Here is a 72089-nt window from a genome sequence, read left to right on the forward strand (position 1 = left end):
AGTACTCAAGGGTTCTTTATCCAACACATCTAGACACTTATCGACCATGCACCTAGTAGGTCTAAATGAATAGAAAGTCACTAGGGTAATGGGTGAACCCACAACCCTAGTTGGTATGGTGGACAGTGTCCCACCATCCAATCCAATCATCATTCAAGTAATTTCAAAAATAAATGAACATAAACAGCACATTACCTCCCGTTTGCATAAAGTGCCATGTAATTCATAATAAATATCGAATATCGATATAAATGATAATTTAGAAACAAATCAAATACACAAGATATGGTGATGTATTTCCTCACCTGTTAAAAACAAGATTGATTGAGAATGGAAAAGGGGCCAAAATACACACACCCAGACTAGGGGGTGGTTGATTGAGCCTCCCACGGCCAGTCAACAGCCCATCCTAGGGCTGCGACCAAAACTCCCCGATTTAAGCTTCATTTCAAAACCAACTCCAAAGGGGGGGGGTTTTGGAGTCTTCAATAAAATAGTAATAGGGTCCCCAAAACCCATTTTCAATCACCCCAATTAATTCTCAAATGAAAAGCCCCAATTTGGCTCTCAAAGAGTCGCTCGCGGGCATCTCAAAGAGGTAAAATCAGTGCCAAAAGAAAAGGGTTGCATGAACCAATATTAAATGGGGTTGGGAAACATAAATGGAGACAAGATTGAGAATTCATTACTACCCAACATCAGCAAACACCACCACACAGCATTCAATAGCCATAAATACCTTCAAAGTAACGATTTCATGAATGTCTTACCTTTACACATGTTTATCATTGAGCTTCGGCACTTCACCATGTCCAAAAAACTTGCCAAAATCCAAAGTTTTTCCCACTCCCAAGCTCTTAGCCTCTCTCTAGCATAAACAAATGCATTTATGAGGAGAAATAATCATAAAATAGGGGTTTAAACCCAAAATCCCAAATCTGCCCTGCACTTGGGTACGGGGCGGTCAATCTAGCAGTGACACCGGCCCTCTAACTCCTTCATTCAAAAGCCGAATTTGACGGGCTTCGGAGGGTAGAAAGCTCATTTCAAGGCCTAGTCAATGGTATAGTTTACCTTGACATTTGAGTCATCTAGCATTAATTTATGAGCATGCCAAAATTGTCTATTTATGCCTTGCGGACTGACTTTCTCTCTCCTATTAAACTCCATGAGGTTGGTCGGGTTTTCATCGTTGTCATCCACTTCCATAGGTTCAATTTCTGAACCTTCAGGCTCAACTCGGATGGTCTAGAGTTGTTGTCTACTCGAGCTACGAGTTTGCGATCCTGAAACCAATGGGTTAATGGGTTAGGATTCTAGGGGATTTCACAAGAAGGATCATATGTAACCAAGTTGCCAATATTTTTGTTGCACTTTAACAACCACACCACATAGACTAATTGGTCAAAAGTCCTCTACCATCTCCAAGCTATCTTTCTCTGGGATCAGACATATGAGGGTGTCATTACTTCCCTCCGATGTCCAAGGACAGAAATGTCAGTAGGACATTCCTCAATCCCAAATCATACTTATCCAATCACATTCTCAGTTCATCATATCACACATACATAATACATCACCATATTGAAAGACATATCATAACATCGCATGATCAAGTGTATAAGTAAATAACAAGAATTAAATAGGCATGATATACAAGAATAAATAAAAATGTTGCTATTGTTACAAGGTAACTACAATAGTCATACGATGTCTAAATACAATTAATAAGCTGAGCCTACTAAGTTGTCAACATCAGTGTATTAATCACATAGTCTATGTCATATGGGTATAACCGTCCTTACCTTAATGGAAATGAAAATAATAGCAAGTACCACTTAGAATAGTCCCCAACTTAGTGCTTGCAACATATATGCAACATTAGAAAAAGAAACAATTAAATCGGAGATCAGACGGAGCAAAACGAGCAAGTATAGAGTCGACATCTAGTCGACTGGCTGGTTGACTAACTCAGTTGACCTGGTTGACTAACTCAGTTGACCAAGCAGTCGACCAAGATGAACAGTAATGGGCTGAATAGTGAATTTGGCCCGAAACCGATCTTCCGGGGCTCGGATCGATCCGAAACTTGGAGGGAATGATTGTAACAGTATAAGGACACCAGACAACAAGTATTAACATGATCTAATGGTCCAATAAGGAATACCCAAATTGAAACCCTGTGCTCTATATGCTAAACATCAAGAATTGAATTGGAAATTATTGCAATGGCAAGGAATGATGGGGAATTAGCTAAGGAAGTGATAAGAACTAGATTAGAATCATAAACCAATAGTAAATCAGACCTAGCATACATCTACACATCAGTTTAGATTAAAGAATAAGTTGAAATGAAAGGAATCAAGGAAATGCAATGCTAGTCATTGAAATGGAAGCATAGCATAACAAGAATGGAAGGAAAACAATGGAAATGAAAGGGAAAACACATGACCAAGTGTTTGCAAGGTTGCACCACTTTAGCCATGGTCTCAATAGCAAGAAAGAGTAGCGGAATGAGTAGAATAGAGGATGAGAGAGAGAAATCATACCTTGAGGAAGCAAAGGAGATGGAATGCAATGATTGAGACCAAGGATCTTCACCAACTTCAAGGAATGGCTTTGGGAAGGTCACTCCTCGTTCTCTGGAGCCCCAATGATTAGAATAGGGTTCTATTCACGAGGTCTCAATAAGTAAGCTTAAAATAATCAAGAATTTTGTGATTTTTGCATTTATTAATTTGTTGGTCGACTAGGCTAGTCGACCAAGCCTGAACAACAACTTCAGATAGGGAAATGGAAGGTTAGACTGATCCAAATTGAGTTGGGTTTTCTCCTACAAGTCAATCAACAAGTCTAGATTAGAGAAATACCTTCGGAATGAGATTGGAAGTGCATCACGTACTTTAACTAAGCTTCCCCCTTTCTAGGTGCAGTTTCTCACTGAACACTGACAATGTATCCAAGTAAGGGGCATCACTGTCAAAATCCATAGGCTCTGAGTCATACACCGAATCTTCAACTATGAGGGCCCACAAGTCTCTTCTTCCACTACTCCCGGTCTTCGGACCTACAAACAACAAGGGATCCAAGTCGGGTCAGGGTTAGGATAGGGCTGGATTTCACAATGGTAGTCTCCACATATACAGCTGCTTCTGAGAATTAAAGAAGCCAGTTCAAATTTGCCATTGCCTTGTTTAGTTTGACTCTAATATTTCCTCTTTCCAGTCTTTTGTTACTCCAGGTATAAGCTGCTCCATGAGATCTCAGGTTAGTAAACCACAATTCCCCATCATTTCTTGGTATCGTTGAACATCCTTGGTACCTTTGCATGAGCCCCCACTCTTTTCATGCCACTGGAGAAATGAATTAGAATTTCCTATACATAATGATCTTCCTTCTCTATTCAAACTGAGATTAACTAAAGAGTCCCTCTGTTGTCACAAGCTTCTTTTAGGATCCCCGTAGACTAGAGTCAAGAAGAAATCATCTTCATCTTCTTTACCCTTCTTGACTGAGCAATCAATGTATCTAGAGTATGAATTCATAATGTGAAGCTGCACATTGTCCTTCCAAAACACTGCTAATCCTCTAGATAATCCTATTGGTTCCACTGTAAAATAGAAATCCATCCCCCAACCTGTTCTTTATAAATTCAACCTTCTTCCACTTATCCATTGTTTCCATTACAAATATCAGACCAGGATTCCTTTTTTTAGTGAGATTCTTCAATGATAGAATTGTAGGGGAACTCACGAAACCCCTGAAATTCCAACATAGTAGAACTCACTTCTATCGCTTCTCAGCCACCCTTGCGCTCCTTGATTTTTTAGAGGGAATGGGACGGTCATTCTGTGATTGGGAATTTGGCTTACAATGATTTAATATTGGACTCAAAGGGCTAGGTGGATTAAGTGCATGAGGGGTAATGGTGGGTTGAAATGTAGTTGTGTTTGGATGAAGATGGTCAAGTCCATAACAGGAGGGTGTTGTGGGCTTTCCTAGTCAATTGTTGGTAGGTCTTCCATGGTTAAGGGGTAAGGGCTTGAAGTTGCTTGAGTTAGTGGGCCGCAGGTAATTGATGGGCTTGAAGCTTGGGTCAATTGTGATAGGATATTAGGGTGATGGGTGTTTTGGTTAGAAGATTGGATAAGCGTAGGGCTACAATAGGGCCGGGTTGGGCCAGGCTTTTGCAATCCCAAGCCCAGCTCTATATCTTCTAATCTGAGCTCATTCCTGCCCTGACTCTAGTTCAAAGCCAAGGATTATTGTCCCTAGCCCTAATCCCTATAGGGCCAAGCCAAGCCCATTCTAGCCCTGATTAGCCCTAATTAGGCCGAGTCAGGATGGGTTGACCCTAATTGGCCCTAATTGGCCCTGATTGGCCCTGTCTCTAGCCCTAATTAACTCTATCTTGGCCCTGGCCCTGATTGACCTTGTCCCTAGCCTTAATTGGTCCTATCCTTGGACCTAAAATATCAAATGTAAATTCATAAAAAAAAAACATAAAAGTAACACAAGTTAACTAAAAATAAAATTCATAGAAATATTAGATGATTCAAGCTCCTACAAAATGATAAAATAGTCAATAAGTTGATAGTGTTGCTTCAAATTAAAATAAATTCACACTCCATAATTCTATATTAAGCTCTGAAAGTCTCCCAATGCTTTGGTGATTGAAATTGAAAACCTCTCCCATTACTTTGGTGATGGAAATTGAAAACCTCTCCCATTGATATCCTTATTCAACAAAAAAAATTCCAGATTAAAAACCTTGTTAACAAGTAAATCAACGACAATTTAGTATTGGTATTTTTTTTTGTAGTTAAAGAAAATGATATTTTAGTTACAAACACAGCTATCTTGTCCTTAATAAAGTTTTTTTGAAATATCACATTGGAGGCAAAAGAAAGATGTCAATATTCATGATGAGAAGTTGAGGTGTAGATTTGTTAGATATTAATTCTCTATATACTAGTTTTTATTATTTATAATATATTATCTCGCCTTAGTCCAAAAAAAGAAATCAATGTTTTTTGGGAACTAAAAATGAAAATTACCTTAAAAATAATATAAAAATTGAACTCATGGTCTAATATGATCAAAATGATTGAAGGTCAAAATCGAGACTTATAGTTATATCAATGTTAATATGAAGATTAAGGTAAAAATCTAGTACATGATCAGGGTCAAATTAACATTAAGACTAAAGCCAAAATTAGGTCAGGATCAGGGCCAAAATCAAATGGATGCTTACTACATTGGTAATGAGGACATAATTTATTTTTATTAATTTTCTAAGAAACATGATCATGTTTTTAAAATTTGACATGTGTCTAGTATTCACCCAATTAAGTGGATTAGAATTAACTCCTCTCCATATGGGTGTAGGGTCCAGACTCAAATCAAGGCCAAGATCAGGGCCAAAATCAGGGACGGGCTGAGCCAAGCTGGGCCGACCAGAGAGTAATCGTAGGCCAGCCCTTTGCCCTAGTTCAAGGCTAGAATATTTTGGCCCTAATCGCCCTTAGGGCCAAATCTTTATCCCAAGCCCTATTCGGGATTAGGGCAGGCTTAGGGCGGGTTAGGCCCAAACTTGCACCCCTAGATAAGCGTGAGATTTGGTAGTAACAACAAAAGTAGCATTTGCAACTCAGTCGTAAGAGGGAGAGACGGTTGTGGGGAAGCTATCTGTGAGAGTAGGGTAGAAAGCTGGTTCTAAGCAAGGTAAGGAGCAGGTGTGGTGTTTTTCTACGGGAGATCATGTTACAAAGGTTGCGTTGGCATAGTGGTAGTTGGGTGTGGGGTAGAAAAATTAGGGTTTGCAATGGGAATATTCTGATTTGGGTGATTTTATGGTCTTGGGTTCAGAGAATTGTGCAAATTGTTGAAAATGTGGTTGACAGAGATTAAAAAGTTCTAAAGGACGTGTACCTCCTCCGGCCGGTGAAATTTCTCCTGCTTCCTCTTCCATAGTCAATGGTGCTATAGTGAATCTTTGTTGATAATGTTCGGAATGCACATAATGGAGTTATTCCGCCGCTTCAATCAACCTTCCATCCAATGCAACCCCACGAAGAGATGGCCCTAGTCATTGCCGTCTCCTTACATGCCTTCTTTATTCAAAAGAATCTGGGCATCTGAGTTCATCATGTCCCAATACTCCACATTCGTAGCAGAACATAGGTAGCTTCTCCATCTTGACCCTAATCTCCTAGTGTTCTCCAGTTCTGCGTCTAGCCACACTCACCTCTCTCAGAAGTTTCCTTTTGTCTGTCGTGATATGACACCCAAAGTAATAGACTGGTTTGAAACCCCTATATAATCATTCCCTTTCCCGGTTCTCCTAGCATCAATGCAAGTTGAAACCCAAATTCCAGAGACAGATTTATTGTGGCATATTGTGAAACTAGCACTAGAAATCCAAATGTGTAAATGCCCAATTTTGTTTTGGACGCCATGGCTCGAGCATGAGAAAATTACCTAAGGGTTTGTTTGGTTGCATGAATTAGGGATTTAAAATTAAATTGGATTTCAAATCTATAGATTTCAAATCTACGGATTCATGGTTCAAAAACTTAACTGTTTGTTAAGCCTCAAATCTATCGAAGTTCATAGAGTTTCGTTGGGTTATTCCGCATGAATCCACAAATTTTATCAATTTTATACTTATGATGGAATCCATGGATTTCACCCAATACCCAACAATGGCATAATTCATGTTTTTAGGCAAAAAAGTGAAATCCCTGGATTTCATGAATCCAGGTATAAATCTCTGATTCATGAATCTACGATTTGAAATCTTTGGATTCAGATAACCAAATAGGCCCTAAGACTGACCAAGGTGATTCTTCGAGTGAATAACACTTCTTATGTTTCTGCAATTTCTACAAGTTTGACATAGTTCCAAGCTCTTGGGAGTGCTTCAAAGACAGCCTGCTTCCAATATGGCTACACAGTAAAGATGAACCCCATTAATATATTGCTTCTGGTAGTAATCACTCTATCTTCAATTTCAGGTATGTCTAATCCTTCTTCATCTAAGACTACCATTTCTGAGTATCTTTGGTGGCGGCTGCCTTCCCATTGATTCTGATTTTCTTGCCTGGTGGGACTTGGGAAGGGGTTGCCCTTTTCCCCTGCTTCTTCCTCTGGCTTGATTGCTATTTGTAACTCTTCCTCTTCCACTTGGTGAATACATTGTGCTACTGAGTTAAGGAATTTCTAGTTTCAAAATCACCGGTTGGAGACACTCACATCGCAGGAGAAAAACACTCACTATGGAGGAAAGAAGTCATAAACCAGTTTCAGTGGAAAGTGCAACCTTTGCCAGCTTTCTTTTTTTCTAATATAGGGAGCTCTCCTACAATTCTACTCGTGAACTTAGGAGTGTTGGGTGTTGGGGACTTATAATTACAAAATGAGGCATTAAAAGGTGTAGACTTAATGTCTACCAAAAACGGGATTAGGTGAATAGGCCAGTGTTTCTTGGGTGGGGTATGAAAGATAGGAGCTGCATATATGGGGATGACCTCATGGTGACTAACATGTCTCTTAGTCATTCTTGTTTGCATTGTTATGTCATTCTCTATCCATTCGGTATTTTAACGAGGTGAACTTCCCAATTAACACTCCGGTGGATCCTAAAGGCATAGCTAGCCCAGGTTATATTTTTGAACTACTACAAATAGGTCTCTGTCTAAACACTCTTCTATGCAGCATCATCTCTCTTTAGAGGCCTTTACCTAATGTTCTCGCGAGTATGACTCCAATATTATGCAAGCTAGATTTTGTTTAATGGAAATTATAGTCAAGGAAATGATGAAGAACATGGGTGAGAAGAGCCTCTTAACAGTAAAACGATATCTTTTCAAGAAATGTTCACATAATCTCATGTAAATACTGATTTTTATGAGTATGTCATATGCCATTACTATTGGTGTTTTTTTTTCTTGGGGTAGAACCGTAGAAGCCATTCTTATTGGTCATACATTGCCCATTTTCAAATATTTTCACCCCTTTGGTCTCGTGGTTTTCCCATTTCAAACCGATTTGCTTAGTCACTTAAAGGGGATGTATGGTAAGATTCTATAGCAAGATTGATATATTACTCCTGTTACTAAAAACTACTCACCTAAATTACCTTATGTTGACCATCCAAAGTCCCCAAGATTTTAAAGATGATATGATTCAAAAGGTTGGTTGTTTTTTCACAGGTGGTATTTCCACATTTAGATCAACACCATAGACTGGGTAAGAATGAATCAGATGTTACAGGCTTACAGCTATCAGAGAGAATCAAAAAAACCGGATGATCAAAGATGCTTCAAGATAAAAGCCAGATGCTGGAGCAGATACTGATGACATCTGATTTACAGTAACTACTTATGCTGAAAAATTGCAAGACAGATCTTGATTAGTGCAATATACACCTCCATGTATTAGTGAAATTTAAGGACGATTAGAACGTAAAAAACACTACATAACAAGTGATGGAAGATAGAAACCACACATTTTTAATATACAATAAAGATCATTGAAATAGAGCAAGTAATTAATCGTCATATGAGACATGAAAGTCCGTAGTGCACCCTAATGCATCAGGGTTCTCTACACCACAGCAATCATAAAACCTTGCAGCATAGGGAGGATCATCGGGTCCAAGTTCATAATACCTGCGGAGAATGCAGAAGAAATAGTAAACAGCACTCAGCAGAAGAAAACCCCAAAAATTCTAGAACAGGTATGGTAGTATACTGTTTAGTAGTACAAAATTGCAGTGATAATCCATGTTTAATATTGCATATGCAAGGGATTAGAACAACAGTAAGAAAGAATATATTCCCCAGTGTGAGAACAACAATAGGAGTTCTTCTAAAAGCTTTAAGCAATGAAAATAATAACAAAAGAAAAAAGGTCATCATACATCTCAGCAATAGACTTCCCTTATCACCTATACTACCAAGGGACCAAGCCCAAGTTTTTCTCAATCACCCATGCATTCTCTTATGCTTTTCAAAATTTTGAAGAGAAAAACTCTGTTTGCACCACCACTAGAAATTGGAAATTCAGAATTCTTCATCTAGTTTAATCTAAAGAATCATAGGTCTATTTTCATACATTTCTTTCATTTTCTGCAAAGAACATTAATTGCAAAGGAAATGTTCTTCTCATCTTCTCCATCCCTTGATTGTCTGAAGGACCACATTTAGAGTTCATCCCCTTCTTGCAAGCAGTGGTACTCCACCAACTTCCACCAATGGGTGCGAAGTAGAAAGATGCCATATCCAGCCATTTCCCACCAACCAAAGTTCAGTGTCCACCCCTTAGGCTTATCTCCATTATCACACACCAATACATCCACTTCTTGTTAAACCATCTTCAAACAACTTCACCTGTTTTCTTGGAATGGACACACGATCATGGCTCTTACTCAGATCAGTTTTCGATAGCCGTTTCCCTATTACCCATCCCACATCTTCACCACCAAGCTTTCTAATCTCATTCATAAGCTCTGTAGGCATTGCAGGTGGAGTTAGAGATAGAAATGCAGGTGCATCTGAACCTGCAACTGGATCAATATTTTCCTCTTCGCCTGCAAAAGTTGAAAATGCTTTTCTCTTTTTTCTATTTCTTCCTTGGTGGCTGCTTTTGGGATAGTCATTGTTGGTAGCATCAAGCAGGTTTCGATCAGACAGTGTTTGTACACATTGACAAGATTTTTCCTTCTCATTTGAGATTTCAAGCAAACGAGAACGTTTCTTCCTGATAAACTCTTGCATTGGTAGACTGTGGATGTCAAGAATAGCACGGTTCAGACCCATGGCTTCCCACTCTGCAACTACAAACTTTTGTAGACATTCCTTGCCATTCATAAGCTTCATGTTCTGTGATATGGGCAGTGCTGAAACCCCCATTTGTCTCGTCTGTTCTCTGACTTTCTCCTTGCCCTTTTACTCCTTCTCTCCTCTGTCATCGTCAACAATTTCTCCTCTGCAGCTACAAAATCCCGATGAGAATTGAAGCTTCTCCTCTTCTCTCACGCTGTGTCGATCAAGTTCAGGAAACGGAAGCTAACTTCAAGTTTGATTCCTTAGGAGGGAAGTCGTGAGATACTTACTGCTCAACCGTAGACAAAATACATTTTCTCTTCCGGAAAATAACAGAGTCTGGAATCAAGCAGCACTAAATAGAACCCTAGAAACGAGAGTGATGAGAATGCGGAGGAGGGAATGGTCGTTACCTATGTATACCTGAGACTTCTCTTACCAGTTCACTCTCAAGTTCGAATGACACTAAGAAATAGAAACTAACGAAGCTTCTCTTCAGTTCAGGAAGAGTAGTGATCAAGAACCAAATTGAAGCGTCGAAGGAAAAGTGAATCCGTTTAGATTTCGAAATTGGAAACTTACCAAATTTGAAGTTCCTCTCAAGTCTCAACCTGTGCGAAATCCCAAACGTCGACGCGAATCCGTTTCGATTTCGAAATTGGAAACTTACCAAATTTGAAGTTCCTCTCAACCTGCAAAACACGCGAAATCCAAACGGTAACATTTCAAACAAAAGCCAATTCCTCCCGCCTCCTCTCACACTTTCCATAAGATTCTGTTTCAAGGGATTGTGTGGGTGTTAATTACGTTTGACACTTTCTATTTCGACCGTTGATTTTAGAATAGAATATCTTTCAGTCAATCATGTGGGTCCCACACTAAATCCGAATTTGCTCACGTTTTACTTCCGGTACTTAAAAATTGGGAAACACAATTTTAGTTTCCTAATTAATGGAATCCTCTTACCAAAACAAAACTAAGAGAGAGAATTTTACCAGTAAAATATCCTTAGGCCAGATACGTAATTAAGCCGTATTATTAAATTTCTATTCTTAATTTATCATATATATATTCTCAAATTAGCTGCATTTCTCATTGAATGCTCTTACTCTCATGTGCCCGGTGAGGCAAACTTTGCCACAGCTTGCTAAATCAGCAGCACTATCTCATGATTGATTTGTGTATCAACATTCTTCACCCCTTCTTACCTTAGAGCATGCTCTTTGATTCCCTAAGTGCAAATTGAACTGGCATTCCAAAAATGGGAAGCTTTAAAGCACTAACACCCCACTTTAAATTTAAAAAGCACAGAGACCCCAAAATTGAATTTTCAGTAGATATATTTCTCCAACTTGTCGCTAAAAACCTTTTAGAGACTATTTATTATAGGGATATTTTGAAAAATAAACAATGATTTAAGTGTTTTCGGTGATAAATTTGACAAATATAACCAATGAAAATCCAATTTTGAGGTCTCTGTGCATTTTAAACATAAAGTGGGGTGTAAGTGTTTTAATGCCTATATTTTGGAGTGCCAGTGCAATTTGCTCTTTTTTATATATTAAATTATTTACTTCTCACCTCACAAATTTTCCTTTCTATCTCATCATATGCACATCATTAATTTCCGTGTTTGTGCATGTTGCTTTTTTGTGTTTGAGTTTTTCCATTCTCTTTTCTTTCTTTCTATTCTTCTTTTTTTTTCTTTTTTTCTTTTTGTTAAAAGTTATTTTTCCTTTCTTGAAAAATTATTGCGGTCCTTATTTAAGCTATATTTCTCTCTTATTATAGTAGTGTTTATTTTATCCTAAACTTTTGTAATTGTTTTGCATTTGTTTTTGAGTTCTTTACATAACAACACCCACTATTTTTTTAGTCTAAATCATCACCCCAACAAGGAGCACAAACGAACACTTCTCTGCTCGACACGTGTCCTTGAGAAAAAGTAAGTTAACATTTTCAATGTTACCGTTTTTTGCACGATTTTATCTCAAAATGGTTTTCTTATTTTGAACCATTTTTACCATTTTCTGATATGGTTTCCCGTTAAAACCCGGACGGTTGTTTTCGTTTCAGCTTCTTCTTCTTCGTCTCTCCATCTCTCTTCATGGCTGATGTTGTGGAGGGTAGTCAACTCGAGAGCCCCTCGTGAAGAACTACATACACCCCCTCGAGGAGTTGGAGAGCACTTCGGGAAGAATCCCTTACACTCCCTCGGGAAGTTGGAGAACCCTTTGGGAAGAATCCCTTACACCCTTGGGGGAGTTGGAGGACCCTTTGGGAAGAATCTCTTATACCCCTCGGGGAGTTGGAGAACCCTTTGGGAAGAATCCCTTACACCTACTCGGGGAGTTGGAGAACTCTTTCAGAAGAATACCTTATACCCCTTGGGGAGTTGTCCTTATACCCCTCAGGGAGTTGGAGAACCCTTTGGGAAGAATCCCTTAGACCCCCTCGAGGAGTTGGATGACCTTTTGAGAAGAATCCCTTACGCCCCCTCGGGGAGTTGGAGGACCCTTTGGGAAGAATCCCTTACACCCCCTCGGGAAGTTGGAGAACTCTTTGGGAAGAATCTCTTACACCCCCTCGGGGAGTTGGAGAACCCTTTGGTAAGAATCCCTTATACTCCCTCGGGGAGTTGGAGAACCTCTCCCTAAATGCCTTGAGAATCACTCTGGATAGGCTCGGGCAATGAGAGAACACCCAATACTAAGTCTGAAGAGGAATGTTAAAGACAACCAAGTCAAAAGTTTCAATTAGAGATAACCACCCATCATGCCTACTTCAAAACATGGGGAAGTGGATGATCGAGTAATGGCTCCATTAGTCCTACTTAAAAAATGAACGTGCTTCCTAAAGCAACTCACCCACTCTTCAATCAATGAGTGAAATCGAATGAGGGGCCTCCCCTAGGTAACCACTATATAACCTCCATCATAATGTGGGCAAGGTAAGAGACTCTACTCACTATCATTCTCTATGCTTTGAGAACTCTTTGAGAGCCTTTTATTGTTGCCTAGACTAACTTGGGTGTCGGAGGCAGTCCCCTGACCAACACAGGGTTGGGCCACTTTAATTTCCTTTGTGACTGCAAGCATCACACCTACTCATATCACGTTGGAAAAGCCCTCAAGAGGTCGTCCAACTACTCGGCTGACGTGAAGAAGGTCTAGACACAATAGCTGAAAACTAAACCAGCAGTGAAAAACTCATCTTTCTATCTCAATCTCCTTCTCTCTTCATGGATGAATACCAAACTAGCAGTGATAGAGTCGTATTTTCATCTCCATCTACTTCTCTCTGTCTTCTCTTTTCATGGTTGAGAATCGAAGCAGCAGCGAAGAACTAGCTAAGAAGGAAACGACCACTCATTCTTCAGTTGTGCCTTTTCCTTGGCCTGATATTCAGTCAACCCTTTTTTTCTTATTTTAAATCTATTTTAAGATTTTTTGATTTGCTTTCCCGCTATAACATGGATGATTCTTATCATTTCAGCTCTTTCTTCTCCATCTCTCTCCTTCTCTTTTCACAGTGGACCATTTATCCTCCGGCGGCAAACCCATCTTTCCATCCCCATCTCTTTCCTATTTTAAAACGTTGCTACTATTTTCTTATTTACTTTCTCTGAGATCCGTCTTTTGCTCTCAGAAAAATGGTGACATCCAAGAACCATGGAGGTCCATTCTTCCTATGGCAGGTTCATTCTTCTCCATAAAAACTGAGTTGTAGAAAACTCACAACATTAAAAAATAAAAAAAAAAATAAAAAAATAAAAAAGAAGAAGAAAAAGAAAAAGAAAGAAAGAAAGAAAAGAAAAGAAAAGAAGAAGAAAGAAAACAAAGAGTTTTTATCATGGTGAGACTTTGTACACACCAAGACAAAGTTGGATTGGTGGACAGACTCTGCTTGAACAAGGTAGAGGGAAGCCGCCAAGCCATGGTAGGCGGTGGAGTAGGTGTAAAGAAGGGACGGAGGATGGGATGAGAGGGATTGAAGGTGGGCTGTGTATCACTATTATGGTTTGGGGAAGAAGCACTAGGATATGAAAATTTAGGATCCCCTACGACTGGGTCATGCTGCCCTTTGTGAGTGTAACTTTAATGAGCTTATCGTAGTAAGAATCTTAGTCATGCTGACCCTTTGTGTGCATAACTTCAGCAAGGAATGTTGTGAGAAAATGACACATGTCAACCTCTTCTATTATAATTCATCTTACCCTCATCTTGAATTCTTACCTGAGTTGATCAAGGAAACTTGTGAGACGCAGCAAAAGGGAGTTGAGATTGCACCACCATGTATGTGAATGGAAAACTATGTGCCACCTGTTTCTCATTGATTGGTTTGTGAAGACAGTTTTTTATTTTCATGTGTTCTTAATTTGCTCCATATAATAGCACACTACAACAATTAAGGGCTTTTTCCATGGCGTAACGTATGCTAGTTAGTCGGGACATATGCCGACCACCCCAACCAAGGCGTAATGTATGATGGACTATTATAGCAACCGTTCTCAATGGGGAAGGTCAACTCAATCACTGATTGAGCAGGACCAACGACATGGAGGCATAATCTTAGGAGAAACAACAGCCTCCGTCGGGTAAACTTACCAAGTACGTAAAAGGTAATATTTACAGCATTATCTTGTGTTGCTTTTACATAAGAATTCTTCTTGCTCATCATCTGACTTAGCCATCGGAGGCGGTTGCCCGGCACATGAGCCGGCCCGCATCTAACCTTTTTTGCAGGACTCATCATCCCGAATACGAGAGGAGGCTCAGTCAATCCAAAAGTTTAACTGAGACGCATCAATTTGGTGCCGTCTGTGGGAACGACAAATATTCAAGTCATGCCAAGACAAGGAGGAAATAACGGACGTTCCTGATTAGAAAACGTTGGCGGGAATCAGATTCCCAAGGACCAGGCACATCAAGATGATGTTCACTCAATCCGAGTGAAACATGATCCTCTTGGGGGGAACCTAGTCGTGGAAATCCAAACGGGGAGGGAACTTCCCGAGGCCCTCAGGGGCATGCTACGGCAACAGATATGGACGAGCTCTGTAGGGGAATGATTGAGATGCAAAGGGTGTTGCGGGGATTGGTCCATCAAGTTGGAGTTGAGCAAGGAACAAGGCGTAACACTCAGACGGGAAGGCTACTCGAGAGCCTTCCAAAATACAAGAAGATCCCGACCAAAGGGGAGGATCCCGAGAGGAAGATAGTCTGAGGATCAGAGGTCAATTTATATTGAACCTGATCGTCGTCAAAGAACACCGAATGGGACGAGAATTAGCTCTTTAGAGCGAATCTCAATACCTTCCAAGACTGGATCCTTACCTCAACGAAATCGTCGGGAGGAAACGGAGCACCAAGGAGAGAGTCATCCGCAACTGACCCGATCGAGGGTCTCGGTTGCCCGAACTCAATCCAGAAGAGAAAACAGCGTTGAATCCGGCGGAGATAGAGCAAGGCAAAATCGCCTTAGAAGAAGGATGGCTGAGATCAAGCGCAAGTTGGAGGATCGAGACCATGATGAAGATCTGGACGTGATTAATCAGGAACCATTCTCGAATGAAATCATGAACATGCCTCTTCCCCAAAATTTCATCATGCCAACTTTCACTCCATTCGAAGGAAAGACAAACCCGAAGGAGCACATAAGCTTCTTCAAATTGGTGATCACTATCCTTGGATGGGAAGATGAATTACTCTGCAGAACGTTCCCGGCTTCGTAAAAGGCCCGACCATTAAGTGGTTTAGCAGCCTACAGTCGGGATCCATCCACAACTTCAGGGGATTTGCTCGAAAGTTTATTGCCCGATTCAGAAGTGCGATCGGGAGCAAGAAGATGTCTGATAACTTATTCACTATAAGGCAAGGGCGGAATGAATCCATTCGGGATTTCCTGAATGCGTTTCGATGAAATAGCCATCGAGATCGAGGATCTTGATGATCAGGTGGCGTACAACATACTTTGGAATGGCATTACACACCCGAGGCTTTTGGAAGTCTTACTAACAGATAAGCCTAAGACATACGGGACACTGTTACGTAAGTGCCAAAAACAAACCAGTGTTTTTAAGGCAATAATTTGAATCGGATAAATCCCGATCAACTTGCACCTTCCTTAAGGTCTTGTACTTTTTTAAAGCAATAATTTAAATCGGGTCAATCCCGGTCAACTTGCACCTTCCTTAAGGTCTTGCACTTTTTTAAGGCAATAATTTGATTCGGATCAATCCCGGTCAACTTGCACCTTCCTTAAGGTCTTGCACTTTTTTAAGGCAATAATTTGATTCGGATCAATCCCGGTCAACTTGGACCTTCCTTAAGGTCTTGCACTTTTTTAAGGCAATAATTTGATTCAGGTCAATCCTGGTCAACTTGCACCTTCCTTAAGGTCTTGCACTTTTTAAGGCAATAATTTGAATCGGGTCAATCCCGATCAACTTGCACCTTACTTAAGGATTTGAACTTTTTTAAGGCAATAATTTGAATCGGGTCAATTTCGGTCAACTTGCATCTTCCTTAAGGTCTTGCACTTTTTTAAGGCAATAATTTGATTCGGATCAATCCCGGTCAACTTGCACCTTTCTTAAGGTCTTGCACTTTTTTAAGGCAATAATTTGAATCGGGTCAATCCCGGACAACTTGCACCTTCCTTAAGGTCTTGCAATTTTTTAAAGCAATAATTTGAATTGGGTCAATCCCGGTCAACTTGCACCTTCCTTAAGGTCTTGCACTTTTTTAAGGCAATAATTTGAATCGGGTCAATCCCGGTCAACTTGCACCTTCCTTAAGGTCTTGCACTTTTTTAAGGCAATAATTTGATTTGGATCAATCCCGGTCAACTTGCACCTTCTTTAAGGTCTTGCACTTTTTTAAGGCAATAATTTGAATCGGGTCAATTCCGGTCAACTTGCATCTTCCTTAAGGTCTTGCACTTTTTTAAGACAATAATTTGATTCGGATCAATCCCGGTCAACTTGCACCTTTCTTAAGGTCTTGCACTTTTTTAAGGCAATAATTTGAATCGGGTCAATCCTGGACAACTTGCACCTTCCTTAAGCTCTTGCACTTTTTTAAAGCAATAATTTGATTCAGGTCAATCCCGGTCAACTTGCACATTTCTTAAGGTCTTGCACTTTTTTAAGGCAATAATTTGAATCGGGTCAATCCCGGTCAACATGCACCTTCCTTAAGGTCTTGCACTTTTTTAAGGCAATAATTTGATTCAGATCAATCCCAGTCAACTTGCACCTTCCTTAAGGTCTTGCACTTTTTTGAGGCAATAATTTGATTCGGGTCAATTCCGGTCAACTTGCACTTTCCTTAAGGTCTTGCACTTTTTTAAGACAATAATTTGAATCTGGTCAATTCCGGTCAACTTTCACCTTCCTTAAGGTCTTGTACTTTTTTAAGGCAATAATTTGATTCGGGTCAATCCCGATCAACTTGCACCTTTCTTAAGGTCTTGCACTTTTTTAAGGCAATAATTTGAATCGGGTCAATCCCGATCAACTTGCACTTTCCTTAAGGTCTTGCACTTTTTTAAGGCAATAATTTGATTCGGGTCAATCCCGGTCAACTTGCACCTTTCTTAAGGTCTTGCAATTTTTTAAGGCAATAATTTGATTCGGATCAATCCCGGTCAACTTGCACCTTCCTTAAGGTCTTGCACTTTTTTAAGGCAATAATTTGATTTGGGTCAATCCCGGTCAACTGCACCTTCCTTAAGGTCTTGCACTTTTTTAATCTTCCTTGCTATCCCGCATGATGTAACAACGTCTAGGATAGGGGGCTTATGATACGGAAGATTCCTACCCGACCGGGTCTGACGCGGATGGGGCTCCACATGCTAGTTAATCGGGACATATGACGACCACCCCAACCAAGGCATAACGTATGCTAAACTAATATAGCAACCGTTCTCAATGGGGAAGGTCAACTCAATCAATGATTGAGCAGGACCAACGATATGGAGGCATAATCTTAGGAGAAACAACAGCCTCCATCGGGTAAACTTACCAAGTACGTAAAAGGTAATACTTACAGTATAAAAAGAGGGACATACCCCTTCAATAAGGATCAAAGACACTATGAGCATTATCTTGTGTTGCTTTTACATAAGAATTCTTCTTTCTCATCATCTGACTTAGCCATCGGAGGCGGCTGCCCGGCACACGAACCGGCCCGCATCTAACCTTTTTTGTAGGACTCATCGTCCTGAATACAAGAGGAGGCTCAGTCAATCCAGAAGTTTAACTGAGACGCATCACACTTGAAAAATGTGTGAGAAGAGATCTCAATCGAAAGAGAAACACTAAGACCTTCTAATCGCTAGGAGGAGAAAAATGAATTCATACAAACAAGAACAAGAATATGTTTTCTGTATCCAGACTAATCAGATAGCATCTCATCCAACTAAAAAGTTATCCAGACCACACAAAGACAGCCTAAACAGTCATCCAATCTTACTTAATCCCTTGACTGTAAACCTTCAGCATTGAATTAAAGATAATTAGGGATCATCAAACAACAATCATGCAAGAAAAACAGATAAAATATTTGATCTCCATAAAGTACTTTTTTCATGAATCCTGTGTTTGCTAAACAGAAGGGTTGTTCAGGCCAAAGCAGATGGGTGGGTCACCTTGTCATAATTCATACGGATGAGGATTTTGTTGAAGCTGTTGAGAAGATTTCACTAGAAAACGATACTCATGTTGTCTATGATTTTGTGAGAAATGATGCATTTGAGGTATTTATATTGTTGCTTTCTATTGTATGAATTAGGCCCCCACAAGCATCAAATGTGATTAACTAGAGTTCCATCATGTTGTGGTGAAAATGTGCTCTTAGCTCCTTGGTTCGTTCCTGATCTGGACCTGGTTCCTGAGACCAAAAAGATCTGGGCATCTGAGTTTGTCATGTCCCAATACTCCACATTCGTAGCAGAACATAGGTAGCTTCTCCATCTTGACCCTACTCTCTTTGTGTTCTCCAGTTCTGCGTCTAGCCACAATCACCTCTCTCAGCAGTTTCCTTTTTATATTGTGATACGACACCTGAAGTAATAGATTGGTTTAGGTTTTCCAAATTGAAACCCCTCTATAATCATTCCCTTTCCCAGTTCTCCTAGCATCAGTGAAAGTGGAAACCCAAATTCCAGAGACATGATTTATTGTGGCATATTGTGAAACTAGCACCAGAAATCCAAATGTGTAAATGACCAATTTTGTTCTAGACACCATGGCTCGAGCATGAGAAGATTACTTAAGGGCATGTTTGGTTACATGAATCCAGGGATTTGAAATGAAATGGGATTTCAAATCTACGGATTCATGTTCAAAATATTAATGATTTGTTTAGCCTCAAATGTATCAAAGGTATAGAATTTCGTTGGGTTACTCCGCGTGAATCCACAAATTTCATCAATGTTATACTTATGATGGAATCCATAGATTTCACCCAATACCCATTCGGCATAATTCACGTTTTAAGGCAAAAAAGTGAAATCCTTGGATTTCATGAATCCAGGGATGTTTAACAGCCAAATATGTATAAATCTCTAATTCATGAATCCACGGATTTGAAATCTTTGGATTAAAATAACCAAACAAGCCCTAAGACTGACCAAGGTGATTCTTCGATGACATTAAACATGGCCGGGTGGTGTGAAAATTGAAAATTGGAAAGTCAATAACCCTTCATTTGTTTCTGCAATTTCTACAAGTTTGACACAGTTCCAAGTGCTTGGGAGTGCTTCAAAGACGGCCTGCTTCCAATATGGCTACACAGTTAAAGATGAACCCCATTAATGTATTGCTTCTGGTATTAATCACTCTATCTTCAATTTCATCAGGTACGTCTAATCCTTCATCATCTAAGACTACCATCTCTGAGTGTCTTTTGTGGCTACCTTCCCATCGATCTGATTTTCTTCCCTGGTGGGACTTGGGAGGGGGTTACCCTTTTCCCCGAGGGGGTTGCCCTTTTCCCTTGCTTCTTCCTCTGGCTTGATTGCTATTTGTAACTCTTCCTCTTCCCCTCGGTGAATTCATTGTGCTATAGAGTTAAGGAACTTCTAGTTTCAAAATCACCGGTCAGAGACACTCACATCGCAGGAGAATAACACACTGTGGAGGAAAAAAGTCAAACCAGTTTCAGTGGAAAGTGCAACCTTTCCCAGCTTTTTTTTCTTTCTTCTTTCTAATCTAGGAAGCTCTTCTACAGTTCTATGAACTTAGGAGTATTGGGAACTTATAATTACAAAATGAGGCATTAAAAAGTGTAGACTTAACGTCTACCAAAAACTGGATTAGGTGAATAGGCCAGTGCTTCTTGGGTGGGGTACGAAAGTTAAGAGCTGCAAATATGCAAATATGGGGATGACCTCATGGTGACTAAAAAATCTCTTAGTCATATTCTTGTTTGCAATGTTATGTCATTCTCTATCCATTCGGTATTTTAACAAGGTGAACTTCCCATTTAACACTCCGGTGGATCCTCTGAGGCATAGCTCACCCAGGTTATATTTTTGAACTACTACAGATAGGTCTCTGTCTAAACACGATGGGGAACAGGATCTTCTATGCAGCATCATCTCTTTTTAGAGGCCAGTACCTAATGTTCAAGGAAAACCTGGAGAACATGGGTGAGAAGAGCCTTTTATCAGTAAAACGATATATTTTCAAGAAATGTTCACAAAATGTCATGTAAATACTGACTTTTATGAGCATGTCATATGCCATTAATATTGGGGTTTCTATTTTATTTTATTATTATTAATATTTTTGGGGGTAGAACCGTAGAAGCCATTATTGTTGGTTATATATTGCCCATTTTCAACTAATTTTCTCTCCATTGGTCTCATTGTTTTCCCATTTCAAACCGATTTGCTTAGTCACTTAAGGGGATGTATGGTAACATTCTATAGCAAGATTGAAATATTACTCCTGTTACTAAAAACTACTTACCTAAATTACCTTATGTTGACCATCCAAAATCCCCCAGATTTTAAAGATGATATAATTCAAAAGGTTGGTTGTATTTTCTCAGGTGGTATTTCAACATTTAGATCAACACCATAGACTGGGTAAGAATGAATCAAATGTTACAGGCTTACAGCTATCAGAAAGAATCGGAAAGTCCGGATGATCAAAGATGCTTCAAGATTAAAGCCAGATGCTGGAGCAGATACTGATGACATCTGATTTATGGTAACTACTTATGTCTGAAAAATTGCAAGACAGATCTTGATTAGTACAATATACACCTCCATGTATTAGTGAAATTTAAGGACGATTAGAACGTACAAAACACTACATAACAAGTGGGAAGATAGAAACCACACATTTTTAATATACACTAAAGATCATTGAAATAGAGCAAGTAATTAATCGTCATATGAGACATGAAAGTCCATAGTGCACCCTAATGCATCAGGGTCCTCTGCACCACAGCAATCATAAAACTTTGCAGCATAGGGAGGATCATCGGGTCCAAGTTCATAATACCTGTGGAGAATGCAGAAGAAATAGTAAACAGCACTCAGCAGAAGAAAACCCCAAAAATTCTAGAACAGGTATGGTAGTGATAATCCATGTTCAATATGCATATGCAAGGGATTAGAACAACAATAAGAAAGAATATTCCCCAGTGTGAGAACAAATCCCTTCTGACATTCTATCAATATTCTCTCTTCATTAGTTTAAAGAGTAAAGACTGGAAGCATGCATGCACTATCCCCATTCTCGTTTCAAGCAACCGTACACACAAATTCTCTGTCCTACTTCAGTAATAATCCAAAGAGAATAAGAAGCTCTTGCAATCTGAGTATACCTCAAAGCACAACTGCATGAAATAAGACTCAAGGTCATCACTTATATCATACAATCATACAATCACACTAAAAGCACGAATTCCTAGAAGATAGATGACTACATTTTTTTCTTCCAAGAATACCCTAAAACTTTCATTAAAAATATACATTAATTATGTCCAAAATCGTAATCTAAGGGTTTTTTGCCGGTAGTCCACTTAAGTTGGGGGCATAGAAAAAAATTCAAGTGAAACTCAAGTTTCAATCAAGTGAAAATGGGAAACCTAGGTGGGGAACTGAGAAATTTTGATGAACCTAAGGACTTTTTTGTGCAAGTTTTGACATTAAGTTTCAAAAGGTTTTAGGGAGTATTTTAGGGTGGGACTCAGCATTTAAGCTAATTAGAGTATAAATAACACATTGGTTATATTTTGCTAAAAAAATCAATGTAGATATATGTCATTCAATGTATATAACATCAATGTAGAGTTGTCTGAGAAGTACACTATAAACTTAACTACTTAAGTATATGGCATTCAATATATAATTTCAAACTTCAAAACATCAAATACAAAGTAATTGAGAATAAAAAGAAAGTACAACTCAGTGCCAAGAGGAGTGCCAAGAGGAGTGCCTCGGTGGATCCATCCTGTGAGATAAGTAGTACTATGCCCTGTAACATCATCTCCTCCAACCAACGAACATAGACATCCCATAACATTTTATGCCTATGGTTGTCAAGGTAATCGACAACTGTAACTTTATAAGTCTGGTTATCAACATGCCTAAGATAACCAGTTTGAGGGAATACGCAATTTGGATAGGGAAGTCTTAATGGAGGGGGCATTTGTCGTAGTATTTGGGGAAACATGAAAGAAACAAAAAAAATTGAAAACATGGGAGAGAACGAAACTTGCAAGAGAAAGTCCCAGGTTTCCACGAAATTCCCCAAGTTTCCACGAAATTTCCCATGTTTTCCACAAAATTTGAGAATTTTTTTTTTCTCATGAACCAGTTGGGTTCAACCAGGTTTCGAGGTTTTGATGAAATTTCAACAGTTTTGATCGAAACTTGGGATTTTTTTTTTTAGTCCCCTAGTTTTTTGTTTTGAGGTTCCCAAAATGGGAAATTTCGATTGAAATTTCACAAAAATCCCTCCCTCTTCCCCAATCCCCTGTTTTTGGCAGCAAGAGCAAAAAATAAAAATTCAGAAAAAGAGAAGGAAAAGAGAAAGGAAAGCTAGAGAAGAACAAGGGAGGAGAAACCCACTCCCCATGCCATCCAAAGGTTCCATGAAGGTCCCAAACAGTCCAGATTTGAACCTAAACCCTAAATTGGCCCTAATTCAGGAAAATCTGAAAGCCCTCAATTCTCCTCCTCCTTGGTTTCCATCAATTGGTATCAGAGCTGAGGATAGGATGAGTTCTATTCATCCTAAAGAAGAAGACTACAATTATTCTCCAACCATGAATTATCTGTCCAAGCTCCACGCATCTCAAAATGAAGATCAAGATTGGAGGAGAAGCAGTCTTTTCCACACACCATTGAGGGCTGGTAAAATAATAACCAGAACCATTATAGATAATGGCTGCAGTACCAACATTATCTTTGACGCATCATCACAGAAGGCTGGCCTACCACTTGAAGAGCATCCAAGTCCGTCCATATGCAGCTTCTTAACCGTGAGGTTGTAAAGGTACAACATAGATGTTTGCCCCTCTTAGTTTACATTCTTAGTCAGATAATGTGTGATGTGATGTAATTCCCATGGATATAAATGATACAGTCCTAGGTAGGTCTTGGTTGTCTGATAACAATGTAACTCTGCAGGCTAGAGCTAATACCTATACTTTCAAGCATAAAGGAAAAAACATTGTATTCATTCCCTTGAATATCAAAGAGGAAGATAGAAAGAGGGTAGAGAAGAGTGTAGTTCCAAGAGAGTCTATTTCCCAACCCCAACCTACAGTGATTTCACCAAAAAGCTTGAAGACACTGAAGAAGAACCTAGTGTAATCCTGGCACTAGTCACCAAGTCAGACACTCCTCAGAAAGAAGAACCTCCACCTCAGATTCAGGAACTCCTCACTGAATATTTAGATGTTGTGCCGGAAGATCTTCCTAGTGGACTTCCCTCATTGAGAGACATACAGCATGCCACTGATTTAGTGCCTGGAGCCTCCCTCCCCAACCTACCAGCCTACAGGATGAGTCAAACAGAGCACGAAGAGATACAGAGATAGGTAGAATAACTTCTTCGAAAGGACCACATCACTGAAAGTTTAAGCCCTTGTGCAGTACCAGCTCTGTTGACCCAGAGAAGGATGGAACATAAAATTTGTGCGCGGACAGCAGGGCCATCAACAAGACTTCCCATTCCTTGATTGGATAACATGTTAGATATGTTGACTGAGGCATCTATTTTCCCCAAGTTAGATCTCAAAACTGGGTATCACCAAATTTGAATCAGGCCAGGGGATGAGTGGAAGGCGGCCTTTAAGATCAGAGGAGGACAATATGAATGGAAGGTTATGTCTTTTGGGTTCACCAATGCCCCTAGTACGTTCATGCGAGTCATGACCCAGGTACTCAAACCTTTTCTAGGAAAGTTTTTAGTTGTTTATTTTGATGACATCTTGGTGTACAGCCAAAACTTTGATGAACATGTAAAGCACCTAACAGTGGTTTTGAACACTGGAAAGAACAGTTGTACCTAAACATGAAGAAGTGCACCTTTATGATGCCCAAGGTAATCTTCCTTGGATTCATAATATCTGAGAAGGGGGTGGAAGCAAACCCAGAAAAAGTTAGATGCATAGCAGATTGGCCCTCCCATAAGCATCACAAAAGTCCAAAGTTTCAATGGCCTTGCCTCATTCTACCGAAGGTTTATCAGAGACTTCACCACTATCATGGGTCCCCTCACAGATTGTAGTCATTGTGCAAAGACCACCAAGGGAAGATTTGATGGACTACAGCAGCCACCATAGCTTTCAATACCATCAAAAAGAAAGATGACTAAAGCCCTTGTACTAAAGCTACCAGATTTCAACCAAGTATTTGAGGTTGCCACCGATGCCTCCCACATTGGGATTGGAGGAGTTCTGATGCAGCAAGGCCACCCTATAGCCTTCCACAGTGAGAAGTTAAATGAAGCTAAATCCTTTTTGATTAATCTGAGTTGGTGTTTTGGATTATTCTGCTGCATTTTGCACCTACCTACTTATGTTTGCATGAATTGATGCATTTTTTAGTGAAGAACTGTACTTTTGGGTCTAATGGTGCAATATTTGTTACTGCATTTTGGTTATGGCCGTCGACTCAAGTCTTTGAGAACTTCAGCGTTGACTTCACTGGAGAGGAGGCGGTTCCTGTTGGCTATGGAGCTACTATCGGTCGCCGACTAGTTGCACAGATGCATCTACTAGGTGGAGGTCCAAAGATTGCAGAGACAGTGGCTGGAGGCAACAATACTGAGGAAGAGGGTGCTAATGCCATGGATGAGGATGCAGAGGAGGACTAAGGAAATATTCCGCTACCATCCCAGTTTGAGGTGGGTGGTCCATCCGGGACTCGGGGTGTACAGGAGGAGGATACCCAGACTCACCACATATCAGCTTGATCAACACCAGCTCGAGAAAGGAATGCACTTCTGGCTGAGCTGCTGACTTGCGTCAAGCACATAGAGCAACAACAAACAGAGATGAGTACGCAGCTGACAGAGTGCCTTGGCACCCTTCAACAGCTAAGGCCAGCACCACCACCACCACAGGAGTAAATCTAGTTTCTTACCTTATCAACTCACTGTGATTCCTAACTTAGATAGTTTGACTTTTATTACATGTCCATTTTTCTGATGATTTTTTTGTAAAGCATAAGTTCAGCACGCTCAAACTTATGTAAAGAAACTTATTATATTAATGAAATTTCAGTTATGCTTATCCTTTTCAATGTTATTGTCTCTTATGCATTCCGTTGTTGTTCTTTACTTGTGATGAATGTTTCACTTTATTTATATTAACTTATGCAAACTCAAAGTTCATTTTACTTCCTTGTTCCATAAACTTAGAATTGTATACAGTGGTCCAGCTTTTGAAGCACTGGAGGCACTACTTGGTGGGAAGAGAGGTTCATGCTTTACTCAGACCATGAAGCCCTCAAACACCTCCATTCACAAAAGGCCATTAGCAATAAGCATGCAAAGTGGGTAGGTTACCTAGAAGGGTTCACTTTTACTCTACAGCATAAGGCAAGGAAAGAAAACAAGGTTGCAAATGCCCACAGTAGAAGAATATTATCTATAACATTGATGACTCTTGAAGCCTCAAGGATCCAACAAATCATCTAGGAGTACCCAGGAGAAAAAGAGTTTTGTGCCATCTATACAGAAATGTCTCAGGGAGGACAATATCCTCACTATTCTATTTATGAGAGTTTCATGTTTTGTGGGACCCAAGTTTGCATCCCAGATAGTTCTCTACAGCAGCACATCATTAGGGAGTTACATGGAAGTGGACTCGGATGACACTTTGGGATCTCCAAGCCTATAATTAGGTAGCTGACAAGTATTATTGGCCCCATATGTGCAGTGATGTTGCCATAGTCATCAGTAGGTGTCGCATGTACTAACTAGCCAAGGGAGAAGTACATAATACAGGTCTTTACACCCCTTTGCCCATTCCCCACCAGCCCTAGAAAGATCTCAGTATGGATTTCGTTCTAGGGTTATCCACAGCTCAAGGGAAGTTTGACTCTATACTAGTGGTGGTCAATCCATTCACCAAGATGGCACACCTTATTTAATGCCAAAGGACCTATGATGCTAAGCATATAGCCAAGCTATTCTTCAAGGAGATAGTAAGGATCCATAGGCTACCCAACACTATTGTATCGGATAAGGATGCAAGTTTATGAGTTATTTCTAGAAGACCCTATGACCAAGACTAAACTATTGTTTTCGACAGCTTTCCACTCCCAAATAGATGGCCAAACAAAGGTGGTGAATAGGACCCTAGGGAGTTTGTTGCGGAGTTTGGGCAAAGATTATGAGAAAGCATGGCCCATAGTGCTAGATATTGCAAAATTCGCCTACAATAGTTCATTCAATCTTACCATAAGGAGAATACCTTTCGAAGCCCCACTAGAACCTCGAAGACCTATAGACCTAACACCTCTACCAGCAGAAGCCAGGGTTATCATAAAGGTAGATGAATTTCTACGGCACATCACTGAAGTAAATGGAGATATCAAAAGGAAGATAGCTCTCAATACTAAAATCTACAAAACAAGCAGACCAACACCGGAGGTCAATAGAATTCAAACCAAGGGACATGGTGATGATTCACATTCAACAGAGAGATACCAGGCAGGAGCAAACACTAAACTCCACCCTGAGAAGATGGGACCCTACAAAATACTCAGCTGAGTAGGACCCAATGCCTATGTTTTAAATCATCCATCCCTTATGGGCATCAGTAATGTTTTTAATGTTGCTGCCTTATTCCTCTACACAGGAGACCATTCAGATGAATGTGATTAAGAGCACATGTTATGACTTCCCCAATCCATCCCTCCAAGGCAAGAGACCATTGAAGAAGCATTAGATGATATGCTCAAGACTAAACAGAAGGGACCTGGATATCATGCCTTCCTAGTCAAATGGAAGGGCAAGACCATTAGTGAGAGCACTTGGATCCACACAGATGACTTCAAAAGGATTGATCCTAACCTACATGAGAAGTACATGGATTGATCCTGACCTATACGAGAGGTACATGGCCATCACCCATTCATCGGAGATGAATGATTTCAACCTAGAGAGAATTGATGTGAACACAAAGAAGAAGACCTGCAAGAGAGGCTAGCCTCCACCCTCTTGGGGGAATTTTCATCTTCCAGTATTATTTAAGTAATTAATTCAGGTTAGGAGTCAGTTATTTGTTCTGTTTGGAGTCTTTAAAGTCACTTGTTAGTAGATAAGGATCCCAATCAGTCAAGGAACCTAAGTTGAGTTTGGTTAGGAAGAGAACTTGATTATATTTCATGTTGTAAGCATGGTTGTCAAGGCGGCAAAGCGACCAAAACGATTAGGGCTCCGCCTAGGCAATTAGGCGGCAATAAGGTGACCAAAGTGGTTGGGTCAAATTTTTTTCAATACAACTACTTTCTATAATAAACTAAACAAATATTCAATAGTCACATTCATCTCAAAAAAACAAGAATTCAAGAATCATAATTATGAAAAATTATTCAAAAAAAAAACACAAACATAAATTCATCTCATCAAACCATGGTTGTCAAAGCATCTGCCTAGACATTTATTGATTCATTGATTCATTGATTATTGATGTTGAGTATGGCTTATGCTTCACATTCTATGTCACTTTGAGCCTTGGAGTTCATTTGCAGATTGGGTGTCAATTAAGCGGTTCAAAATAAAGCGGTTGAAAAACCGCTTTGCCGCCTAGGCAGACGCTTTGACAACCATGGTTGCAAGGGCTATAAAAGCTCAACCCTACTACAGAACTCATGGGGTTTTTGATGAATAAAGATTCTTGAGAATTATAGCCAAGAAGGTTTAGCAGGTTTCTTTGAGATGGACCCTACAGTTGTCAAAAGTGATGGTTTTCAGATCTTCTCTGCAATTCCAGCTTCCTATTCAGCCTTCAAGTGTCAAGTATGGCAAGAATTGCAAGCAACCAAACTCCAGAAACAGCCCAATTCATCCCAAGTATTCCAGCCCTTCTCCTACCTCTCGCGGCCCTCCCCTCCCTTCCCCAGTTTCTGTGCAACCCAAAAAACCCCTACACAGACCTTTGAACCCCCTCTAGCAGTATCTACCCCTAGATCCCAAGACTCTGCTGGAGTTGATATTCCCCCTACCAGGCCTCCCATGAACCCTGAAATCCCTCCCCTCTTCCCCAATCCCCTGTTTCTAGTTCAGGAAAATCTGAAAATCCCAGATTCCCCCCCCCCCAACCAAAAGGGTTTCCATGACATATTTATAGGCATACCTAGAGAAAGAGAGGATTAGACTCTAACTAGGAAATAGAAATAGACTCAACTATGGTTTCCTTTACAGACTAGAATCTCCCTTTCACTTAGTTAAATAATAACCATACAACTACGGAATTGAACTTGTACTAAGATACCTAATTATCCACAAGGAATCTTTATTTTAAAATAGATTCTCAATGACACTAGAACTCACTTGACTGACTCAAACAGGGAATTAAAACAGATTTGGACTCAGAAAAATAAAACAAAATTACCGGGAGTAAAATAATCAACTAGATAAAAGGGGGAAATGATCAAATTGCCCCCCAGGTGTTCGGCCAGCCCATAATTGTGCCATCTTGGTTAGGCCATGGGGCCCAAATTAAGGTTTCGCAAGGGGGAGATTTTGTGCTTACATCATTGAGTGAAACTAGGATTAGGGTTAGACTAGGGTTTGGGTTGGTCTGATTGAGCTGACATTGGGAGGGAAGATCACTAGAGTCAGAGGAATGATATTCCTAAAGTTTGGAATGAATCTAAAGGTTAGATTGCTGTAGATCTGACCTCGAATTCTAGGTCTAAAAAAAGTCCGAAAATTGCGAAAAAATTCTAGAAAATTAGACAAAGGGTAATAGGAGCATTAGGTTTGTGGTTTTAGGGGTTCAAAAGGGTGGTTAAGGGCACGGAAATTTGGGTAAGGGCTAAGGAATGTCTGTACTTACTTGTACGAAGGTTGTACTTGAAAATAACTGAAGAAGATCACCAGGCAGAAGTGCTGCAGGCTTTGGAGAAGATGAAGAACTTCTGAAATTGCAGAAAACAGTAGCACAATACAGCTGCAGGCCTCCCACCTTGGGAAACCCATGACTTGTTGCAAGTCTTCCTTCAACTCAAATTTTTATTCATCAAAAGTGGTTTTTACATATGAGGGGCAGCTCTCTTTATAGCCTTACATTGAAGGAAAATTAAACTAGGACTCTAATAAGGAAACATACTTGTACTCAACTTAGGGAGTCCACTTTGAATTCGGATTCCCATTACAACTCATAAATTAAATAAAACTAGACTCCTAATAAAAAGTAACTCGCAAAAATTAGCAAACAACTTCCAAAAGAAATCCTAATTGAAAATTGAAATCCAACTAGGGATTCTTACTTAGATATGGACTCTTACTCCAACAAGGACTCTATCTTAACTCTTCAAGGAAATATCAATCAAATGATAAAATAAAAGTAGATCTGAAATCCTTAGTGGATTCTAACTAAGGGAATTCTTCTCAAACTCAAGCGAAGGAAAGAGGTATCTAACAACTCTTTTCTCTGCCTCTTTTGCCTTTTCTTTTATTTTATTTTATTTTATTTTAAAAGCCTTGTTACAAACTCTTCTCTGGCCTTGTCTTCTCACACTCTTTTCTCTGCCTTTTTTGCTCCTTCAGAGAAAATAAAAATAAAAATAATCTCTTGCGCATACAAACTAGATTTCCCCCCACCCCATGCCGATCCTTTCCTGCTGCTAACCTTTTTTCCCCTTTCTTATGCTATAAACTGCGAACTTGCCTTCACTAATGGCTCATGTCTTCTCTCTCTCTTTATTTCTTTTTTCCTTTTACAAATTGGACATTGGAGGGCCTATAACGTTGTTAGATCTCTTAGTTAAAAGCTTGAACACAATCACACATACATTCCTCTGTTTACAGTATGAATTTCAGCAACCTGTTACTTCTCATTAAAATTTATTTTACACATGCAGGCTTACTTACTACTTCATAACAAATTACTAATTAGTAAATCAGTATATGTCTAAAGTGTTAGAAGCCTATAATGAATAATGAGTTACTTTAACAATCAGAATATTTGCTTAATTCTGTTAATTGTTTCAGTTCATTGATTTTTTCCTCTTTTCTAATTTGCTTTATGATGTCACTTAATCGCTGCATCATACTTAGGCTATTTTTGAATTGTTGTAGGCTAATATGGCTACCAATAACACTATACCAGCAAATACTGTTGGAGGTGAGTTTGGTGGCGGTATGGGTAGTAGTACTGCGGCATATGATATGCTAAAGGATCCTAATAGAAGGGGCAAATCAAAGGATCCTGGATGGAAATATGCCTATTGGCCTTATTTGGAAGACAAGAATACCATGAGGTGTACTCTTTGTGGGAAGGATAGCAAGGCTGGAATTAAGAGATTGAAGTAACACTTAGTAGGTGGTTATTGCGATATAGGCAAATGCACTAAAACCACTGCAGCAATTGTAGAGGAGATGAGAGCAGCACTACAAAACAATAAGAGGGGAAGAATTATAAGTTTAGATGACTCAGCTGATAGTGAAAATGGGGATGAAGAAGAAGAAAAGCTTGAAGAGGGGGTACAGCTACACCTGTGGAGTCTAATCTTGGGAGGGGGGGGGGCTCAGCTGAATTTCCAAGCTCAGTGACAACTTCAAAAAAAAAAACTTTGTCATTTTGAAAAAATTAACTCAAGTAAGGGATCCTATGGATGCTTATGCAAGGCAGGCTCCAGAGGATGTAGTTGCACAAAGGCACTTAAAAGGTCATTATCAAACAACCATGGAGAACCACATTAGATCTGAGGATGAAAGAAATAAAGTCCGAGCTTAGATTGCTACCTAGGCTTATGAATGTGGTATTCCCTTCAATGCATTCAAGGCACGGAGTTACAAGGTGATGGTTGAGGCAATTGGGCAATATGGGCCAGGTTTGAAGCCCCTATCATGATATAGGGAGTTCCCCTACTGAAGTTCCAGAAGGAAAAAATTGATGATTTGAAGAAGCAATATCAGACTTATTAGAGGATGCATAGCTGCACTCTAACATTTGAGACAGATAAGAAAGGAAGACATTTGATAAATTTTCTTGTCAACTGTCCAGAAGGGACTTTTTTTCTTTGGGTCTGTTGATGCATCTATTGAAAGACATGATGCTAATTTCTTATTTCAACTACTTGATAGTAAGGTGGAAGAAATTGGGGAGCAGAATGCCATCCAAGTGGTAACAGATAATGCTGCCAACTATGCTACTGCTTGTAGATTGTTGATGGAGAAGAGAAAGAAATTGTTCTAGACTCCATGTGCAGCTCATTGCATAGATCTTATGATGGAGGAGACGGGGAATATAAAGTCATACAAGTCCATCATTGTAAAGGCAAGAAAAATTACAAGCTTCATTTATAGGCATGCTCGTGTACTTGAAGCTATGAAGCTAAAGACAGGAGGAGCAGATTTAGTGAGGCCCCCTGCCACCAGATTTGCATCTTCTTTTTTGAAGCTGCAGAGCCTATTGAAGGATAAGGAAGCTTTGAGGCGACTATTCTCTCTGTGACGAGTGGGATTCTTCTAAGTCCTCACAAATAGAAGTAAGGAAGCAAGTTGTCAAAATCATCCTTGTTGTACAGTTTTGGAATGACCTGCAAGATTGCTTGAGGGCATCATTACCTCTTCTTCAAGTGTTAAGGATAGTAGATGGTGATGAGAGGCCTGCAATGCCTGAGGTATATTCAGCAATGGAAGAGGCAAAGAAGAGCATCATAACAAATTTTAAGGGGGAGGGGGTAGAAAGAAAATGGAAGAAGATCATCAAGATCATTGAGAGGCCTTGGACAGGTCAAATGGAGCGGCCTATATACTTGACTCATTTTTCCTAAATCCAGGCAAGTTCTTTAAGATTTGTGCATTGGATGTAGAATCTAGTTCAAGTACAGGTCTCAGTCTCTATCCCCCTTTGAAAGACAGAGCAAATGATGCCTTCAAAGACGTTCTTGTCAAATTGGTGTCTGATGCAACCTTGCAAGATGAGATCATTGAGCAGACGTTTGCCTATGATTCACCTAAATTGAATTTTGGGCATGAGATGGCTATCAGACAAAGGGGAAAAGTGTCTCCTAGTAAGTACTTGTGTTTTTTAATTTCTCACGTTTTAATTTATAAGTTTAGTTGTTGATTTTTTATAACCTTTGTAATTTTTTTTTCCTTCCTTAAATAATTATAGTGGATTGGTGGCAATTACATGGAACCTCTACTTTTGAACTTACAAGCATTGCAGTGCGTTTACTTGGGCTTTGTTGTTCATCTTCTGGTTATGAGTGCAATTGAAGTACATTTGACTTTGTGAGTACTTCAAAACTAATATTTTTTATTTTTTGTTTTATATAATTTTATGAAAAGAATAGACTTAAAAATACTTATGTTATTATTTGTTCATTATTTTTCTAATTCACACCAAGAAGAGGAACCATTTAGAGCATCAACATTTAAATGATCTTGTTTACATTCAATTTAACTAGAGTCTCCAAAGAAGGTACCAAGAAAGGAGGGAACAAGGTAGAAATTATAATCAATTGGTTCTTGAGGAGTTAGATTGGACTAGTGAGTGGATGACTAGTCAGTCTGATGATGAATTAGTTCATCTTGAGGATGACCTCACTTGGAGAACGGTATCAATGGCAAGTGGAGCAAGTTCTCCATTCCAAGGGCATAACAAACTAAGGAGACAAGAAGGGTCAGCTAGTGGAGTGGCTGCAGTTGCACAACCAGCAGCTAACCTTACATGGTTAGGGATGAGCAGTCTTCAAACGATGAAGAACAAGATCAAAGTAATGTCAAATGTGCATGATGATATTTATGTTAAAGATGACTATGGCATGCAACCAAAGAATTCTGCAACACAGCAAGAGGTGGAAGAAGATGATGATTTGGCTTTGCGGGATTGGAATTGAAGTTTCTTATTGAAGTTGTGATTTGTGAACTGAACAATTAGCATTTGCTTTTGGAACTTGGAAGTTAGTGTGGACTTGTGTTTTTGACTTTTCTTCCTTTACTAAGTATTTGGTTGTTTAAGACTTTTAAGTTTTAAGCCTAAGGGTTACTAGTTACTAACTTTTGACATTTTAGTTTAGTTTATTTTGCTTACTTATTACTTTTGGATTATATTAACTTTAGTGTTGAATATAGATTGATAGGGTCAAATAAGGAGTTAGGTCATTTGTTGAATGCTCGTAGGGTCTATGAACAAGGCACTTATTTGGCATCACACTATCATAAAGGTAAGTAAAAATTTAAAATTACTATTTTTATTTTCACATTGATATAGTACATTATTCTGATGCTTGATGAGATGAACTTATGTTTGTATTATTTTTTTGGATAATCTTTCATAATTGTGATTCTTGAATCCTTTTTTCTTTTTTTTAATGAATGTGACTATTGAATGTTTGTTAGCTTATTATAGAAAGTAGTTGTATTCAAAAGTAGTTTAAAAGTAGTTATATTGAAAAAATTTGACCCAAACGCTTTGGTCACCTTATTGCCGCCTAAGCGCTGCTTTGTTGTCTAATCGCCTAGACGAAGCCCCAATCACTTTGGTCGCCTTGACGCCTTGACAACCATGCTCGTCACACACCTCAAATGATCAAAGTGTTCTTACTGGCTGCAAAATGAGTATGGCATCAAAGGGCACAATAAGAAACTTCACAATTACAGCCAGAGGACTTTGAGTCATCACCCTCATAAAGATGGTAGGTGCATAAGCGAGTCCAAAAGGCTTTACCTTCCATTCAGACAACCCATCTCTAGTTTTAAAAGCTGTCTCTCATCCATTGTCAGGTCGTATGTGGATTTGATGAAATCAATTCTTCAGGTCTATTTTTGAAAAGATGGAAGAACCAGACAGCATGTCTTGCATATCATCTAGTCGTGGTATGGGAAATCAGTTTGATTGTGATCGTGTTTATAACTCGTTCTGAATTACTTAAGTGCTGTTTTGAGGCTGTGCAACTACAATGTGTGAGTGAGTTTTTATGCTTAAGTGTTGTTTCAACCACTAGTTCAAATTGGCAAAACTTGTTCAACTTTAAAGAACAAAAATAGCCAAGTAAGGAAAATAAAACAACTATCCCATTTGTAACCAAATTACCCAAATTTAGGCCCATAGGGCCAACATGCGTGGAACCAAACCCCAGATTTATTCTCAAAAGGGTGGGGGAAGAAATAAATATAAAATAGTAAAAAATAAAAAACCCAATTTGGGGGAGGAAAAAAGAATACCAGTTTAACTTTTGTTTAGGTGAGAGAGGGATCAGAGCGTGTAACATAAAACCCAAGCTTAATCAAACCAGCAAGTAAGGAACTTCGCCCACTCAACTAGGAATTTGACTTTAAGGTCCAATAAGATTCAGTCACTGCATATTCAAATAAAAGAGAAGAAATAAAACAAAACCCACTTATCCATTGATAGTTCAATAAAAAATAATATTTCCAACTACTTCTATAGACTTTGTTCACTTGGAATTTAACGAGTTGAATATCCAAACAGGAATCAGCCAATGCAAGTACATAACAAGTAAAGAGATGAAGAGGTTGAGAACATGTCCAAAAACATTGTCGCATTTGTAAAATCCCGTATCTGGAATAAAATTTGAACTGATGCTGATAAAAACACCCTAGTCCCTATACTTCCATTGACTAAAAGAATTATACTACACACATGAAGAAATTTTCTACACAATCTGGGGTCACCAGCATAACCCAACTAGACCTACATGATTTTCACAACGTATGCTAAAAGAAAAAGATCTATAAACCAACAACATTAAGCATATAATGAACAACACAGACCCTGGTTTCAAGGCCACTGCTACCAAAAGTAAGTCATAGAGGAACATTCGAGAGACGGAAACCGCAAAATCATAATCATTAAAAAGTTAAGCTAGCATTCGACCCATCGAAATTTACATCCATAAAATGTTTAGAATTAGATATCGCCGGTACCTTTTCTGATCGTCATGCCTTCGACAAACAAAGAATGAAGGATGAAACCTGCAAGAAAGATAATTGTTGGAGGAAGGTTCATACGTTTGCTGGCATCGCTTGCATACCCTCTCCACTATCTTCTTCTGTTCTCCTCCCGGTCGTTTCTCGCCGTTTTCCATAGAGTCGTCTTCTCTCAAGGCGAGACTTCGAGAATCGAGATCGCAACCTTCAAACTACTGATCCACAATAAAATCTTTGGGTACCCTTTTAGTTTTAGCAATTACCGACAGCAAATTCTCTATTTTTGCCTTCACCACGCTTTTCCCAGAAAAATAAGGGAAGAAAAATTGTCTTCTTTTTTTTTTTATACGAAGAAAAAGGTTATATATTATTTAAAAGCAGTTACATAAATAGGATTGTAGGTTAATTAGGGGTGCAAGTTTGGCCTTGGCGGCCTTGACCCGCCCTATTCTATCTCATCCTAAGCCCGCCCTGAGACAGAATAGGGCTTGGGCTAAATATTTTGGCCCTAAGGGCGGGTTAAGGCCAAAATATTCTGGCACTGAACTAGGGCCAAGAGCGGGCCTAGGATTACTCTCTGGCCCGCCCAGCCCATCTCGGCCCGTCCCTGATTTTTGGCCCTGACCCAGGCCCTGATTTTAGCCCTGATCTTGGTCGTGATATTGGTCCTGATTTTAGCCCTGATCTTGGCTCTGATTCTGTCCCTGATCTTGGCCCTGATATTAGCCCTGATCCTGACCCTGATCCTGACCCTGATCCTGGCTCTGATTTGAGTCTAAAGACTCTGGACCCTCCACCCACATGGAGAGGAATTAATTGTAATACATATAGGTGGATACTTGACACGTGTCAAATTTTAGAAACATGATCATGTTTTGTAGAAAAGTAATAAAAATAAATTATAACCTCATTACCAATGTAATAAGCATCTATTTGATTTTGGCGCTAATCCTGACCCTAATTTTGGCCTAATCTTAATATGGGTAATTTTCATCTGGACCCCCGGAGTTTGGTCCATGTCATTTTTAGTCCAAATAAATGGACACTTTGCATCTACCTCCCCTGAGGTATCCAATAAGATCAATTAAGGACAAATCGTGATTTTTATGACCTAAGTACCCTCACATCTATTCTACGGTAAGATTTGCATCATATCTTCACAATTAAATCTAATGATAAAAATCAAAAGAGTGGGATATTTACTTGAGTAAAGACTAAAAATAAATTTCTCTGGTTAACGAAAATAAATCTTTTTGGTAGAAACCTTTTAACAAAGCATGTTTCTCTGTTCTCTGCAATTCCAGTTATGATATCCCTAATTTCATCCTATAAAAAATAAATGCTTCTAAATTCTTGTTTAAAACCCACTCTCAAAACCCATCACCGTGATCCAAAACTTTGAAAAATCCAAGTTCCAGATATTCCATACTCCATCGATGGCAAGCATCAAAAGCAGAAGAGATGGGCAAGTGTGGAATGTCCAAGAGGAAACAGAGCATCTTTCAATCAAACAGTATTCAAAAGCAAGGAATTTCTTGTTTAAAACCCACTCTCAAAACCCACTTCACCTGCTAAAGTACTGGCGTTGTCCCAGTAATTAAAGTTCCAGAAGAGGGTATTCAAGTAGAGATGCCAATCTTTGTTCAATCCATGCTCACCCAGGCTGAGCCATCAACGGGGATGGAGTTTGGATATGGAAGCGGAACCCAAGTGAAACCCATTATATAGTAGGGGAGCATAGATGCGACAGCCAGAGCAACGGTGGTGTAACCAACGATGGTCAGGCCGATGTAGTTCAGGAATGTCAAGGAGAGAGTGGTTGCATAGGTAGCATCAACGTGAGGGTAACCAGAACCAAGATTTGGGAAGATGCGTTTGAGATAATCAACACAGAAGACTGGGTAAGCAGTGTTGTTGATGACACCACTGAGAAATTTCCAGTATCCCATAAAATTACCCCAAAAGGGGCCAAAAGCCCGTTCTACCCATATGACAAATCCGTCGTTGTCAGGGAAGGTGGTGTGGCTAGATCTGCATTGATGAGAGCTTCAGGAATCCTCCAAATAAAGGGAAATACGAGAATACCCACTATCGCTAAAAGGGGTCCGGTTGCTTGGACGGCGGTTTCCTCCCCATAAGGTCTACCGGAGACTTTGAAGTAGAAAAGAAAGATGAGCGGGGAAGTTTGACTTAGTGTTTACTCCTGCCATGTGCTTTGTTTAATGGAGTAGTTAGATTTAAATTGTAAAGACATGATGTAAATTTTATCGTAGAATAGATGTAAGGGTATTTTGGTCATAAAATTCACAATTTGTCCTTAATTTATCTTATATGATACCTTAGGGGAGGCAGATGCAAAGTGTTTATTTATTTGGACTAAAAATGATATGGGCCAAACCTCAAGGGGTCCAGATGAAAATTACCCTCTTAATATTAATTTGACGATGATCATGTACTACAGTACTAGATTTTTACCTTGATCTTCATACTAACATTGATATGAATCTTGATTTTGACATTTAGTCACCTTAATCATATTAGACTATAAATTCACTTTTTATATTATTTTTAAGGTAATATTTATTTTTCTAACAAAGTCATTTTTAGTTTAATAAAATATTGATTTTGTTTTTCGACTAAGGCGAGATAATATATTATAAATAATAAAAACTATTACATAAAGAATTAATATTTAACAAATCTATACCCCAACTTCTCATCATGAATATCTAACAAATCTCCTGTGATATTTCAAAAAAGTTTATGAAAAACATATAGCTATGTTTGTAACTAAAACATCATTTTCTTTAACTATGAAAAAAATACTTTCTTTTTGTTGAATATTAAATTATCATTGATTTACTTGTTAACAAGGTTTTGAATATGATTTTTTTTGTATTGAATAAAGATATCAATTTATTGAACAGTTGTGAATGAAAACATACCTACCTACGGCTTAAGTTCTTGACTTTGAAGATAAAATTTTCATTTATCATATTCCTTTTGAATTCTGAATCTCTGACGTTTCTAAGTTTACAAAAAGAGTTTGTGTGACATTCTCTATAATTGACTTGACTTTCAATATGCCTAAATTTAATTACAATTCTTCTCTCTACTTATTCTATTTCATGAATAATTTTAACTCTTTGCTGCCGGAGAAAAACCAAAGGAAAAAACAGATTAAAAGAGAGAGAGAGAGAGAGAGAGAGAGAGAGAGAGAGAGAGAGAGAGAGAGAGAGAGAGAGAGAGAGAGAGAGAGAGAGAGAGAGAGAGAGAGAGAGAGACTTGGGGGAAAGACAAGTTGGAAATTTGGAATTAAGTTTTACCATTGTCTTAGAAGCTAGAAATTAATTGAGAAATGAGATAAATCTTTTTCTTTTTCCCTTCGAGCTTACATATAATAACCATAATTTTCATCCAATAGCAAATTAAAAAACCCTAGAAATTTGGATTTCTCTATTTCTCTAAATTCTAAATGGGTATAAATAGTTAAATATATATTGAATATAAGTTTTAGATTATTTGTTGACATCTTTACTATTTTATTTTTTAGAACTAAGTTTGGAATTTAAGTATTTAATTACTTTAATATGTATTTTAATTACTACCCATCTTACATTTGATACTTACGACCAAAAATTTGGCCAGTTAAAGCTAGGGACAATGCCAATTAGGGCCTGGGCCAATCAGGGCCAGGGACAGGGCCAATTAGGGCCAGGGACAGGGCCAATTAGGGCCAACCCATCCCGACCTGGCCCAATTAGGGCGGGAATGGGCTTGGCTTGGCCCTGTAGGGCTTAGGGCCAGGGACAATAATCATTGGCCCTAAACTAGGGCCAGGGCGGGAATGGGCTCAAATTATACCATATAGGGCTGGGCTTGGGATTGCAAAAGCCCGGCCCAGCCGGGCCCAGTTGCAGCCCTAAGGTTAATATCTTCATAGCCTACATATGTCGCCATAAATGCGATTTTGGTGAAGCATTGTTGAAGCTCAGGGGGATGGGAATACATCAAACCTGATTGCTAGTGTTATGTTAGCTAGATGTAATAACTTATCTATTACGACAAAAGGCCAAAATGTTGTGGTTGGTTTAGGTAGGATTTGTGCTAATATCCCCTGGTTACTCCATACCAGTTTTACTTGAATTTCAAGATCCTGCGCGACTTTGATTCCATTAAGCAGTCCCACAAGTATTCCTTCAAGTGTATCATTAGTGTTAATCTTGCCAAAATTGATAGAAATTATATATCCATCGACTGCTACCCCCATGCTCCATCCCACGACGTTCATCCATTTGTTTAGAACCCCTGCACACATTAAAACTACATTAGGCAAACATGGCATATGATTACATATGTTTTCTGCCACCCATGTTGATTCTAACGTATTATTAGTTGAATTAAAAGGTCGTGTATTTCATCACAACTTGTTGTTTTTTTTTTTGTGAAGATCTAACCCACATATTAATACTAGACATGATTATGATTGGGTCAAGCATTTTATGTGAGAATATCATTGAGTTCCTAGCTTGCCATATAAAATAACAAGTGATTATGAAATTAGAGAAAAACCACTTTGCTGTTGCCCCATCAAATTGACGCTGAGTATTTTGACACATACTCAATATCGAAGTATCACTCCAATATTCCGTTCTCAAACCTAATGGCCCTGCTGCATGGATTCTCTTTGACCAATCACATGAAATTAAAATATGCCAGCTAGTTTCAATTTTTTGTCCACACAAAGGACACTCAGGTTTGATGTTGTTCCAGTGAGCTATCTTAGCTCTAACGGGTAGTCCATCATGTAATACCCGCCAGAAAAATGCCAGAAATTTAGGGTGGATCGGTATTTTCCACATAAACTTCCACCATGCCTCGTCCAGTCGAGTCATAGGTGTTGATCTGGCATTCCCAATTACTCGAATTGCGGATTTGACTATAAATTTTCCATTTTGGGATAATATGGATATCCAAATATCATCCCGCTCATACAAAACAACGTGTTGATGTATATTGGGGATGGGGTTAGTAAAGATCAAAGACACTTCCCTTTCCAAGATTTGTGGATCATTGTATGCTTCTTCCACCGTAATATGCCATTGCCTCATTGTTAGATTTTGTGGAATTGAAACTGTTGCCTGTTGGAGTGGTAACCATGGATCAAACCAAGAAGAAGTCTGTTTTCCGTTGCCTACTCTGCACACAAGTTTTTTGAGTTGTGGAAGTATGCTTGAGATACTATTCCATGTCCATGACCCCCTTTTTTTTTCTCCAACTTTTGGGTAAAAAATGGACGAATTTTTGACGTACAGAGCCTTCAAGACTCTGACCCATAAAGCTTGTGGTTGCGTCAGAGGTTGCCATCCTTGTTTAAGTAATAAAGCTGAGTTGTAATCTTCCAATTTCTTGAATTCCAGACCCCCTTCATGTTTCGGTTGACAACACTTATCCCAAGAAATCAAGTTTAGCTGCCTCTGCTCCCCAAGTTTCCCATTCCAGAATTTTCTACAGATGGCATCTATTTTTGCACACATGGACTTCGGGTATCTTATAAATTGCATTTGATACAGAGCCATTGATTGGATTGCGGATTGCATGAGAACCCCTCTCCCCGCAAATGTTAGATTATTTGCTTTCCATCCCGCCATTTTGGTTGCCATCCGAGCCAACACAGGTTGAAGTAACCTTGATTTGCCTCTTCCGACAAGCAGCGTTGTTCCCAAGTATGTAGCTTCCTTCTTGATTTTTGGAACTTGCAAAATGTCCAGTAATCTGTGTCTATCTGTAATAGATACACTCCGACTAAAGAAAACTCCACTTTTGTTGAAATTAATTTCTTGACCTGTCAAGTCAAAGAAAAGTTCCAGTATTGCTTTTAACGCTAGAACTTCTTCTGTGTCCGCTTTACAGAAAGAAAGGTATCGTCTGCGAAGAAGAGATGTGAAATTTCCAGTGCCCCGCGTCCCTGTTTTATACCACTCAGAAGGTTGAGATTCCTGTACTCATTAAGCAAACGAGATAAAACTTCCATAATCAAAAGAAACAGGTAAGGACTTAAAGGACATCCTTGTCTCAATCCTCTATCTCCTTCAAATAAATGATATGGAGATCCATTCATTTTAATTGAGAAAGATGGTGAAGAGATGAGTGCTTTAACCAGGGAACACCATTTTTCATCAAACCCAAGGAATTGAAAGAGATTTAGAATAATGTTTCTATCCGCTCTATCATAGGCTTTGGACATGTCAAGCTTTAGAGCAAGAAAACCCTTCTTTGATCTATAATTTTTCGTAAAGTGAAAAATCTCATGAGCAATGAAAACTTTATCCGTGATTTGTCGGTTTGCTACAAAGGCCCCTTGATTTGATGAGATAAAACTGGGGAGAAGCGGTTTCAATCTTTTGGCTAAAATTTTAGCTATGATTTTGTAGGACACATTACATAGATTAATAGGTCGAAAGTCTGATACTTCCCTCGGATCAACCTTCTTAGGAATGAAGCATAACAAAGTATGATTTACGCCCGGAGGTAATACTTCATTTAAAAAAAAGGATTTGACAAAATCACAGACTTCACCCTTTATTAAATCCTAGAATTTATGGAAGAAAAACGCATTGAACCCATCGACTCCTGGGGCCTTAAAAGGGCCGAGAGAGAATACAACATATCTTACCTCTTGAAGCTCCGGAATCATTGCCATCCCCCTTACATCCTCCTGAATAGATGGAAAGAGACATTTGACAAACTCGGGTCCAGGGGGGTTCATGCTTTGATATATATATTCTTCATATATTCCGCGAAAACCCCCGCAACATCCCTTGGATTAGAATAACAAATTCCATTATCCCAAATTGTCTCAATTTTCCTTTGATGGAGATTTATTTTGGTTGATAAATGGTAAAATCGCATGTTACGATCACCATCCGAGATATACTTACCTCTAGATTTCCGAAACCAAAACATCTCTTCACCATTCAAAGCCCAATCCAAGTGCTGTTTTTTTTGTTGGATCAAACTCCAATCCTGAATCCTCTCATTCTCCAACACCTCAATTTCCAAAGATATTTTATGAAACAAATTATCCACTCTACCAAAGACAGATGAGTTCCAATTTTGCAAAAATCGGGAGAGATTTGCTAGTCTTCCCAGAAAAGAAAAACCAATGTTTTCTTCCCAAGCAGACCGGCAAACAGAGCGGAAAATTAGGATGAGAAAACCAGGCATTCTGAAAATGAAAGAGTTTCTTTGCAAAACCTAATTTACGAATTGGTTCCAGAATTAAGGGATTGTGATTAGACCTTGTCGTTGGTAACTTATTTATTCTAGGATTGGGAAAAGTACCGACCCAAGATGGAGAACAGAAGACTCTATCTAATTTCTCCCTAACAAGCTTAGGTGGAGCTTGTCTATTAGTCCACATGAAGGGACACCCAGGAGGTACCAATTCCATCAATTGTTCATCCATCAAAAATTTTCCTAAAATTAGATTGAGCACCCGAAGATTTGAAAGTACCCCCCATCTTCTCATTCTTTTTGAGAAGCTCATTAAAGTCACCCATTAGAATGAAAGGGTCTTGGAGAGTTTGTAAAACGGATCCTAACACAGTCCAAAATAGCTTTCGGTCCTTACATTGTGGGGGGAGCATAGACGAATCCAACCACCACAAAGTAGGTACCCAGCTGAAATCGGATAATGATCGAAGAAGAATCAGAATAAATTAATTGTGTCTGAATTCCAGAAGTGGCTAACACAATCAATCCACCCTTCAAGCCTTTAGTCCCCCTACTGGCAATATGCTTAACAATATCATATCCATTAAAGAGCCTATTTTTTTTTCCAGAACTAGCCTCTGATGATCCTTGCACTTAGTTTCACACAAAAAATTATTGTTGGAGTATGTTTCTTTATCAGTTTCCCTAAGCATTGTTGAGTGAAATTTCCATTGATGCCCCTCACATTCCAAGCTAGGATTTTCATAATGCAACCAAGGAGATATAAGGTTCAAAAGGAAATGCTTCAGCTCACAGAGTTGTTTCCACCACCTCTCTCCCCAGTTGAGACACACAGACCAGAATGACAGAAATTTAATCTATATATATATATATATATATATATATCTGATAAGTCCAAATAGAAAGGGTGAAACCTCAAATAGCTTCCACCAGAACAGAATAGAGGCTAGAGCAGACATATAGTCATAAAACTAATTAAACAGACCTTAATTTAAGCAAAGAACCTATTTCTAGAAACAGGATGAAGTTTATGCAACCAACTCATGATGATAGCAAGTATTGAAATAAACAGAACAATACATAAATCGAAAAATTCAGAGTATTTGTGATATAGGAAAACCTGAGGGGTGCCAGCTACCGGATCCACCATTATGTTCTGAAACGCAGCCTGAGGAACTTGTTGAGTTGGATCTAGCTGTTGTATTGGTATAACAGGATGAGGATTAAGAAGGTAACATGCCTCAACCGAGCCCTAGATAGACCAAAACAGATTAATGGGTTCCATGGATTGAAGCATTAATGAGTCAAAGAACATATTGAAGCGATCCAGTGGTTGTAGTTGCATGTAATCCGGGGAGGTCCTTCGATGTTTGCGAGTGTCTGGGATCGTGATAATGGGTTGGTCATCCACCCTAATATCCATATGAGACCCTTGATCCATCATATTCATCTCCTCACTTGCCTTATCCACTTCATTTTCAGCAAAGGTATCCTGTGGCTCAGTTTGTGTCTCTGCGCATCACCGGTTGATTTCTTTGACTTCCCTTCCAGCGGATCATATTTCCCATCTAACTTTGGACAATCACATTTTGAGACCAACGTTACAGATTGAGTATTCAAGGTCTGAATAGAGACTCGCTCCAAATGCTCCATTTTTGTCAGAAGCAAGTCCATTTTCTCTTTCAGTTGAGGACCCAAGCCCGAAACAGTGAATTCCGTTTCCTTTTTCCCAGATCCATTCTTTTCTCCCCCCTGCATTGCCCCAGTCCGCCCCTCAGCCATATGAGGACCATGAGTAACATCCTTCAATTCTTCATCATTTAAATTAAGAAATTCTTCAAAGTTGAAGCTTTGAGGAGCTTCCAAAAATTCTAAAAATTGTACCTGTTTACTTCCTAGTACATCTTCATCCGTAGCCAAGCACTTCTCAATTTCCATGTTCTGAGACAAATTTATCTCCACAGCCTTCCCCTTCTTTGGTAATTTATCACCCATAACAAAAGTATCTCGCTAAGCATTCCCTGAAGCGACAGGGCTTTTTATGTTCTTCAATTTTTGTAACTCTGCGAACCGTTCGCCCCCCTTTCCACTCCCCACAAGACTTGCATCCACTTGAAGTGGTAGAGCGTTACTTATTTTTCTAGTATGATTCCCAATATCATCATCCACTCGACGACTTCCAGAATCACACCCACGACTTCCAGTCCTAACACACCGGCGGCCACCATCATCCGCAAGGCACCTATCCCTCTTGACGTCAGACTTCACCAAAGGAGGGAGCTAGAAGAGACGTTCCAAGCATGAGGAAGTGAGCACCCCAGCACTCCCCACATGAATTGGTTGTGTTAAGAGATCCCTGTAAATAAAATCTTGAGTTGAAAGGCCTGTATCATCACGCACCTTCATCGGACACCCACTAACAGAATGGTCAATCTTTCCACATTTGACACAAATTTGATGTAGTTCATACTTAACCTCCATGTTAACCCACTCGTCCCTACAACTCTTCAGTTGGGCAAAGAGACGAACCGGATGATTAAGATTGTGCATAATCTTAATCCTTGCAGAGTCTTCTAGAAGTTTCAGAGCAGCCATGTCCAATTGAACATTCACCACCTTCCCGACTTCGTTTGCACCCTTTAGAATAATGCCATAGTCGAAACAGTCCTTCATGATATTCCTCATTTGAACCCAAACTGCAATTGGAGGCATGATCCTAGATTGAGAGTCTTTAGGAATGGGCATAAGAGCAAGATGCAGTAGGCGACGATCCAACCACCAAGGCGACAGAGAAAGAACTTCATTTCTATTAGCCTCCACCGCAAAATAGCTCTAAAACCATTCCTGCTGAGTAGAGAAATATCCACCGCGCCTAAAGGAACCCACATCTCCACAAGGTTTCTGCAAATATCAGACAGGTGCTCAACTCTATCACCAATGACTTGGCCATATAAAGTCTTCGCAGCTAAACACTTAGCATAAGAGGTTGAAGAACCTCCAGTCAATTCGCCATTGAAGCTTAACGACCTCTTGATGTTATCCCTAGAGACAGAATGACCCCTTGAAGTGTGATAAGAGTAGTGAGGAAACCCATCCAAAGATTCTCTGTAGGCCGGTCCCCGAAAATGTCCCAAATTCCCTTGTCTTCCCATCAGCAACCCGAAAGTTCGCTGTTTCCAACAACCACAACCACTGGACCAACAACAATCTTACCTGAAAATAATAGAAAGCAAAAAGAACAAACCGAACCCCACAGATCTAAAAGAAGTAACTTCAAGTGACTGCACCGCCAAAACAACTGAGAATATTCAGCTTTAATAGAAGTGCAGAAAGCGACCTTAGAGACCAAGCTTGAGAAATCCAAAAGTAATTAGCACACAATAGGCATAACAAAGGGAAACTGAAAGAGACGAGACAAGCTTTAAGGAGAAAATGCAGAAAGAAAGATAATAGAAAAGGAGAAATAAAGAAGGATAAAAAGTATTGAAATAACGCTAGGTGAGTTAAGAGGAGAGGCCGTAGAGTTTGGGGTTGGTGAGGGCATAACTCACCGACAGCGCAGAAGCGCTGTGGTAGGTATGCCATAAATGAAATGTAGAGGATTACCGTTGAAAACATCCTACAAAAAACCACAGACGCCTGTAGAAATATTCAGCAAGTTCCTCAGTGATGTTCATCAAATAATAATTTCATCCAGGCAGTGGCACCCCTTCAGAAGGAGTTACTCCATGTCAACAATCGAATAAAAAAAGGGTATATGAAAACGCATCATTACAGCGATTGGAAAGTAAAGGATGGTAATGGTGTAGAACAAAGATTGCAGAGAAAGTTGGGAGGAAGAAAATTGGATATTGGGTTGCTCTAAAGAATCCAGCATTTGTTGAAGGACTGTTATCACTTTGCTGTTAAAAACCACTTTGCTGTTGCCCCATCAAATTGACACTGAGTATTTTGACACATACTCAATATTGACGATATTGATATTAAAAATTGTCTCCTTTGCGACGAGTATATCTACCGTCAGAATGCGTTAACTTTACCCCAAAAAACAAAATTCAGAATGCCTTGAGAGTGGTAATCACACTTTACTCCTTCGCAAATTTTTTGATAGAGCGACCTCTTGATTCCGTTGTTCTCACTCTCAGTGATGATAATAATTAGAGCAAATTGCACTGGCACTCCAAAATGGAGGCCTTAAAGCACTGACACCCTACTTTATGTTTATTGCCCAATTTGTCATTGAAAACCTTTTAGACATTATTTATGATAGATATTTTTTAATATAAACAGTGATTTAACTATTTTCAGTGATAAATTTGACAAATATATCCAATAAAAATCCAATTTTGGGGTCTCTGTGCTTTATAAACATAAAGTGGGGTGTCAGTGCTTTAAGGCATCCATTTTGGGGTGTCAGTGCAATTTATTCTAATAATTAATAGTGAAGCAATCAACTCAAGTGTGTAAACTAAACAAGAAAAACATACCTACAAAAGTTGAGTCGCAAAATTACCTTTTTACTTTCTAGTCCCTCGCAAATAAAATCGTAGAGAACTTGATAAGGGAAGAGATGGTTGAGCATTGAAAGTAATAAGAGGGGCAATAGAGGAATTCAGGATGAAGGCAATTGGTTAAAAAATTGGAAAACATATATTTAACCAAAACCTGCCTACCTGCACATCAGAGGCGCTTAGATTTCCAGGATGCTAGACAATAAAGAGAAGCTAGCTGGAAGTTCAACTATTCCTTCTTTTAAACAAAAGAGAAGCTAACTGGAAGTTCAAGCCTACACTGCACCATCTCGACTCGTTTTTTGAGAACTCCACAGATCTGTAGGACTTTCATCTTCCCTTTCTTTTCTTTTTTGTTTCGCCCCAGCTCAGTCACCTCACGCTGTTGAAGCTTACCCAAGCTGAGCAAATTAACCCCACCTGTCTGTTCTAAAATTTAATGGTGAGAGGATCTATTTCACTGGATTACTCTGAAATGCTCTTTACTTAGGCCCCCTGCTGGGGGGCTAGGTCTTGGTCTCAACGGCTCCTTCTGCGATTTACGGTTGATGGTAAGTATTGGTTGATTGTTTAATCCCTCCTATCTTGATTAATATTCATGTTGTGTGCAGGGATGTAGCTGCTGTAACCCATCTTTTCCCTCCTTAGTGCAGCCATCCCATCGCATCCAAAGCTTACTCTGGTTCTCTGAAGCATTCTCTCCCTTTTGAAACCAACCCACTGCGTGACCCTCTCCCTGAACTCTCAAAGGATGATGATTGTCTTTCTCTGGTCTGTCTTTAATTCTCATATGACCACCAACCCCAATCTTTCCATTTATGGAAGATCTACACACTCCTTCTGCTGGGCCACTAAATACTAGCGGAAATCTCTTTTTCTAGCTGAAATCACTATCTCCTTTCCCCTGCAACTCTTCTTCATTACCATACCAAAAATGGTAAGATCTGCGGGCTGGCCTACTCCACCTCTGCCCACAATTGAACCAATACCTCTAGATATTGGCTCAGGACAATCCTCCACCCATTTTGAAAAGAAAAAAAGGAAAAGCAGCTTCATGGAACAAAGTTCACCACCATGGGTCTTGGGCTTCCAACAATGATGTCACTGTTCTTCCGGTGACTGCAGAAAATAGAATCCTATTTGGATATGCAATTGGGTTCAAGGCTGATTCGATCCTAGCCATTGGGAAGAAGCTTACTACTTTATGGGCACCTCTTGGAGCCTTACAAGTCTTCTATGCTGGGATTGATTTGTTCAAAGCCTCTTTTGTGTCGAAGGAGAGAAGGAATCAGGTATTTTCTTTATCACCATGGTGGCTGGGAACATCTATACTCCATCTGTCTTTAAAACCCATTCCTGAGTTTAGAACAAATGCTACTCTACCTCCCATTGTAGTCTGGATTCAAATGAGAGGCATTAGTAGTGAAAATCGGCTTTCCATGGCTGTATATGGGGCGGCAGCTGCTATTGGCAGAGTAGTTGAAGTCCATCTTAATCCAGTGGACATTGGCATACCTTCTAATTCTGCCAGGGTTAAAATAATGTTGAATATCAACTGCACTGTGGGGTTCAGGGCTGCAATCCAATGTCCTAAAGGATCTTGGGCCCCTGTGCAACTTTTATATGAGGTAAGGATCCTCTGCCTGAAGTGTGGAAGATAAGTCATACTACAAACAATTGCACAGAAGAGTTTAGCTTTAACCCAGGTACATGCTGCCAAGCTCTTAAGGAAAATCTGGAAGTTGTTGATTTCTTTAAAGGACTTCAGACTGAGCCAATTGAGGGGGGGGGGCTTTCTAGGTTTCACTCTACAAGAGACTTGGAAATTCTGTCGGCCCTCCCTACTGTGGATCGAGTATCCATTCTTCCTACTATTATTCCCCCATCCTCCAAGGCAGTAGCTTCAACAGTTCCATTAGTTGATGGCTTAGATGTCTTTGGGGGTGAGGGCATGGAGTTCCTAAATTTAAACTTCAACAACTCACCTCCTTAGAGCTTTGAGGAGGTCTTAATTGAGTCCAATTCTGTGATGATTCCATCAGAGGAAAATCTTGAAGGCCTCTCTACAATCTATCAGATGAGGTCTGATATTACACCCGGCTCCCTTTCCCGAAGTAACATGAATGTGAATGCTAGCTTGGCTGTGAATTCTGTAGAGCAAGCCAACAACTGCACTAAATTCTTCACTGTGGGTGATTTTAAAATCCCTACACACCCACAACCTCTTAAAGACAAGAATGGTCCTCTCTTGAAGCCTAATCTTGCTTCTATGACCCAAATGAATTACATAGCAGCAACATTTGGCATGCTCATTTTGCAGAGGGCACCCCCACTGTTATGAAAGCTACCGAGGTTTCAAAAATACAAAACCTTGAGTTTACTACTGGCTCTGAATCCCATTTAGGGAATCTTGGATCCAAACTGGATCTAGTCGGTGGATCTACTGTGATTGACCGACCAACTGAAGAAGAAAAAGAAGAAAAAAATGAAAACTCAGCTAAATCCTGGACAACTGAGGAAGGGAATGAAGAAAAAAGAGGGGGAAAAAATGAGAGTGCACAAAATAAAAGAATCAACTCAAAAGAAGGGGGGGGGGAAGTAGGTGAAGGAGCTGATGAAGGAGAAGATCTACGATTATGGGCTGACGTGGACGTTTCTAAAGCCACTAGTTCAAATGCCCAAATTGTCATAGATTACATTACTGTAGTACAAACAGGAAATAAGCAAGAAGCAGGAAAGAAATTACAAGAAGATTCATAGGAAAAAAGAAAGGAAAAAGGATCAAGCAAGAATATGGAGAAAGAAGGAAACACTGATGCAAAGACTAGAGATAATGAAGAAAGTTCATTTGTTCTTGAAGGTGCAACAACTCAGGCTGGCAAAGGGATTGAGGCAGGAGTAGAAGAGACTACAGTAGCTTACATTTCTGACTCTACCACAAGAAGGGTGACTATCAGCATGCTATTGCTGCAAACATGTCCAGTCAACAGCATGTTAGAGAGATGGAAAGTAACTGAATTGAAGATGGGCTCTCAAAGACAAAGGAAACACGTATTACAGGGGAAAGAGCTGCAGAGGAAGAGGACAGGCAGAGGCTGAAAAGACCTAGTCTCCCACACATTCTCCAAACCAAGGAGCAGGATCAGCTCAGACATTTTCTGGACAACTTTGAAAGAAAAGGAGGAATATTCAATAACTCCTTTAATGCACAGAATGTGAACTTCTACTATTCTTGTATGGAGCCAAAGAAATCTGGATCTTCAGCCACTACCCAAGAGGAGATCAACTATAGCACAAGCCAACCCCCAAGCCCCAACCTGAACAAAAAAAGGAGAAGATTACCAGAAAGTTCTTCTAATTCTGATCCTATGGATACCCTAAACAACACTTTATATTCGGTCCTTGCTACCTGCCCCCAACCCTGGGAAACTTTTATGCGCTACAGGATGGGAATTGAGGCGAGGTTCAACAACTACATCCTGCAAAACAACCTGATGCAATCCATGATGAACAATAACCAACATGAGCCAGAACCAATTGCAAGATGAAGGCCAGGACCAAGCAACCGATGCCCCCCAGGTCTTTCCCTACCACCTCTATAGTGACTTTTTTGACAGCTGTATTACCCATTTTATCTGCGTTTTTAGCATATTGTTCTGCTGGTTTAACAACATTCAGTTTATTCGATGGAATAAGTATCATGCCTAGGCTTTGCTTTTGAAAATATTTCGTTTCTAATATCTGTGCTAGAATTTTCCTTATCTTATTATCTATCTATGTTAGGCTGTACCTTCTTTTGATCAGTGTTTTTTCTTTATTGTCTACTTATAGTCTTGCTGTTTTGTTTGTCCTTGATTACTCTTATTGAATTCGGGTGATGCAATACCATCTCTATCCCCTTTTCTTCTTGTGGAATTGATTGGTATTACTAGTTGTTATTCTCACTATGAGGACTTGCTCATGGAATGTAAGAGGTATTAACGAGAAGTTCACTGCTCAATGCTTGACCAAGATAACCAAGAAACAACACTTGGATCTCATGTTTTTATGCAAAACTAAATGCATCGATCATGAGAAATTCTTTGGCCTAAGGAAAAAAACCTTTAGGAATCTTGAACCTTTAGCTTTTTCAAAGAGTTATGGGAGAAGAGGTCTTAAAGGAGGACTATGCCTTCTAAAGAACCCTAGTGTTGAGGCAACCATCATCCATACTCATCAATCTTTCATTGTTGTCCATGTCTCGAACAATAATACCTCTTGGATCATTATTTTCATTTATGCACCCCCTACGTACATTGAAAGAATTACCTTCTGGGGAACACCTTCATGGCTTCATTGAGAACCTGACCCACACTTTTCTTGTTTTTGGGGATTTTAATGAAGTCTTGAAAGCTGAAGATAAATGTGGAGGATCTTTCAAACCTTCACCTTCCTTGCATCTTCTAACTCATATCATTGATGGCTACGCCTTAAACCAACTCCATGGAACCGGGAACCCGTTCACTTGGTCAAATTTGCAAAAACCACCTAAATTGGTTAAAGAAAAGTTGGATCATGCCTTCGCCTGTCCTAATTGGATTTCCATCTTCCTAGGGCATCCATTCAAGCTCTACCTCGACTAGGGTCGGATCACAATCCTCTTCTCCTAACCACTGAACCTTCTACTCTGCATGGAAGGAAATTATTTCATTTCCAGAATGCCTGGTACCAACACCCTGATTTTCTTGACCATCTTAAGACTGCATGGGCAGCTGATGGAGACCAGGGATTACAAGTCAAATTGGCAAACCTGTCTCGGTTTCTACAACACTGGAATAGAACCGTGTTTAGAAATATTGATAATCTTTTCTTTACCATCTCCTCTGAAATTGATGCTCTTCAAGCCTCCAACAATCCAAACATTGAGTTAATCAATCAAAAGATCACCACCATTCAATGGGCCCTCCAGGCTGAAGAACATTTCTGGTTCCAAAAATCAAGAGAAAAATATATCACTGATGTAGACAGAAAATACCAAATTTTATCATCTGGCGGCAAAGATTCGCACTCAACAGAAGAGAATTGACTTCTTAGATCATGATGGCCATATCATCACAGGTAATGTAGAAATTGCAACCACTTTCGCGGCCTATCTAAAAGACCTCTTCACCTCGTCTAATCCACTGGATCGAACTTCGTGGAAGCATTATTTCCAACTTTGGACCATCAACTGATACCACAGCGTATCTCCCAACCACCGTCGATGGAGGAAATTAAAGAAACTCTATTTTCTTTGGCCCCACACAAAGCACATGGGATGGATGGGTTTAATGTTTATTTCTACCAAAAGAATTGGGAACTGCTTAAAACAGATTTATGCCTCTTTGTTCATAATTTTTTTCTTACCTCAGAGTTACCCTTTGGCATTAACCATAACCTGGTTTGCTTCATTCCAAAAGCTGAAACCCCTAGGAAAGTGTCGGACTTTCGTCCTATCAGTTTATGCAATGTTACCTATAAACTTTTAGCAAAAATCCTTGCTAAAAGACTCAAACCGTGTTTGCATAACATCATCTCTCCCTGTCAAGGCGCCTTTGTCCCTAATAGACAAATCACGGACAACATTAAGATTGCACATGAGATCTTCCACTTTATGAACACAACTAGATCCAAAATTGGATATGTCCAAAGCTTATGACAGAGTAGAGTGGAGAGTATCATTAACTTGTTCCGAATGTGGGGCTTCGACAACCATTGGTGTCAACTTATCAATAACCTGATATCTTCAACATCATACTCAATAAAGCTGAATGGAAGCCCTTTCCAGTGGTTTAACGCTTCTCGAGGACTCAGGCAGGGATGCCCCTTAAGTCCATACCTTTTCCTTATGATCATGGAAGTCCTATCAAGATTACTCACTGAATATAGGGACCTCAACCTCTTCAAAGGAATCAAAATAGCCAGGTATGCCCCTGAAGTCTCCCATCTCTTTTTTGCGAATGACACTTTTCTATTCTGCAGAGCAACAAAGGAAGATGTCTTAGCCATTCAAGCTACCATCGACTTGTTCTCGGACATCATAGGGCAGGAAATCTATTTCAACAAAAGTGGGGCTTTTTTCTCAAGAAATGTGGACCAGGTCAACAAAGGAGCAATCCTATCGGTGCTTGGCATTCAGGAAATGAAAAAGAATGCAACCTACCTAGGAACTAAAATGTTCCATGGAAGAAGCAAGAAAAAACATTATGACCTTCTCATTCACAGAATGAGAAACAAAATGGCCACCTGGAAAGCATCAACTTTATCTTACGCAGGAAGGGAAGTACTCATGAAATCTGTCCTTCAATCTCAATCGATCTATCTAATGCAGTGTTTTCGGTTCCCCAAATTGATATGTAGGAAACTAGATACAATCTGTCAATGATTTTGGTTGGGAAAACCTAACAAAATCAAACAATTCACGCTAATCTCTTTGGGATAAATGCTGCAAACCCAAACAACAAGGAGGGTTAGGCTTCAAAAGAATGGAACAGGTCAATAGTGCAGTACTGCTTAAAAAAGGATGGAGACTCCTCAATCAATAGCAGACTTTGTGGGGTGGAATTCTCAAAGCAAGATACTTCCCCAACTCTTCCATATTTGATCCTAAAGTTGTAAAAAAGAAAGGATCATGGATATGGAATAGTATGACCACCATTATCCCTACACTACAAACTATGGTACAAAGGAAAATTGGTGATGGTAGAAACACGTACTTTTGGTTTGACCCATGGGTACAGCCAATGGTGGATCCTAGGGTCAGCAATATCAATCTCCAGCTAGGGAAAAGGAATGCAATGGTGCAAGAAGTATACAATGATTACCAACAACGAAGAAGGGATCTGAACAACCAAAGCATTACGGATCCACTAATCTCTTTTATCTCTCAGCTAAATTTTCCAATCCACCCATCCCCAACACAAGACTCATGGTTATCTCTATTATCGACAACAAGAGAATTTACTGCAAAACTAGCAGGAATTGCGTTATCTAATATAGATAATAATGAGTCCCTACAAAGTTCTCCCCGTTGGTGGAATTTTGTATGGAAATTACCTATTCACCGAAGTTTAAAATCTTTTTTTGGCGACTTTTAAATGTAGGACTGCCAACCAAAATGATCATCAACAAATGGGCAGGAATGAGTACAACATGTGAATTGTGCAATGACAAGGAAGAATCACTTTGGCACATTTTCATCTCTTACGAATGGACAAAAATAATTTGGGCCACCGGACCACTAGGACTTATAATGGAACACATCAGAAGCACTTCTATCCTTAACTTATGCACATCCTTTCTAACTGATTACCATTTTGGCAAAAGCACTAAAATTTGGTTCTTATCAAATTTTACAATTTGCTGTTATTTCATTTGGCTAGCAAGAAATGCCAAAGTATACAGCAAAAAGATGACCAACCCCTCTCAAATAATTGAAAATGTCAATAGATGGATAAAAGATCTAAATATTGGGATCAAAAACATTGATTATACCAATGCGGCTACTATAAACCAGAACACTTGCATTAAATGTATGCATTTACACAATAACTTTGGAAACTTAGTACTTTTAATGTGTGTAGGGTTATCTGATGAACTGAATCAAGATAGATGGCAAGCAGGATTACTATGGGAAGGGAGAATTCGAGATGTACGAAAGGGACAGGCAACATGAGGACAACGGCTACAACAATTACTGCAAGCTATATGGGAAGTATTATAGCAAGCACGACAACAGGACGTGCAGCCCAAATATATATGGTGTGATTACCTAGAAGGGGACCTCTTCACAAATGTTGGCAAAACATATCAACTATCCCCCCCACTTTTCCCCCTATTTTGGCAAGGATAATACCAATCACAACCAAATTAGAAGTATGTAATTTAAAATAGGATGCAACAATAACCTGGCTCTTTAGTTTATCTGATGAACTTATAGGACTCAGGTGTATTGAGACCATGTCTCATATGGGCTGTAACCAACTTATCTAAGTTTACATATATTATTATCTTTATCTTCAAAAAAAAAAGGATGAAGGCAATTGAAGCAAAACCAAGAAGGAAAACCCAATATCAGTTAGTGGTGTCAGCCAGAGAAAAGGCGTGATACCATGACATAGAACAATGAAAATCCTACCCAAAAAAAAAAAGAAAAACAATGAAAAGTGTTTTTAGGGTTACAAATGTCTGTAGAGTCATGAGATTCCAAGATGAAGAAAACTCCGAAAGTATACCATGAAACACTAGTGACAACTAGCAGATGGCTCTCCTTGACACTAGTCCAAAATCTTCAAAAATGTTGAACCAAAAGGGGAGGTCAATTATTTTTAGCTAGAGTCAAAAGAAGATTGAGCACTTCTTGCTTGTTATATCAAATTTCTTCTACAATTAAGTGATCTAGTGCTCATTGGATGCTAATCACATCAAGCTCTATGGGAAAATCTAAATCGACACTTCCTATATTATTGATAAGAAAAGTCTTGTTTAAAAAACATTACAAACAAATCCCAATTGTTTCAAGGTAGGGAATAAGCTTCTACAAGCATCAAAGCATAATAATGGGAGGGTGGGGGGGGGGGGGGGGGGAAGCACTCATACTACACAAGCACAAACCATTGGCATGGGAGAAGATAGAACTTAAGTAATGGGAGTTAGAGATATGGGTTTGAGGAAGACTAGAACATAAAATTGGAGAGTAAGAGAGGGAAGCAGGGGTGTCAACTATGAGGTTTGGGGTGTTTTGATTTGGGCTTAACGGTTTCGGGCATAAAAACACCAAGCCCAAACACAGTCAATTTAGAAAATAACAGTTTTAGTTCAATTTCAGTTTGGTATGATTTGAGTTTGGGTTGGCTAAAGGTTTGTGTTAATAGTGTGGATTCGAGTTGGGGCATTTTTGAGACCATTATCAATTCGTTATAAAACCGTTATAGCTTATTTGCACAATATTGTTATTCACTCTTAAAAATAGATTTTGAGCAGAAAATAGAGAGCATTTGAAGCTAAAGTTAGTTTTATGGCACTAAGTGTAAGTTAAACTTAAAATATATTAGAGAATTGAAGCTCAAAATTAAATATATGGATGTTTTATAAATGTAGATGGTATTGAATAGAAAACTATATCTCCAAAACTATATCTTACAAGAAAACTAAGACCTCTCGACGAAAAAAAATTAATGGGCTTAGTAGAACTAGTCTACTGTAACCTCTCCAAAACTATATCATAGTAGAACTAATGGGCTAACAGGTAGCACATAAACTGGCTAGAACAAGCCCAAACCATTCGGACATTGCCACCTCAGCTGAAACATAGCCATTAGGATTCAATTTGGGTTGGTTCGGTTTGGTTTTAATAGTTCGGATTGCAAATTGACACCCCTAAAGGGAAGGCATCCTAAATTTCCCTTGGAGTGGAGAAAGCCATATATCCTATTTATAGGAAGATCCTCCTAAGTATTTATGTGATACCACAAAGGACATCTACAGCACAATAGAAGACTCCATGGCATATGTGGTTTTCTATCCCACCATTGCTTGTCCTTTGCGATTATTCAACCATAAGGTAAGATAAAATTTACATCTATAAGCCAAGATAGATGAGGTTTACAATGCCACATATAGCCCCTTTTGTGAAATCCCTTGGATTCCTAACCCTTTAACCCATGGTTTCAAAACTGCGAACCCGGAGCTCGAGTAGATGACAATTGTGGACCATTCAAGTCGAGCCCAGAAGTTCGGAAATGGACTCCGTAGAAGTGGATGACCTTGTAGAAGACTCAGCCCCTCTATTAAAGTTTAAGAGGAGAGAGAAGACCAGTCAAGAAGGCTTAAAAAGAAGGTTTTCACACTTCCAAAAACCAATGGAGGAAGACTCAAATATCAAGGTAAAATACACCATTGATTAGGCCTTGAAATGACCTTTCTACCCATCCAAGAATCACAAAAATCGGTCCCCTCATGAGAGAGTTAGAGGGCCAATTGATTGGAGCCAATTAAATGGCTACATCGACCGCCCTCTACCCAATTGCTTGGCAGACTTAGTATTTCGGACCAGAAACCCTATTTTAAGTTTCCAACCCCTCGTAAACGTATTTCTTATTGCTAGAGTGGTGCTGAGGGCTTGGGAGAGAAGAAATTCAAGGAATTTGGTGGATTCCTTCCATGTGGCATCACATCGATGCTTGAATCATCGCAATAACACTTAGAAAGGTGAGTGTTCTTAAAAACCATATTTTTCTTACCCAATTTTGATGGTGATTATTAGCAATGAATGCTAGGTTATGGTTGTTGGAGTGATTAGGTTTCATTGAATGCTTCTCCTTGTTTCTCTTTGTGTCTTCCAACTTCTTTGAGAGTTGGTTGTGCGAATCTTTGCATTCAAAACTATATTGAACCTCTCTGAGACTCCCGCGGGCAAATACAAGGAGCCAAATTTGGGGCTTTTCATTTGAGACCTAATTGGGATGTTTGGATGATGTTTTGGAGACCCTAATATTGTTACTTTGAAGAACCCAAAGTCCCATTTTGAATTGATTTTGAATTGATTTTGAATAGAAGCTGAAATGGGAATTTTTGCTCATGAGGATTTTGGTAGGGGGGTTGACTAGCCAGTCGACTGGTCTTGTAAACCTATCCAACTGGCCATATTTGGGATGTGTGTTTTGGCCCTCCGTTGACCGCCAATTGGTCCCCGATTGCTACTCACTCACTTTCTTGAAGAACCCAAAGTCCCATTTTGAATTGATTTTGAATCGAAATCGGAATTTTTGCTCATAAGCATTTTGGCAGGGGGGTTGACTAGCCAGTCGACTGGTCCTGTAAACCTATCCAACCAGCCATATTTGGGATGTGTGTTTTGGCCCTCTTTTGACCCCCAATCGATCCCCGATTGCTACTTACTGACGTTCTTAGGTACCTAGGGTTATTTTGGTCTAATTGCACTCTCTTTGGCGAACTTTTTGGGACTTTGAAGAGGATTATTAACTTGAAAAGGTGAGGAAAATACTTAACCATATCTTGTGTAATTGTTGATGTTATTTGAATCTTCCTTTAAATTGTTATCATGTACTCTATTATAAATTGTGTGAGACTTTGCACTAACAGAAGGTACTGTTATTTTCTATTAGTTTCTACCTTCAAATTTTATGAATTGTTATATGCGAATGATGTGAATGTGTGGATTTGATTGTGGGATTTGTCATCTTGTACGTATATACCCACTAGGGCTGTGGGTTCGCCCATTACCCTGGTGACTATATATATATATATATATGTGCACTTAGACCTAAGCACGTGGATACTAGGTGTCTAGTTTTGTTGGTTAGGACCGTTAGGTAACCCCATGAGTATTGTTACCCTTCTAGCAGGGGTATTGAAGTCAATTAACATGTGATGTCAGTGGTTGGTGTCACACCCCACCCAGCTGGATCCGATCATACCCGAATACCCGTGGGGGTGATACATCGCAAGACCTAGGTTCAGTGAAAATTCCATACAACACATGATATAGCATAATTAAAAGGACAAGAATAAATCAAATTCAAATAATAAGTTATCAAATCTGGATTATCTAAAGTTAATCAAAATGGACATCAGAGTTTAAAGGAAGAATAGTTTGTTGCAGCGGAATTTAAACTAAAATGATTCCCTAATGGAATCATACCCCATAAGAACAATCTTTGCATGAGCATGAAGCTCCATGCAAATCTACATCTTCTTTAGTCACCCCTTCAAGAAAGTCTGTCGGCAACGAATCCTCCACTTGGAAGGAGTCCTCATAACCTGTAGTATATTCTAATAGAAACAGACATATATAAAGGAATGAGTTCAACAAAACTCCGTGAGGTCAACTCAACATCATATCATGCATTTGTTCACAAGATTCCACATCATATCATGCATTCGTACACAAGAATCCACACCACACATATAGCTTGAGTATCGATAATGTAATTAATGATAATGATATGATCTATGAATGATTATGATATTCTGCTCCTAACTTTATCATCAGGTCTCTATGGTAGACACGCATTAAGTTTCTACACCAATCTCCTTTGGGCGGTCTCAGTCACTCTCCCTCAACAAGAGACGTCTATTGGGTTCTCCGCGGTGGTTGGGTAAAGTATTGTTAAGCCATGGTTGGGGTATAGGTCACCACTCTCTTATATCACCGTTTGGTATGAGATTTGGTGCATGTCGAGGATAATCCTAGCCCAGTGCAAAGTCATACGGTCTCGTACTACATATGGTCCGGATATCTCCCCTCATGCCTAGTGCTCTTTTGGTTTGATACCTTCCCACCTATGAATGGAATCCTCAATGGGAGGCATCTTCTGGACCCCATCCACATAATAATGGATAGGATGCTCTCCATGCCCTCTCACAGGTTGGTTACCGGTCTTGAGCGCCCATGAGCCCTTATCTATTATATGCAACCATACCTCTCTATGATGATAGTGGGCCTGCTTGACACTCAGGACCCAGCCACTAACATCACGGGATAACCGGCTTCAATACCCCTGCCGGAAGGGTAGTAGTACTCATGAGGTCAATTGGCCAAACATTTCTAAAACATGCCCTAGGTATGTTAATTAGAAATCAAGGAAAGTGCCAAGGGCACCATAGGAATGCGTCCCATACCACATCCACTGGTGTCCAATGACAGAAACGCCAAAAGGGCATTCCCCATTCCCCAATCAAAATTTAGGCAATCACATAAGGTCACTAGGGCAATGGGTGAACCCACAACCCTAGTTGGTAAATAGATATAAGAGAATCGAAGTCTCAAAACCAATCCTACACATATTCTCATATCATCATTCAAAGAATATTGAAATGGAAGCAAACATTCTTTCTTACCTTTCATTCATGCAAAGACCCACACATAATCACAAGATAATAAATACTAAAGCAAGACAAGATATCAATAATGAAATTTAATTAACATAATTAAACATGCAAGATAAGGTTAAAGTATATTCATCACCTTTCTAGTTAGCATAAGCTTTCCAAAGTTCCACAAAGTCACACTTACGAGTTGGTGAGTATAATCAAAATAAACCTAATCATGTAAGAAGATCAATAAACATAAATTAGAAACAATTATGTTTTAAAAGAGTTCCCAAAATCACCCAACAAAAGCCTAATTTGCCAACTACGTTCGAACCCACTGTTCTCAACCTAGTTTCGGCGAAAATCAATATTTCGCCATTGATTTGAAGTAGAATCGAAACGAAACTTTGGGAATGTCTAATTGGAAGCAATAGGGTCCTAAGGGTACCTTCAATTTTATCCAATTCGTTCTGGATCAAAAAGCCCCAAATTTGGCTCTCGAGAGTGCCCGCGGGTGCCTCTGAGAATCAAAACGCAAAATCGTTTGCAATGATTCACACAAACCACTCACAAATTAAAGAGAGAACATAAATAAAACTATTTGCAAGAATTCATTAGGCCTAACATGCAACAACTACCCAAATCCATCATTTATTGCGAAAAACACCTCATAAAACCAAGCTCAAAGAGGAGGGTTTGAGGATTCTTACCTTTTCTAACGATTCCGCAATGATTCGAGTGCCGACACTCTTCCAAATGGTTAGAAACCCTCATCTCCCTTGGTTTCTCCTCTTCCTTTAGCCTCAGCCTCATACTAGCCTTCTAAAATGAGAGTATGAGAGAATAGGAACTCAAAATAGGGTTTTAAAGAGGAAAACCCCGATTCTGCCCCGAACTGGACAGGGGGACAGTCAACCGGCCGTTCAACCAGCCCAATCGACCGGCCCTAGTTGAGGGACCAACCAAGGTCCGATTATGGTGATTTTTGGCTTGTTGGAAAGGTCTTTCAACGATCTTCGATTTGATACCTTATTTGCGTCAATCGGATTCTCCATCACCGATCTATGGACGTTCCAAAATCACCCTTTTTACACCATCATGATTAATCTTCTCTCTTCTCTTAAACTCTAGGAGAGTTGTTGAGTTATCTCAAGGGTCATCCACAAGCATTAGGGTCTGCTTCCGAACCTTCGGACTCAACTCAAATGGACCACAATTATCGTCGACTCAAGTTTCGGGTTTGCGGTCTTCACAACCATGGGTTAAAGGGTTAGAAATCCGGGGGATTTCACAGTTGGGTCCTGTGATCGTCAAGCAGACCCACTACCATCATGAGATGGTAGGGTTGCATATGTATAGTGTTTGGGCTCGTGTCACTTTCAGCACGATGTACGATTTTGGCAGGGAAGCCATGAGAGTGTCCACCTATACATATGTGGATGACCATAGGGTTGAGATATAGAATCCAACAGATGCCTCCCATTGAGGATCCCATTTCTAAGTGGATAAGGATATCGGACCAACAGATGCTTCCCATTGAGGAATGATATTTAAAAAATATGTAGTATGAAACCATATGACTATGCATTGGACCTAAAGTTATCCTTGACACACACCAGTTCTTATACAAAATGGTAATGTGAGAGATTGGTGACCTATTCCCCAACCATGGATTGATGTGACTTGACCCAACGACCGCAAATAACCCAATAGACATCTATTGTTGAGGGAGAGCGATTGAGACCACCCAAAGGAGGCTAGTGTATAGCTTAATGCATGTCTACCATAGAGTCTTCATGAATAGAGTTAGAAGCATGATTGCATATTGTGAAATCCCTCGGATTTCTAACCCATTAACCCATGTTTTTCGGACCGCGAACCCGGGCTTTGAGTCGGCGACCACTGTGGGCCATTTGAGTCGAGCCCAAAGGTTCAGAAGTGGACCCAATGCAAGTGGATGACGCTACTGATGACTTGACACCTCTTCTAGAATTTAAGAGGAGAGAGAAGTTTAGTCACGAAGGTTTTAAAATGCGATATTGGCACGTCTGGAAAGCGATGATGGAAAATCCAAATGATGAGGTAAGTTCACCCAAGCGTAGATCTTTGAAAGATATTTCTACCAAGCCAAAAATCACCGGAATCGGACCTTGGTTGGCCCCTCAACTAGGGCCGATCAATTGGGCCAGTCGACCACCCCCTGCCTAGTTCGGGGCAGAATCGGGTTTTTACTGTTTAAAACCCTATTTTATATTCTTTCTCTCATACTTGCATTTTATAATGCTAGTGCAAGGCTGAGGCTAAAGGAAGAGGAGAAACCAAGGGAAGGAAGGGATTCTAACCATTTGGAACCGTGCCGACACCCAAATCATTGCGAAATCGTTAAAAAAATGTGAGAATCCTTAACCCTCTTCTTTAAGCTTGGTTTTGTGAGGTGTTCTTCACAATATATGATAGATTTGGGTAGCTAATGCATGTTATGTCTATTGAATGATTGTGTTTAGTTATATTTATGTTTCTCATTAGTTTAGAAGTGGTTTGTGCGAATCATTGCGAATGATTTCGCGTTTTGACTCTTTGAGACGCTCATGGGCGATTCGGAGAGCCAAATTTGGGGCTTTTTGATCTAGAACAAATTGGATCAAATTGAAGGCACCCTTAAAATTAGACATTCCCAAAGCTTTGTTTCGATTCGACTTCGAATCGGTAGCGAAATATTGAATTTTCGCCAAATTAGGTTTAGAACGGCGGGTTTGAACCTAATTGTCAGATTGAGTTTTGTTGGGTGATTTTGGGAACTCTTTTGAAACCTGTTTGATTTCTAATTAATTTCTATTAATCTTCTTGTATGATTAGGATTCTTGTGAGTTTAATCGCCGACTCTTGTGAGCCGAAATTTGTGAAATTAAGGAATGAAATCAAGTGAGCAGGTGAGGAATAACTAACCATGTTTGTATCACTAAATGTTGTTATTTTTATTCAATTGGTAATATAAATTTCTTTACATTGATGATTATCATGATATTCTTGTGTATGAGATGAATGATGTTGAATGAGATTATTCTTCTTATTTTATTTTATCAACTAGGGTTGTGGGTTCGCCCATTACCCTAGTAACCTTATGTGATTGCATTTAGACCAAATTGCATGAATGATAGGTGTCTAGAAGTGTTGGGCTAGGAATCCCTACGAGTACTACTACCCTTCCGGCGGGGGTATTGAAGCCGGTTAACCCGTGATGCTAGTGGTTGGGTCCTGAGTGTCAAGTAGACCCACTATCAGCATAGAGCGATAGGGTTGCATATAATATATAACCAACCCGCAAGAGGACATGGAGAGCATCTTGTCTATTATATGTGGATTACCACTGGGTTAGGGAATGGGATCCAACAGATGCCTCCCGTTGAGGATTTCATTCATAGGTGGGAAGGTATCAAACCAAAAGGGCACTAGGCATGAGGGGAGATACCCGGACCATATGTAGTACGAGACCATATGACTTTGCACTGGGCTTAAGATTATCATTGACACGCACGCCAAATATCATACCAAACGGTGATGTGAGAGAGTGGTGACTTACACCCCAACCATAGCTTGACAGGACTTTACCCAACAACCGCGGAGTACCCAATAGACGTCTCTTGTTGAGGGAGAATGACTGAGACTGCCCAAAGGAGATTGGTGTTTAAACTTAATGTGTGTCTACCATAGAGACTACATGATAGAGTTAAGAACATCATATTATAATCATATATCATTTTATTTATGTTATTAATCAGATGCTTGTCTTATGCTTATGATGTAGAAATGATGGATGAATGTATGGCATGGATGTTAGTAAACCTCACTGAGTTCTATGAACTCACTCCTTTATTTGTGTATATTTTTAGGCTTCTCTTCAGGTTATGAGGATCCCACTCCCATGGAGGATCCATCGTTGGGAGATTTCCATGAGAGCATGATCGGAGAAGATTTGGATGCACATGATGCGTCATGCTCGTGTCAAGATTGTTCTTATGGAGTCGCCTTCCATTAGAGCCTTCCTTAGAGACTTTCCACTATGAACAAACTATTCTCTTTTCTATTAAACTCTTATATTTATGTCTTTTGGATTTGAATAGTGGATGATTGTAATCGATAATTCAAATTTTGGATTTTAATACTTGAACTTGATTATTCTTGTGCTTTTAATTATATTATATCATGTGTTGTATGGAGTTGTCATTGAACCTAGGTCTTACGGTGCATCACCCCCACGGGTATTCGGGTATGACCAAATCCAGCTGGGTGGGGTGTGACACATATTCATTTAATTATTCATCTTATAATTATATTCATATATTATATATATTCATTGTGGAAAATTGTGAATGGATGCTTGACATGTAGTTGAGTTGACCTCACTGAGTTCTATTGAACTCACTCCTTTGTATACATATGTTTTTAGATCTTGTCATAGGTTATGAGGACTCCATTCAAATGGAGGATCCGTCGTCAACGAAGTATTTTGAGAGAGCAACTTGCGAGCAGGTGGACTAAGATGGAGCTCCGTGCCCATGCCCAGATTGCTCCTATGGAGCCCGGTACTAATGAAAATCCGTTGATGTCTTTGGAGATGATAGCATCCCTCATAGCCCTATGTTATGTCTTTGCCCTTAAGCCTATATAGAGGGACAATGCCATCTTCCATCGAAACACCTAGAATTCCGCCGCAGACAATTCTTTACTTTAAACTTTGATGATTAGATTTGATTAACCTTGGTTAACAATTTGTACTTTAAATTAATGGATGACTGTAACTATGTTTGATAATTTGGTTATTATAACTTTAAATCTTGATCCTTTAATTTATTCTTGTCCTTTGATTATGCTGTGTTGTATGATAGTATGAATTTGGCCGTGAACCTTGGTCCTGTAGTGCATCACCCCCATGGGTATTCAGGTATGACCGGATCTAGCTGGGTGGGGTGTGACACCTTTACTATATATGCACGTGTAAGTTATTGAATTTTTTTTTTTTCAAAAACGATTTGGAAAGTAAGAAAAGTGATCTAGAAGGGGGGGGGGGGATAATCTTTACTTTTGTTCATAAGTTGCCATAGGTTGAGGTTGATAAAATCCAATCTTTGTAGTTAGCTGTACATTTCATTAAATTGCATGAAACTATAATTTTAAATGCCAATATGGATAAATAACATTAGGTGTACGATATCTTGCATTTCCTGGCTTATATTAGTAGACTAATTCTAAAGGCTTTAAAGTTTGAAGGAACTGTCACACCTTTCACATTATTCTATGCAACTAATGAGGACTTGATGAAGTAGTTGTTCCAAGTAGTGTCTTAAAGCTGTAACCCGATTAATATATGTTTTGAAGTACGTAAGTATTCCCAAAAATAAAAAAAATTTGTATAAGGTGTCACTGTATATTGTAATTGGGTTATTTTTTTATATTCAATATGAGAAAGGTATTGGGAATCAAATCCTTTCCGTCTGTGTGAGTCAAAGGCAATATGTGAAGAATTTGCAATATAGAAGCAAAGAAAGTAAAAACAAGTAGGCAAACACACTAGCACAAAAACACCAAAATTTTTAATGTGGAAAATCCTGCAAAATGAAGGTAAGAACCACAAGACCTAGCAAAATAAAACTTCCATTATGTGATGAATAATGGGTTTAGAAGCAACACTACTTCTCAAGCTTTCTACAAAATCTTGAGGATATCATAAGCACCAAAGAGAGAACAAACTCTTACAGAAAACCAAATAAGAATACAACTAAACAAGTGGTTCTTTCTCACCTCTAGAATAGCCAAATAAAATACCCAAAAAGCTTAGATGTTACTTCCAAGCCATCGACAACAAAAGCATGAGAGATTACAAGAAAACAACCTCCAAATGACCACCAAAGTGAAGAAAAATAGTGTTGTAATTTTTTGCAGTTTTTCTTCTCCAAGAGCTCTAAAATGTTTCTAATGGCTTCCTCTCCATATTCTCCCTCCAAGAATGAAGTTGAGAAGAATTTCCAAAGCCTTGCTCTCCCTCCTAGAAAGAGTACCCAACAAGTGTTTTTCTTATACGTTGTTTTTTCACAAGAGAAATTACTTCACCTCCATTTTACAAGAAAGTGGGTTCAACTTCCAAGAAATGCCACCTCATGTGGCTGGACCCAAGGTGGGTTAAACCCAACAAACTCCCCTCTAGTCATGTGAGGAGGGCTCCCCCATATTGAAAAACTCATATGTTGTCCATACCTACCAAAGATCTACAAAGTTCATGTGAAATCCAATAAAATCCTAACCCATCGACCCATAATTTTAGGTCCGCGAACCCATAGCTTGAGTAGAAGACAACTTTGGAACATTCGAGTTGAGCCCGGAGGTTCTAAAATTGAACCTATAGAGGTTGATGACCACGAAGAAGACCCGGCCACTCTAATGGAATTCAAGATGAGAGAAAATGTTAGTCCAGAAGGCATTAAAGGAAGATTTTGGCATGTTCGTCAATCGTAGAGGACTCAAATGTCAAGGTAAACTATACTATTGATTGGGCAATAATTAGAGCTTTCTACCCTCTAAAGCTTGTCGAAATCAACCTTCACATAAACGAGATAGAGGGCCGGTCGATTAGAGTCGACTGCATAGTTGATCAACCGCCCATGCCCAATTTCGGGGCAATTCAGGATTTCTGGTTTAAAACCCTATTTTATGTTTTTCTTACGTCATAAATGCATTGTTTATGATAGAGGGAGGCTGAGAACATGGGAGAGAGGAAGAAATCGGGATTTTGAAGAGTTCTCACTCATTTGGCTGTGCATAGATGCGAGATACAAAGGGAATCATGTGTTAAGGTAAGGAGACTCTAAAAACATTATTTGCAACCTTTCTCTTGGTGCATTTATGTTGGGGTATTTCAATAATAGTGGTTGTTGTGGGAGTTGGATAGTAATGAATGTTAGTTGAGTTTCCTTAAAGCCTCTTAGTCGTTATTGAGTGTTTGATGTCCCAATTTACCCATTTGAGACCGAATGGACCTCTTTGAGATGCCTGCAGACTCTCTGAGAGCCAAATTGAGGCTTTTTGTTTGGGGACTCGTTAGGATGATTGGAAGGTGTTTTTGGGACAATACCAGTGTCCCATTGAAGTCCAACCCCCCCCCCAAGTGAGTTGATTTCGAGAAGAGTTTGAGATCGACCAAACTTGGTCGTAGTTCCATAGCTTATGCACCTATTTCAAACTCATACATGTGAGTGTATCATATAAAAAAAAATATTGTTTACTAAATTAAATTTAAAGTTGAAATTTTGGAAAGCATGAATGTTGACCGTGAACTAATTCATATTTAAAGCAATGCACCCAAAGTGCATATATGGACACATAATAGATGCTTGACGAATAGAGCAAAGAAGTCCAACAACTTGATTGACCAATTTTTTTTAATAGAATAAAATAATATTAGAATTAATAAAGATACAAAAAGAACTCTTGATCCACAACAACAATATCGTAATTGTCGTCAGTCCAAGAGAACAAACTGTTTAACCAACAAGATCAAAGGGTGAAAGGGAATTTTACAAAACTAATAAATGCATCAAAGAGTTCATTGGCAAGATGAAACAAAATTGGAACTAAATAGAATGGCCAAGGGCTATCCCTAGGATATGGTAGTATATATATAAGACCATGTCCATTAGAACACGTGTTGAACTTTAAGAGTCTTAATAGAGTATAGAAAGATAGAGAGGAAGAGATGAAGAAGAAGAAAGGAAGACACACAATTTAACGTGGTTCAGTTGCTCAACACAACTTACATCCACGGCTGAATGATTTCCATTTTGTATGATTCTTGCAATAATTCAATCCTTAAATAGGGATAATCTGTTTGCTAATCAAAAAAACGGATTATGTGTTTAAGGAAAAATAATTATTTTTATAGTTGGTATACTCACCAATATTTCTTTGATTATGCAATGAACTACCCACTCCAATATTCTTGGTTATATCCAAAATCCTCTCTATATGAATATTCCCTTGATCATGAATAAAATTGCCATTGCATTATTCTTGAAATTATTCAAACTCTTCTCAACATGTTGTTACTTGGTCAAACTAACCATTATTGCAAGATTTTATCTCCTATGCCCGATCAAATTCAAGGGGGGTGAAGCCACCTTGAGGTTGGACAACAAGTCATTGAACCATATGGTAAACAATTGCTTAATAAAGATGTTAGCTAGTTGGTATTTTGTTGAGATGTAACAAACATTGAGGAGACCTTTCAAGACTTTTTCCCTGACAAAATGGAAGTCTATTTCAACATGTTTTGTCTAAGCTAGAAAAGTGGGTTGGCAATTAGATACGTAGCCGTGACGTTGTCACATCACAAAATTGGAGCACTTGGTAAAAAAAATGCAATTCCTTGCTTAGTGATTGAAGCCATGTTATTTCAGCAACTATATTAGCAAGGGCTCAATATTCCAATTTTGTACTTGAGAGTGTGCATGGTTGCTTATTTGCAGGAGCTCCATGAGATCAAGATATTACCAAAAAAATTACAAAACCATCATTTAACTTTCTATCATTTGGGCAACGTGCCCAATTTGCATCGAAATAGGCAGATAGATGCAAATTGTTACTGCAGCTATAAAGTAGACCATATGAAAGTATACATTTTGGATAACGTACTATTCTCTTAATAGCTGTGCTCAATTTTTAGGATTTTGCATAAATTGACAAACTTTGTTAACAATAAATTGGATGTTGGTTCTCGTGAAAGTTGCATACTGGATAGCAACAATTGTGGCAACAAACTGTGTTGTGGTATAGAATTGGATCATCCATGGGAGTACTTGCAAAGTTGTGCTGAGTTTGTTGACATTGACATTTGTGATGAGATGGGCTTACAGTCAACCATTTTAGTCTTCGATAGTAAATCAGTTATATATTGGCATTGAGAGAGATGTAGCCCTTGTTGCAACTATGTAATGCTAATTCCCAAAGAATAATGCGATGGCCTTAAATCTTTTATGGAAAATGTAACACCAATTTTGGTAAGAAAGCAAGCGAGTAGAGTATCACTGTTGTCGATGATGATGATATCATCCTAGTAAATGAATGTGTGGATAGTCTTGTCTTCTTCGTGATGTATAAATAGGGGTGTCAACGGTGCGGTTTGAAGCGGTTTCAGACTGGAAATCCCCCAGCCCAAACACAACCCATTTAAAAGATAACGGTTTCGGTGCGGTTTGGGTTTGGGTTGATTAGCAGTTTGGGCTAACGGTTTGGATTCGGTTTGGGTTAACGGTTTGGGTTAAATTTATTTTTATTTTTCCTTTACCTCTCACACAAAAAACTACAAAAGAGAAAGGAAGAAGACTCCAAGTAAATCTAGTGATAGCATTAGCTTGATGCCTTGATCCAAACACCCCCCCAACCCCAAAAAATAAATAATTTAGATTCTTGTGTAGCTCAACCTTACAATCTTCACCCAATAAAATTGGATTTATGTGAAGTTAAATGTGAAAACCCTTAACCCTAATTTGTGAAAGTGAATACTGAAATAGGGAAACCGAAACGGTGAAGAAAGTGAAACCGTAGGGCCATAGGTGTAGAGGTTAAAACTTAAAAGGCATAATTGCATAAAAGTATAAAACTAAAATTGAATCATTAAAATATTAAATGAAAATATAGGATTTGTTTCCAGTTTGGTAAAAGTTAAAATAATAGAAACTTCTGAAATTTGATATTTTGAAGAATGTGAAACGTGGCTTAAACGTGGCTTAAACAGTGGGAATTTTGAAATTTGAAAATTTGAAGAATGAGTTATGAGTTGTAATAGTAAGGGCGTAACCGGGTAAGGGTTATTAACTTATTATTTTTATCTTAATTTTAATTTATCCAAACAGGTTTAACAAGCTGGGGTCCGGGCCTATCGGTTCGGGCTAGCGGGCCACACACGGGCTGGCCCAGCCCAGCTCGAAATCTTTTGGGCTAAAAGTCCTCAGCCCAAACATAGCCCATTAAGGTCCGGTTCGGACTATAATGGACCAGTTCAATCCGGTTTCAACGGTTCGGGTTGAAAATTGACACCCCTATATATAAATAAGGACGTATCGATTTTGGAGCTTTCAAAATCATTCTCAAGTAGAAAGGACCTCAAGCATTCAAACTAAACTTGTGGTGCATCCTTTGGCCCATATAAAGACTTATGCAATTTGCATACATGTTAAGGTAGTTGAGAATTAATGAACCCTTGAGGCTATTTCATAAATACTTCCTCCTTAAGTATTCCATAAAAGAAAAACATTTTGAATGTCAAGTTGGCTAATGAGCCATGATTAATATAGTGTAGAGACAGGACAAGATATATTGTTGTGGGTTTCATAATTGGTCTTAAGATTTTATTATGATCAAGACCCTCTTACTAATTGAAAAGCTTTAGCAACAAGGCTAGCCTTATATCATTTTATGTAGCCACTAGTCTTGCGCTTAATATTGTATACCCATTTTGCAACCAACCACATTTTGGAATGGATATGCTGGTACAAATTGTTCAAGTCCTATTATGAATTAACACTATATATTCAGTATCCATTGCAGCTCTCCATAGTGAGGATAAATTGGCCATTGTAAAATTAGTAGGTTCATTAGTGGTTTGGGAGTTGAGCAATTTGAGCAATGTAGCTTTTTGGGTATCACTTCCTATCTTTGGTTCTAGCTATCATTGGGTGGGTGTTTTTAGTAAGGAGGAGAATAGGAGGGTCAATACCAATGGGAACAGGGGCATCTACAGATGGTAATGGTAGAGGAGCTATATTAGATGTGGCAGTGGGTGTGGTGGATGAATCAATCGGATGTATAAAGGGTGAGGGGATATTTGGGGTGGTATTAGAAGTGAAAGAGTGGGAAGGAAGGTGGTGGTAGTTTTGTGGTGTAGATAGAACCCATCTTGCTATTGTGGTGGAACCCAAAAGATAAGTGGTGGAGATCCAAAGATTGAAGGAGTGGTTATTGGTGATTGAGAAATGATGGGATTGGGTTCCCTATATAAAAATCTTTCTTCATCAAAGACAACATGATGGGAAATTATAACTTTTCCAGTGGTTTCATTGTTATTTATATCCATGATGGCGCGGACTATATCTCAAAAATATGTGAAGACTAGACTTGAGTCCAACTTGTGGTGATTGTATGGCCATAATAGTGGGTAGCAAGCACATCCGAAAACCTTCAAATGATCATACATCGGATGAGTCCCATAAAGCTTAAAATTTGTGAGACATTATTGAAAATCACTATTGGTACCTACTTATGAAAAACATTGTTGTGTCAAAAGCATGATTCTAAAATTGTTGGGGAACTAAAAAGCTTGAGCAAGAAGTGATAACCCTGTTTCTACAATATGGCATGTCGTCTTTCAACCGCCCCATTTGGTTCATGGGTATGAGGACAAGAAAAGCGACTCAATACTAGGTTCTTGGAGAAAAATAGAAATTGTTTGTTACTCATTACCCCAATCACTATGAAGTCGTTTAATTTTATGGTCAAATAGATTCTCTACGAGAATTTTAAATTTTTGAAAAATAGCAACCACCTTAGATTTTTTTTTTTTTTTGGGTGGGCCAAATAGAGATTCATTGAAATACCTCTAGATTAAATCTAGAGGAGATAACAGAAGGATTTACAATACACAAAGGAGGAAGATCATTCCAAACTCTACTTAACTGAAGAACCCTAGCCCCTTTGGCAAGAAAGTCAGCATGATGATTTCTAGATCTATTCACAAAAACAAAACGGACAAAATCAAAACAACCCGACGGCCTTTTAATTTCTTGAACCAGCCCACAACTAACCCAGTCTAAAGACTGGGTTTGGCCATTTAAGGCCTTAATGGCTAGAAGGCAATCATAGTGAAATATAATCTGCAATATCTGCAAATCAAGAGTTGCAAAAGCAGCATCCCTAAGAGCTTCAAGCTCCATTACAGTTGCTGAAAGACCAAAACAAAAAGATGCTTTTGCCCAAATAAATTGGCCCGTAGGGTTCCATATAATGCAG

The 72089-nt window shown here is 39.2% G+C and overlaps 1 protein-coding gene across 1 annotated transcript; it reads right to left on the reverse strand.

The window, feature by feature from the left end:
- Positions 1 to 20590: 20590 nt before the first annotated feature.
- LOC149012261 (F-box only protein) lies at positions 20591 to 35748 on the reverse strand. The gene is made up of 2 exons (XM_089158830.1): positions 35434 to 35748; positions 20591 to 21345 (listed from the first exon to the last, which is right to left on the reverse strand). Exons 1-2 carry the CDS (start codon positions 35592 to 35594, stop codon positions 21225 to 21227), a joined length of 282 nt encoding a protein of 93 aa, XP_089014956.1. The 5' UTR covers positions 35595 to 35748; the 3' UTR covers positions 20591 to 21224.
- Positions 35749 to 72089: the final 36341 nt, after the last annotated feature.

This window comes from Hakea prostrata, chromosome 6 (assembly GCF_041222555.1).
Source record: "Hakea prostrata isolate BN-2017 chromosome 6, UWA_Hpros_2, whole genome shotgun sequence".
In the NCBI taxonomy this organism is placed as follows: Eukaryota; Viridiplantae; Streptophyta; class Magnoliopsida; order Proteales; family Proteaceae; genus Hakea; species Hakea prostrata.

Coding starts and splice junctions, on each gene's coding strand:
- LOC149012261 (XM_089158830.1), bottom strand. CDS start 35,594: ATGGAAAACGGCGAGAAACGACCGGGAGGAGAACAGAAGAAGATAGTG. Junction 21,346..35,433: donor AGGCATGACGATCAGAAAAG/GTACCGGCGATA, acceptor CATTCTCCACAG/GTATTATGAACTTGGACCCG.